The following is a 57966-nucleotide window of genomic DNA, read 5'->3' as shown; positions in this document are numbered from 1 at the left end:
GATACTGTCGGGTACTAAATGTAGACACCTCTTTCAGTGGGAATTCAAACCTTAGTTCGTCACATTGTAATGGACTAGCCCGCTAAACCCAACCTCTGTTGGTTTAGTTTATGGACCTGTTTAAAAGAAAAATTAACACCCTCAGGTCAGCCTGGGCTATCTACTCGGCCCAATCCGGACATAAGGTTGGACCCAATCCTGTCTAGTTCCTTTTTGGGCTTTTTCCCTCTTTGGGTTAGACTGGGCTTTGTCAAGCCAGACCGGGTTCCCACATCCAGGATTATTAGGTTCACAGGGTCATTTATAGTGCAATAATTTGTATGTCATTGTGAAGAGATCCTAGCTTTATATCTATGATGAATAAATTAGCAAAATTTAACGTTATGGAACGAAATGGGTATTAATAAAAAGAAGTTTTCAAGATGTATTCGGATAAAATCTGATAGCAAAAAGAATTGTTCAGATAGCTCATTGGTGTGTTTAGCATAGAACTGAATTGAGGCCTATGACGAGCATTGTGATGAAAATGTTAAGAGTTCAGTGGAAATCCCAGAACCTGTGAATCCCATTCAGTACTTGATGGATGGCAGGTAACTTGTTTCAGACAACCAGACTGATACTAGTATTGGTTTTGGCTCTTCTGTATCATGAGTAAGTGTGACATTCAAATAGCCACCAGCCAAGATTAACACGAAATATCTTCTGTTTAGATGGGAGCATCCATATTCAGTGTATATGTTTCGGAATATCTATTTTCTATGATTAGAAAACAATGTTAGATCTATTCTGTTCTTAGATGTAACATTTTATTTGTTTATCCATGGAAAGTTCTGCTTCTTTATCTGCACATCCTGAAAGTTCCATGCCACTTATAAGTGTAAATCTCTGAAGAGACTAAGAAGCGGGTCGCTTATAAGGGTAATTCCAGAAACCATATGTAAGAGGATGATTCAAGCAAAACTTCAGTGTTCAGCTTGTTGCTCATAGTTTTCAACATTCACCATAGTTGCTAACCAGTCAACTGCATAACATCTTAGGCATGTGGGTCCTCTTATTTCTCCAGTGGACGCGGCACATTCGGCTGACATTAGTTGGATAACTTTATGGTGACTTCGATACTAATAAAAGTTGCAGTCCCGGGGGGGGGGGACTTTTGGAGTCTGTCATTAGATGTTTTAAATAAAACTAAATAAATCGGAACGTGTATTGCGAGGATTTCATAAAATAAGATTAATAGTGCCACTTGGTATGTGGATTTTATATCACACATTGAATAGATTATAATATGTGTAGTACAAAATTTGCTTCAGAAAGTTATTATGTGATACTGAAAGATTATTGGGGGGCTGTATTACCGGTTTTCACCAAGCAAACAGGGCATTAACACCAAAATTTCGGGAAGTTATTAGATTCGACCTCAACTCGAAGCCTATAATTCCTATAACAAAATAAAAAAAAAGAACTTGATTCTTCTTTTCAAGATTACCGACCTAATATGGTAAAATAAAAATTATACCTCTCTGGAGCGCAAAAAATGATTCTTCAATCAAAGAAATATCCTGCGAGTCAACACTGTAAAAGGGGTTGCTTAGGAGAGTAACAGATATGAAGAAGCATAGCAAACAAGAATTTGGCTTCATCTTATGCAAAATTTACAAAGCAGAGTCATACTAAATGACAAAAGTAAAAGAATTTTCAATTTTACACAATGTGAACATACATCTATGCAGATTTTTCTATATGGAATATCTTGTTGGCTGGTTTAGAATTAGATTGTTTCAGAAGATTCTGTCACCCATGAAGTAGAAGCATCTAAGCCTTCATTGGTTCCCTGCTGCGAAGTCAGTGGTGGCAAACAAGACACCAAATTCTGAAAGGGAAATGGTGGTGGACGGACTTCTATGTCACCCTCTAACATCTTTACCACGTTACTCATAAGAGGTCTATCAGTAGGCAAATATTGAACACACCAAAGGGCCACCATTAACATTCTCTTTGCTTTTTCCCGGTCTCTCTCTTCAATTCCACACAGTGAAAGCATCACTGGTAATTCATTGTTCTCAAACATATCCCATGTCCATTTCGGAAGCCATTGCTGTGATTCACTGCAGCCACTATCAAAATGCCTTCTCCTCCCCACAATCTCAAAGAGAATAATACCAAAACTATAAACATCACACTTGTAATTCACAGGAGAACACTTCCACAATTCTGGTGCAGCATATCCTCTTGTTCCTCTGAAGTGTGTCATATTGACATGGCTGCTTTCTCTGCTGCAAAGTTTTGCAAGACCAAAATCGGCTACTTTTGGTTCCAAGTTCAAGCCAAGAAGTATGTTCTCTGGTTTAATATCATAATGAATGATCCTATGTTGACACTCTTCATGTAAGTAAGCAATTCCTTTTGCGGTTCCAATGGCAATCTCATGAAGCTTCCCAAACTCAACTTCTCTGTTCAGACTGCCAAATAATAAATTGTTGAGAGACCCATTTTGCACATACTCATATACAAGAGCTCTCTTTTCACGGTGGAAGCAAAAGCCATAGAGCGTAACTAAATTGATATGGTAAGTTCTTCCTATGGTGCTAACTTCTGCCCTGAATTGCTCTTCTGTACCAAGATCCAAACTGTTGAGAACTTTCACCGCAACTTGCTGTCCATTTGACAATTCACCTTCATAAACCACCCCAAAAGCACCTGACCCCAAAACAGTGGTGTAGTTCTTTGTGATTTCTTCAAGTTCCTCAGGTGAGAATCTGATGGGTTTCTCTTGGTTGATGTTGTCGAGGAATCTTTCCATAGTTGCAAACTCCACTTGTGAATCTGGTGGCATTGCTAATGCAATTTCTTTGTTGTTTGAAGGAGGTGAATTTGAAGCTTTATGGTCATTATCTGTATTTGGAATCTGGGTGTAAGCTGGAATCACTGATCCTGCTTTCTTCAAGCACTGAACAATGGCGTATACTACTGCTATAATGGCCATTATCACCACCAACAGATAAACTGAAAATCAAAATGGAACAGTATACCTGTAAATTTTCTCATGTAAAACAGAAGATCAAAGCAACTAAAAGAATCATTATTTCAACTAAGATCATTTTTTGTTATAATTTCCATCAGGTTTGAGCTTTGAAGCAATAACTGTCTGCCTCAGATAGTAAGAAATGAAATTAACAATAAACATAACAGAGACGTTCGGCACAGTGCATTAAAAAGTCAAATAGCAGGCATGAATGAAGATCAATAGTTTCATACCAATAGACCCAGCCACTGCCCATTTCATCGTAGAATTAAAGTTGTCATCGAATTTATCGAACGAAGTTTGGGCTTGTGTCTGAAAACCATCGTATGAACTATGAAAAGACGGTGGAGAAAACACAAAACTCATCTCTGTTGTCAAAACTCGAATAGATTTCAGAGTGAAGAGAAATAATGATCGAAAAGAGCAAGCCCATAGAAAAAGAGTTGTATGACCTATGAAATATGAAAGCGCGAGGAAGGGGGGAGATTAGAATCGTCAACAAGCAAATAGTTGACTTTGCCCATAATGTGTCCCATAACGCGTTTGAACGAAATTTCCTCATGATCTTCGTTTCTGAAAAACTCAATATGAGAATGACATGTAAGCAAAGTTAGATGCAGCTACGAGGGTGTTATTTTCTGCCAAGCGTTCCCACTTCTGAATGAGCTTTGCTTATGTTTACTTGACAGTGACGTATTCTGATTTCTGAATGTCTCCACCATTGAAGTGAAATCTTTGACCAAGTCCTCGATTCCATCGGACGAAACTTGTGTTTAAAATTTTTTCTTCCCCAAGGATTCAACGAAACTGGTTTTTGAAACTAACTCAACTGTTTCAATATATATATATATATATAATGATGTCATTTGATACACTTTTATAATGGTTATCTTGAAGAAGATTATATGATTTTTTATACTTTTATTATCTGGTTCAGTTGTATATAGAATTTATTTGAAATATTGTTTATGATGACTTTCCAGTTCTATTTTTCAAGTGAGACCGCGTCTTGGTTGAACCAACACAAAATGTCATAACTTTTTATGCTCAAAACTGGGACAACAAAACCAAATATAAAACTACTACAAAACCTGAAAAAGTTCCATACATGGCTAAATAAATAAAGTGTCAGAGAATGTTTAAATTTATCCAAATATTCCTATATCTAAATTACTATTGACTTTGTTAAAACAATTGTAGCAAATTAGGCATGATTTGTCATGTTTTTGAAACTACGGCTGTAAAATTAGATTAAAAAAAAAACTACAATCATAAAATTCACAAATTCCTATATTTAAATAAGTATTAACTTTATTAAAATAATTTCCAAACAAGACAAATCACCCATGATTTTTCATGTTCTGAACTATGGCTGCAAAATCATGTACAAAACTAAAATCATAAAATCCACAAATTATTATATCTGAATCACTACTGATTTTGCCAAAGCAATTGCCAAACAAAACAAATCACCCATGACTTTTCATGTTTAAAATTACGAATGCAAAGCCAGATATGAAACTACAACCATAAAATCCATAGATTCTTACATCTAAACTACTATTGATTTATTTAAAATAACTGTCTAACACAGCAAACCACCCATGGTTTCTCATATTTAAAACTATGGTTGTAAAACTAGTCCAACCATAAAATTCACAAATTCTTATATCTAAACCACTACTAACTTATTTAAAATAAATATCTAACCCAACAAACCACCGATTGTTTCTCATATTTAATTTAAGACAATGGCTGTGAAACCAATAAAACTATAAAATTCACAACTTTTTATATCTAAACCACTACTGACTTATTTAAAACAACTGTCCTGGTTTCTCTTATTTAAAGTTATGACTGCAAAACCAAGTACAAAACCAGAAATAGAGTGTTGTCCAGTAATATATATAAAGAGGTATTTCAACCATTTGACATACCTATAGTGGAGGGTTATCGATATCCTTCTCCTTCTCTGAATCCTTGTCCCAGTGCATATATGGCTGCCTCAAGACCCACATGCAAAAAGGAAGCTGAATTCTTTTCAACCTCTTGTTCTTATGGTGTCAATTTAAAGAATCAAGTTCATCTATAAGAGAAAACTAGAAACTTCTCCCCATGCGATGCATGGATTGGTTTATCCAGTTAGATGTTATATTCTAATTCTAATTATATTAATAATTTTAATAGTTTTGCTTGTTAATGAGGACCAAATATCATGCACAAATTAAAAATATATATATTAATTTGGCATAAGAATAAATGTATGTTAAGGTAAATGACTTTTAATTCAATGTATGAAAAAATGCAATCAATGCATAATATTATAATGTACAAAGTAATATTGTATTAATAAAGGTTTTATAAGAAAAAATATCATGACAGGAAAAATATTTGTTAGCATGATTGAATAGGTAATTGGACGGAATAATAACATTCGGGGCTGCATTTGTATGTAACTTAGCCTTGATTTTTTCTTCTTTATGTTACTGTGTAACTGATAACATTATATTTAATTGAAAGGTAAAAACACCTCACTTTTATTAATTTTTGAAAATATTACGCACACGAAATCATCAAAAGGTAAAACAAACAGGTTACATACCACATATATATTCAGAGTTAGCACGTCGCAACTCTCACGTCTGCACTTCCCATCTTCAGTCATCAAATTGAAGAGAAATTCTCAAGTTATCTCAATAGCTATTGGTACTTCAACAAAACCCTGCAGCCACAAAACCCGATACTTGCACTACCTTTGAGTTCAGTGAATGATTTGGATTGACACATACTTGGGGAGGTCTCTTCCACAAAAACATCTCTATATATCTAGCTTTTAAAGGGAGAAGAACAACTTGTAGTTTGTAATCTGGGCTTTGCCTGTTCACCAACAACAAAAAAGGAGAAGAACTTGAAACACCACAAGATAAATAGAGATTGGATTAGATTTGCAAACAAAATTAGGAATGTTGAGGTACAAGGGATTAATTTTATATTTATATTTAAGAAAGATTAACAGCCAAAGATTAACAATCATTCTAGATTTAACGCAAAGAAAGGAATGATAAAATGAGCAAAGAGAAATGAAGTTAGAAAATGATTCTTTTTTTTTTTTTCCTGCCAGAAAAGAAAATGATTCAACAATATCAATCAATTATGCAGTCAGAAAATGTAATTATTTCTACCATAAATGATCCAATCACTTTTAAGCACAGTACCAATGAATATGATATATACCTTTTCTAGAGCCTAGTACTAGTGCCATGTGAAATGAAGAATCCCAATACCCCCTCCCAATTTAAGGTTGATACTTGGCGAGCTAACATTTGATAAGCCGTTTTAATTTCCTTGCTAGTGGCGAATTTAGAAACTCCTAGAGCAGCATAATAGTCGTTAGAAGAAGACAACTACTATTCGCAGGTGAATAATACAAGACAATAAAGTTGCTTCACCTCATAACAGGGACGGCTCGAATTGAGCGATGAAGCAAATGAAGACCGGCTGCATATTGGAGAGGCTCCATGATTATTCTAAGGCAGCCATTTAATCATATTGATTCAGAAACACAATTGTATTGAAAAGGATATTGTGACTATAGAGCATGAAATATTGGCTTATGGCTTCAAGTTTACAAGAAGTACCTATCTATATATATATATATATATATGGTATTGAACAGTACTCTTTTTGGTTTTATAGCCACCGTAGTGTTGTACCTGGTTTTTCAGCCATAGTTTTAAATATGAGAAACCATAAATAGTTTGTTGTATTGGATAGTTGTTTTAAATAAATCAGTAGTGGTTTACATATAAAAATCTATGAATTTTATGGTTGTAGTTTTGTACATGGTTTTGTAGCAGCAATTTTGTGGCCATAGTGTTGTACCTGGTTTTACAACCGTAGTTTTAAATATGAGAAACCATAAATGGCTTGTTGTGTTGGACAGTTGTTTTAAATAAATCAGTAATAGTTCAGATATAAAAATCTATGGATTTTATGATTGTAATTTTGTACTGGATTTTGCAGCTACAATTTCATGGCTGGAGTTTTGCATCAGGTTTTGCAACAGTAGTTTTAAATTTGGAAACCATGTGTGATTTGTTGTGTTGGACACATGTATTAAATAAGTCATAGTGGTTAAGACATAAAAATCTATGGCTTTTATGGTTATAGTTTTATACGTGGTTTTATAGTCACAATTTTATGGCTGTAATTTTGTATCTGGTTTTACAGCCGTAGTTTTAAACATGAGAAATCATAGGTGGTTTGTTATGTCGGATAGTTGTTTTAAATAAGTCAGTAGTGGTCTAGATATAAAAATCTATGAATTTTATGATTGCAGTTTTGTACCTGTTTTTGTGGCCACAATTTTGTGGCTATAGTTTTGTATGTGGTTTTGCACCCATAATTTTAAATATGAGAAATCATGAGTAGTTTGTTGTGTTGGATAGTTATTTTGAATAAGTCATGGTGGTTTATTGTGTTGGACAGTTGTTTTAAATAAATCATAATAATTTAAATATAAAAATATGTGAATTTTATGATCGTAGTTTTATACCTGGTTTTGCAGCGGCAAATTTATGACTGTAGTTTTGTGCCTGATTTTTCAGTTTTGCTGCTATAGTTCTAAATGAAAATTTATGAGTGATTTACTGTGTTCAACAGTTGTTTTAATAAAATCAATAGTAGTTTTTATATGAGAATTTGTGGATGTTGGTTTTATACAAATGAAACCAATTTGTCATGATGAACAGTTATTTTTATTGCTCAAAAAGCTAAACATTGAAACTAGCCAGCTTCTTTTATTCGATTTACGGGCGCTAACATTTAATATAGATACATGAATTTAGTCAAATACCCACGTCTCATAATTAGTAGTTATAATTATATCTTCTTCTTTTTTGTTTTGCATTATTCATGTATAATTTATCTGGTAGCTAGCCTTTAATTTAGACCATATCTCTTATAGTCCTATATCATATATATAGCCATAAATTCATTAATTTTTTATTATATTTTTTTTATATCAGTCATCAAATATTCAAATGCCTAATAGGGATAAATTACAACGTAACATATAAAAAATCTACAAAAGCTACGTCAGGATTTTAATCGTGTTAAAGAACATTGTATACTATCTTTTTTAGGAACAAGAACGTTATATTATCTCTATCATAAATATCAATATATTATAAAATAAAAATTATAAATTCTATCATAAATTTTTCAAAATAATCTATAAATAAATAAATAGGGGGAGTATTATTTTTGTTAAAAAAATTATTGTATAGGAATGTCATTTCAATAATCTACAAAACAAGGGATGAGGCTTTAGCAACATCTTCCAATACATATGAGTGGAGGCCCAATCCAAAAAAACAAAAGCCCTCCAAAGACCTTTTTTTTTTTTTCGTTGCCAACCCTCCAACGATATATGCGAACCCAAGGCTTAGCTGATTCATCTATTTATGTTTAAACTGGATGCTGAATAACATTTCCTAAAAAGTGACATTGTAAAGTATTTATAATTTGAACTATGGCTACAAAACCATGCACAAAACTAGAACCATAAAATTCATAAATTATTATATCTGAATCATTATCGATTTTGCTAAAATAATTGCCAAACAAAACAAACCACCCATGGTTTCTCATGTTTAAAATTACGACTGCAAAACCAAGTACGAAACTCGACCATAAAATCCATAAATTCTTATATCTAAGCCACTATTGATTTATTTAAAATAATTATCCAACATAACAACCCGCCTATGGTTTTTCATATTTAAAACTATGGCTGTAAAACCAATACAACCATAAAATTCACAAATTCTTATATTTAAACCACTACTATCTTATTTAAAATAACTAACACAGCAAACCACTCATGGTTTCTCATATTTAAAACTATGGCTATAAAACCGGTACAACCATAAAATTCACAAATTTCTATATCTAAATCACTACTAACTTATTTAAAACAACTGTCCAAACATGATTTCTTATGTTTAAAATTATGACTACAAAACAAAGTACAAAACTACACTGGCTGCAAAACCAAAAATAGAGTGTTGTCCAATACTATATATAAAGAGGTATTTCTTGTAAGCTTGGAGTCACAAACCATTCGACCTACCTAATGGTATTGATGTCCTTCTCCTCGTCAGAATCCATGTCCTAATGCATATATGGCTGCCTCAAGACCTACATGTGAAGAGGAAGCTGAATCCTTTTCATCTCAAACTAATCCAATTTATACATGTGCTCCAGTATCATCACTACAGCTACAACCATGGCAAGCTCAAAAGACGTAGAATTGAGCAAGCTTTGCCAAACTTGTGGAGCAAACACGGCTATCGTCATGCCCTCCACATCTTGCCTCTTTGTTGAAGAAGACATTCATGGGTTCGTGCTGCTATCCCAAATGTCTGAACTTTTGTGATTCTTCAAATAGAGGTTGCAGCCAATCTTCTCTTATAGATGAACTTGATTCTTCAAATTGACGCCATAAGAACAAGAGGTTGAAAAGAATTCAGCTTCCCTTCGCATGTGGGTCGAGGCGGCCATATATGCACTGGGACAAGCGATCTGAAAAGGAGAAGGATATGGATGACCTTCCATTAGGGATATCAAATGTGCTTGCTTCTATAGCATCTTCATTTTTTCTCTCACGTACAATAATGCTACAAATGGTTGGAAGGATATTGTGACTATGGAGTATGAAGTATTGGTTTATGGCTTCAAGTTTACAGGAAGTACCTCTTTATGTGTGTGTGTGTGTGTGTGTGAATATATAGTATCCCACAATACTTTGTTTTTGGTTTGTAGCCACCATAGTTTTGTACTTGGTTTTTCAGCCATAGTTTTAAATATGAGAAGCCATGGTTAGTTTGTTATGTTGGATAGTTGTTTTAAATTAATCAATAGTGGTTTATATATAAAAATTTGTGAATTTTATGGTTGTAGTTTTGTACATTATTTTGTAGTCGTAATTTTGTGGCCATAGTTTTGTACTTGGTTTTGCAGCCATAGTTTTAAATATGAGAAACCATGAGTGGTTTATTGTGTTGGACAGCTGTTTTAAATAAGACAATAGTAGTTCGGACATAAAAATTTGTGGATTTTATGGTTGTAGTTTTGCATCTGGCTTTGCAGTTGCAATTTCATGGATGTAGTTTTGCAACAGGTTTTCAGTGATAATTTTAAATATGAGAAATCATGCATGATTTTGTTGTGTTGGACACTTGTATTAAATAAGTCATGGTGGTTAGGATATAAAAATATATGACTTTTATGGTTGTAGTTTTGTACATGGTTTTACGGCTACAATTTTGTGGCTGTAATTTTGTACTTGGTTTTGTAGCCGTAGTTTAAAATATGAGAAATCATGAACGGTTTGTTGCGTTGAACAGTTGTTTAAAATAAATCAGTAGTGATTTAGATATAAAAATCTGTGGATTTTATGGTTGTAACTTTGTACCTGTTTTTGCAGCCGCAATTTTGTGGCTATAGTTTTGCACTGATTTTACAGCCGTATTTTTAAATATGAGAAATCATGAGTGGCTTGTTATGTCGGTTTTAAATAAGTTATAGTGATCTGTTGTGTTGAACAGTTATTTTAAATAAAACATAGTGGCTTAAATATATGTGACTTTTATGATTGAAGTTTTATACCTATTGGGTGTTTGGCAACCTCCAAACCATAGTTTTAGAAACACTTTTTCACAAAACGAAGCAAATTCCTTCACATATTTATTTCGTAAACCGTAAAAGCACTTCTGAAACCATAATTTGATTTCTATCCAAACACCCCCTAGTTTTGTTGCCACAATTTTATGACTGTAGTTTTGCGCCTGATTTTTCAGTTTTGCTGCTACAGTTCTAAATGAGAAACTATGAATGATTTACTGTGTTCAACAGTTGTTTTAATAAAATCAATATCAATAGTAGTTTGTATATAAGAATTTGTGGATGGTGGTTTTAAATAAATGAAGCCAATATACTATGTATGATGAACAATTATTTGTATTGCTCAAAAAGCTAAACATTGAAACTAGCGAGCTTTCTTTTATTCGATATACGCGCGCTAACATTTAATTATATCCTTTTTTTGTATTTTGAATTATTCATGTATAATTTATCTGGTAGCCTTTAATTTAGATTATATCTCCTATAGGCCTATGCCATATATATATATATATATATATATATATAGCCATAAATTCCTTTTTTTTTATCATACTTTTTTTGTATCAGTCATCAAATATTCAAATGCCCAATAGAGATAAGTTACACCCTAACCTATAAAAAGTCTAGAAAAGCTAGGTCAGGATTTTAATCGTGTTAAAGAACATTGTATGATGACTTTAATTAAAAACTATCTTTTTGTAGGAACATGAACGTTACATTATCTCTATCATAAATATGAATATATTCTGAAATAAAAATTATAAATTATATCATAAATTTTGCAAAATAATCTATAAATAAATAGGGGGAAATTGGGGATAAATTCCTCATTACAAATTTAATTAGAAATTTAATTAGCAAATAGTTCATAGGATCATTAATTGCACAAAGAAACATTAGTTGGTTTGCACAAAAATATTTGGATATAAGAGATTAAGTTTGTACATAGAAAAGATGACTTGCACATAAGAGAATCTTATTTGCACAAAGGGAAATTGAGTTACACATTGCACAAAGGAAGATTATTACACATAAGGAAAGATAAATTGCACGTCACATAAGTTAAGTTGCACACAATAAAAGTTAAGTTGCACAAAGTCTTTAGGTCCTATTTACCAACTAAATTTTTAATGATAAATTTATCCCTAGTTTTTCCCAGATAGGGGGAGTATTATTTTTGTTAAAAAAATTATTGTACAGGAATGTCGTTTCAATGATCTCCACAACCATGGATGAGGCTCTTACAACACCCTTAACATCCAATGAAATATGAGTGGAGGCCCAATCCAAAACATAAAACGAAAAAAAGCCCTCCAAGATTTTTTTTCTCCCCCCATTGCCAACCCTCCGAACATATATGCCAGCCAAAGACTTGGCTGATTCATTTGTTTATGTTTAAACTAGATGCTAAATAACATTTCCTTAAAACTGACATTGTAAAGTATTTATAATTTATAAATATTACTTTCAGTTTTAAATATAAGATCTAATTTTTAATGTAATTTATAAAGTATGATTCAATATTTATTAATGATTATGAGATATACCTCTATTCATTTCACCTAAAAAGTGGGAAAAGAAATAGAGTTTGCTCATTATCTATTTTTTGTCAATGAAATTAAATAAGAGTATATTTGAAAAACAAAAACAAGATTATTGACTATATTTAACTCCCTTCCTTAATTAAGGAGATTCGCTGAAAAATGCCAACTACAAGCTGAGAATATATAATAAAGAGGGAGAAATGTTACAGACATCACAAAAAGGGAACGACTAGCTGGCTGATATGCTCATTCTCGTACTAAATATAAAATCTAATTACGAAATTTACTTCACCTTTAAATATAAAACCTAAATTCATTTTATTTCTTAAATTTATAATTTTTTTCAACAATTTATATTGATTATATATGTTTAGGGGATTTTCATCATAAAGAAAGTTCAAATGCAAATAATTAAGGAATTTAAGAAAAACTAACACATATTTTTATTAAATATTAATTAATTTAACTAGTTTTTTTAATATCTATAAATTAATTATATGATTCTTATATATCAAAGAGAGGTGGTTTTACATCAAAATACAGACAACTAATGACATAAATGTTGTAGTTGGAAATGTTGGAATATAATATACAAACACAAATACACAAACATACATAAACTTCTTTGTGCCCAGGTTGGTCCCCTACCTCTATATGTCTGGTTTGTGTCGACAATGTCTTATGGTTCATGATGCTTCAATTCAATTTGCTGTCCCAAGGCATGACTTATTTAATTTGTGATTAATAGAAACCAATTTGTTCATATGACGTGTATTGTACGGCTTCGATCTTTTATATAGGAAAGCTTCATTATCTAGTATTTTTGGCCTAACTTCATCATCTAGTATTGAATGCAAAGGTATTGGCATGGCTTTAAAAAATACTAATAAAAAATAACTGCATATATATACCACTCTCATCTCATCTGTATTATTGCAAGTCCCTTATAACTTATTCTTACATAATAATAAACGGATTAACATAATAAAATTTTTCAAATTTATCCTTATTAAATTTTCTTTACCTTTATGTATTTACAAATCATTCTTATATCTCTTTCTCCTGTTTTTCTCTTTTCAACAAAAATTAAGTAAAAATAAAATTAAAAAATAATCATTAAATATCTTACAAACGACTTATATTGAGGACTAAAATTTTTTCCTGCAAGCGATTTATAATAAGAATTAGTTATATCTCAAAACCAAAACATGTCTCATATAAGCCATAGTTCAAAAAAAATAATTATATATAATTGCAAGTGTAAATTCCTTACCAATAAAAATTTATTTGAACAATATATTTCATTTTCATTTTTTACGTCCGGTGATCAAGTTCAAGTCTAATCTAAAGGTGTCCGTGCAATTACAAATATTTGTTCATAGTTTGGTTTTTAGTTAGTAATTAACATAGTCTTACATATATGAGTAATCATTTCATTATTTGTACAATAAATTTATTATGGTAAACGAATTTTAAAGTTGCTGGGTTAGTTAATTACGTAACTCACATTTGTCAGAATAAATTAAAGTTAATGCAAAAATGATCATATGATTGAGATTATAATTATTGCTTAACAAACGCTGGCTTATAGGTTACGTTAATAGTTGACTTAAGGTGTTAAATGAAGGCCCTTTGACGGCATAAAACAGCACATATTTGCTGGCTCTGATAATAACTATTAAAATCTTTAATTACTCTCCATAATCTAATTCTTTAATTTGTTTGGTAAAAGTTAGCACAGCATTGATTGTAAAATAAATTTAGATTATGTATATTAAATTTTAGCAGCGGATCTTATTATTGACCCTATTTTTAGTAAATTTGAATAACTAGTGATGGTAGAGAGAGAGAGAGAGAGATAACTAGTAAAACAACAAATTAAACTTAAGGGGAAAAAGTGGGAATATTCAACTTAATTATTATAGTTCCTGTAATTGTACTTTTAAAGCCTAGATTGAGAGCGACACTAGAAAAATAATGTCAGAAATAACATATTTATTATTGACCTTCATGTATTTTTGAATGATTAATAAATAATAAGTCATTTTAACAAAATGAAAATATTTAACCTTATTTGAGCATTGAAAGTCATAATGATAATTTGTCAAACGTATTACATGTACTCTTACTTCATCATCAAACAGCTTCTTTTGGTCTACTATCAGGCTTCGTGTTTTGAAAGAATTATCAGCCAAATCCTTTTTGAAATATTATTTTATTTTCTGGATCTGAAAAGTCCATCCATATCTCAACTGCCGCCCAGAAAATTATTTATTTGCATATATATCTTCAGTCTTTAATTTATTTTTTTTAGGTTGCCCACCCAATTCACCAGAGCTTTGTTCCGACTACATCTGGATTCGATCCGGGTCGGACACCTGGTTAGGGTGGGTGAGTCTCCTAACGGGGATTTCTGCATACGCTGAGGCTCGAACTCGAGACCTCGTTTAAGCGGTACTAAGCCGTTTACCATTTGGACCAACTCCCGTTGGTTTCAGTCTTTAATTTTTAAGACATTGGTCTTTTATATATATATAATTGACTGTTATATAATGTTGAATAAATCCATTAATCTTTGACTAATGCCACGATTGTTTACAAAAATTATAATTTCATATATCCATTTTGACCAAAATATTTTTTACATTTATTACTTAATAATATACTAAATTCCGGTCAAAAGAAATGTATTATATTACGTATTCAAAATATATTTGATTAATATTTTTAGTATGAACCTTATAATCTAATATTCAAGGTTTTAAAAAAAAATTTAACTTTTAATACTACTAATTAGTAACTATTTTCTCTGATCTTAAATATAGAATATTTTTCAAAGCTTTTCTTTTTAGATCCTAATGAGAAACCCAATTGGCCAATTAATTTCTCCCTAATGTATTAAATTCGAGCATTGTCAACTTGATAGTTCGGGAGGATTATCATCTTCATATGGTACAATATAATATAATTTAATTGTGAAGTTTAATATCACACTGCTAAATTAATATAATTGCGCTTTTGCATTACGTACACACTCTGCTGACACAGTATCCAATAAGCCCTTCTCTGCTCTGCAAGTTAGAATACAGAAAAAACGAAATAACATATATTATATTATATTGTATTGTATTGTATTGTATTGTATTAAAATTAAGCAAAAATTTCGTTTTTTTTGGGTTAATTATTTCAAGTTTGAAACTTACTATAGAAAAACAAAATTATGGGAGAACATGGATTTCCTTTAAAATGAATTTTATTAACTTGATCCAAAGTAATGGGATTCTACTACAATTTCTAAAGACCAACTAAAAGATTTAGTCCCAAAAAAAAAATCATTAGGATAATTTGTATATTCAGCTTGTAAGTATAGAGCTGGGTGTGGTCTTTGTTGTATAATTATCTGACTGGGTTAAATTCAAGTATTATCAAGTTCAATTGGGAGTAGCTTTCCCAAAAAAAATTTCCGTATTTACATAAACTCAAACGTAAGACTCTGTATTTAAACTATCAGAATGCTTCCATTAAAATGAAAACCCACTAAATGTAAATTTTAAAGTGTATGAAAATCTTGCCCGATTATAAGCTTATAATTACTGCTAATTTTGAGTGGCAGTGAATATTAATATGTTCATGAGAATGTGTGCATGTGGGGTCTAAATTAGTGTATTTAATTAATATGATAATTAATTTGATTTTGATATATTCATTCATTCAATTACACGTATGACGGCTCCCAATTCATCACTGGGCCTTCCAACAGCGACAATGCCATATGCCAACTTGCATGACAGCCGTGCCTGGTGTGTGTGTGAGAGAGAGACTTATTAACAACAACAACAATAATAATATCCATAAATAAATACATACGGTAGATATTATATATTGCTAATTAGTTTATTAACCTTTTCATATAGATTGAATCTATCTGTCTAGTTAATTAACTTTTTTTTTATAAAAAAAAAGGTACTAAGTGGAATTTTTTATTTTTTATTTGTAATATAAAACATTAACATTAGATTATTAAGTAATTTTTTTTAGTGGAACAATCCGAAAGTGACGAATTACAAAAATGAAAACGAAAAATTATTATGTCTAAGTCGGCGAAAGTTTAATCATCTTTCGAAAATTAATAAAGAGTGGCCCTACGAGAAATTAATATAACTATTAAATTATTAAATGCCTCGCTATCATTAGACCATAATATTGTCGTTGCCAAAAAAGAAAAAGACAATAATATTGTCACAGTATTGGTTATGAGATAGACAACACTAGTTTCTTGTTGCTATTTACTTGTGGTATCAATATCTTTTGTTAACATGTCAGCTACGTTTTTTTTTTTCCCGACCAACTATGTTAAAATTAAAAGAACAGAAAAACTTTCATAAAATTAAATATTATAATTAAAATTTTGCTTTTTTTATTCACAATTATATATATACTTTGATATCCATTTTAAGTTTGATATGATTGCTTAATGTTTGTTAACAATACTTTACGAGTTAATAAAAAATAATTTTCCTGAAAAGAACAATTCAAAATGTTGAAAAACCAAACTAGGACTTAGAAGTTTTAATTTAATTCAGTTTAAAATTTATTCAACTTATTCAATGCTGCGCTTGCCGTCAGTATCAAACATGTTTTCCAACATTCTGGTCAAAAAAAAAAAAACATGTTTTCCAACATTAATCAACTGTCCAATTTTAATTGTAATATTATTAATTAATGTGGTGATAATTTTACCGGAAGAAACATCAAATGCCTTAACATATATATAATATTAAAAATCCTCATTTTAAATGCGGCTCATAAAGAAGTCACATCATGTAGAAAATTTGACCCAGTCATCTCTAATCTCTTGATGCCTTGTATCACGTAACTAAAGCCAAATTTCAAAACCTTTTCTTACACGTAATTCTGTATATTAAATTCTTTAATTAACTTTATATAACGCGGGAAAAAAATAACACAATAATGACAATTATATACAACCTCCAGTCTCAAATATGACAAAAAAATCATATTTCAATTAACTTTAATCAATTTTATTAATATGTGTAGAGTAATGCATTGGTCTGAAGTACACATATCAAGGCAATTATGATTGATATAATAAAAGCCATGGGGATTTAATTAGGAACAAAATGGAGTTCATAGAAATAAATATTACAAAGGCACAAAATTGAATTAAAGGGGGGAAAAGCCATGGGGATTTAATTAGGAACAAAATGGAGTTAATGGAAATTGATTAGGTAGGAGCAGCAGAATTAAGCACAATATAGCCAGATGATATGTATGAATATATATAAAATATATTTTATTTACAGGTAGCTAGCTTGAAGCTTGAAAGTGATGCTCAACAAAACTATTAATTAAGAGCTTCCAGTGGAGTCTGGTAGCGACAGAGAGAATGAGCTTTCATATTCATATTCCAGATCCTCAAATCCCCAGAACTCTTCTTCTTGCTCTTCTTCCTCCTCTGGCATCTTCCACTTTTCCTTGTCCATTTCTCCCTCCTCCATTACCTCCAGTACCTGCAACATAGATTACAAATATCAAACACATTTCTTAAAGCTTTCTTAAATAAGAGATTTTGAGTGCGAATCCTCTATTAAGATTATATACAATCGGCAAAGTCAAGATTTAATAATGAGGCAGCCAGGATTGAAAAGTGTTGCAAAAATTTTGAGGTGGCGAAAACTATATGTAGCATCTATATGATGCTGAGAAAAATTTGAAGTCTTGAGGAGGTCATGACCAGTCAATTATATATATGACTTTAATTTCAATAAAAGTTCAGAGAAGTTATGTGAGAAAGAGAACATGATAATGGAGTTCAATAAGACCCACCTGTATATGATCAAATCTCACTTCTCTCTCTTTCTCTGTCTCTGATCATATGAGAGAGGAACTCATACTTAAAATAAAGGGTATGATTAATTATGTCAATAATGTCAAAAATGATTGCTTTAAGTGATTCCCAAAAGAAAAATGAGGCCCACAAGAGTTTTTTTGTCCTTCACTCCCTCTTTAAACTAAATTAATGAACACAGTTTTGACCCATTAATTGGCTCATTTGGTGTTTATTGCTTAGGGAATATAATAATGACGTTTCAATTCACTGGATTGAGGTTTCTGTAGCTAGACGCCCCATTTTAATACTCGGATCAGTTATGAGATTTTCTGCACTCTTACTAGTGAAAAGATTAAAAGTTTGGTGAGATGGAACATCAACAGATTAATCAAATTAAAATAATTAAGGAAAGCAACAGAATGACAACAGCAAAGAGAAAATAGGACTAAATCTATGATCTTATATTGCAATATCATTATTGCTGAAAACGACATGAATAATTATCTAATAAACACCATTGTGATTGAATAAAATGACAGATTACGTAAACCTATTATTTGTAGATTTTGAAATCTCATGGAAGTGATTTCAATATAATATAACAAATTGACAAAGGCTATGAAAGAAGTGAACTCAGCAAGAAGAAAACGGTGTGCTCGGGAAAGATTCCAAGAGGGGAACATAAAAAAAATACTCACGGTAAATCATTTTCAGGTATAAACTTTTTACCTACTAAGAAATACTAAAGCAGGTTGTGTTGAAGAGCTTTTTCTCCTTTATCTTTCTCTTAAGAAAGAACACTTTCAAAGTTCAAATTCCTTTCGCTAAGAAGAGGTTTTAGATTTTCAAAAATGAATAAAAAATTTTATTCCCCATGTGACAAAAGGGGGGAAAAACATCAAGTGGACAAGTCACAGATATATTTCTAAGAATATGTAAAACATAGTGGCCCTAATGCAATAACGTGGTGGTTTTGACTTCTGTCTGTCTCCATATTTCCTTAGTTTGATGACCAAAATGAAGTTGATAATTGATTTCCGAAGGAAGGAGAAGTTAAAAGGCAAAAAAAAAAAGGACTAAAAGGCCCCAGAAGTTGAGGCAGAATCGCTCCTAACTCCTGTAATAGAGACTAGATTATATAAACTACTTAAATATTTAATTGAAAATTAAACCAGATCCACTGGCAACGGCCCCAGAAGCTGAGGCAGAACCCGTGAACGACATTATTATTGCTAAGAACTGTTCAATGTGTAATTTCAAATACAGTTGCATGTTTTTAATTTAAGTATCTCTATGTACGTATATCAACATTTACATGAGTCATTTTTCAAGTCCTTATGCTTCATAATGTACAGTAGCAGAATTGCAGAGATGATAAGAAACCTACCCTTGAATAAAAGTTCTTTTTCATGGAATTTAAATGCATCGATTTTACCCGTAAAATTTCTTCTTGTCAATTTAGCCCTGATTAGGAAATTTTTTTAATACAAACTGAGTTAGGTTTAAGACTAAATATGATGTAGTTTTCAAATTTTACTGGTATAAATTTGACTAATTAATAGTGGAGTACTATATTATTTTTTTATTATTTTATTATTAAGAAATTATGAGGTAGCAAACGCATTTGAACTACCTGGCTCATGGTAGGTCGCCAAGTTGCAGAAGCTCGAATACAGAGAGAAGCTGCAAATGCAAGTCTCTGTAACTGAGCTAAATCGTAGGCTCCTTCTAGCTTTGGGTCTACCAGCTTTTCTAATTCCTCTTTGTTCAGTAATGGTTTAGCCTGTTTGATTCAATGAAACCCAAAAAACAAAAAGGGAAGTTATAATATTAATATCAGTGTAAGTCTAACTCTGGAAGAAAACAAAATGGGATTTCACTTCCCTACAGAGCACGGCAAGTTCAGAAGAAAAGAACAAAAGATTTTTATCGTTGTGCAAAGACTTTCACTTTACCCAGTTGTGTAAGCTTTGGTGAGAGCCGTCCACCGGTTTCCTCCCTGAGATGACTTCAAGCAAGAAAACCCCAAATGCAAACACGTCTGTTTTCTCATCCACTATTCCATGTAAATAATACTCTGGTGCCAAATGTCTGAGGAGAAAAGAAAGAAAGAAAATGAAAACCTTGTCATTTCCATTCTCAGAATCTGATTCAAAGTCTCTGTATTTCAAGAAGAAGAAGAAGAATGGCATTACCCAAATGTCCCTTCTATTGGGGCTATTGAATGATGAGTCCATTGATTCGGAAGCCATTTTGCTAGGCCGAAATCAGATATCTGATTAATATTGACCAAAACGGAAACCATGATGAAACTAGGTTCCATGAAAGTAATTGGAAGAAGAACAAGAGATTGAAAAAGAAGCTAACTCTACCTGCGGTTCAAAATCTGAAGTTAATAGAATGTTTGAGGCCTTGATGTCCCGATGGATTATCCTCCTTTTGCAGCCTTTGTGCAAGTAATGGAGGCCACGTGCAGTCCCAAGAACTATCTTATGCCTGGTTTTCCAGTCCATGGGAGGCAGGTTTTGATCTACAACAAGAAGATATGTGCAGAACCCAGATGACAAGGCATGCTTTTTTTTCCCCAGAAATTGAGGTAAGATTCGATTTTTACCATGAAGAAGAGAGGCAACAGAACCTTTGGATGAAAGCTGGAAGACGAGGTAAAGCCCCTTGTCCATACAGCAACCCAGAAGAGGCAATACATTTGGATGGTTAACATGGCCGATTGTGCCAATCTCTGTCAAGAACTCCTTCTCTTTCCTCTCATCGCTCGAGGTTCTTGTCAGCCTCTTCACCGCAATCTCGTACCCATCTTTCAATATCCCCTTGTAAACCTGCGCGTAGCCTCCTTTTCCGACCAAATTCTCTGATCCCACAGAAGAAATACGTCAACTTTCGCTAACAGACAAACAAAGAAGAAAACAAGGAATCACGTACCTGAGCTGAAGCCATTGGTGGCATCGAGGAGTTCTTCGTAGGAGAAGCATTTCCAGGTGGGTCCTTGAGAAGGCTGTTCTGGGGCTGCAAGAGGCTGCAAGTTGTCAACTTTTTCATCGCTGGTGAGAACTTCCTCATTGAAACCGCGTCGCTTCAAGGAGAAGAGCCTCTTGAGGCTGCTGGTTCGGATATACTTCATTCTAGTACTGAGAATGGAACAGGGGACTCTGTTTCATGGAGGAGGGAAGGAGAGAGTGTGGTTTTTGACGCTCTTCCCAGTGTGAGAGAGAGAGAGAGAGAGAGAGAGAGAGATTTTAAGAGGGAAGAAAGAGTCAAAGGGATGTTTGTAATTTTCTTGGGATTAAGGAACAGCGTGAAAGAGGAACGGGACGGCTGGCTGAGGCATAAAATTGGCCTATTGCCGAGGCTCCGTTGTACGTCTTCAATGCTCTGTCTTATCCTCCTCTGGAAGGCCCCCATTTTATTTTTATTTTTATTTTTTATTGACGTATTTCAATTTTCAAGATGCATTTAAGTCTCACTTTTATATTGGGTTGGATTTGGAGGGTAAGTTTCAAACTATAGTTTCAGAAGTGTTTTTTTTATAAAATGAGATAAATTTTTTCACATATTTATTTCGTAAATTGTAAAAACACTTCTGAAACCATAGTTTGATTTCTATCCAAATACCCCCTTAATTTTAAATATAAAAATTATTTAAAAATTAAATTTGATTTTAAATATAATATTTCAATTTATTTTGTCTTCTAAACTTATAATATCTTCTTCCAAATATTATTATTAATTGTGAAAAGTTTCTATTAAAAAATTTAGGAAAGTTAATATACAAACATTTATTATAAATAATTAAATTAATTAATTTTCTTATTCTTTCTAAATTAATTACATAACTATTATAGTAAGGGCCAGAAGTATATTAGAAAAAAAAATTTATTTATACTTCTAAAATTTTAATATTATTTTTTTATCTTCATCCATCTTAATGCTTTCAATGAATGCAAGGAAAAATTATTTTTTGAATTACAAAAATTTAAATAAGTCATATTTATTATATTTTAATAATAGTAATTAACTATACTTAAAAAGCAAATGACAACATATTTTTGTAGTAATTTTTTATTTGAAAATTTAAAATTTAAGAGATATTTTTTTTAGGATTTTTCTTCAATCTACTGGTGTTTATACTACTATTTTTCACTTACTCTTACTATAAATAAGGATTTTTTTTAAAGAATTAAAGAGAATTTTTTTAAAATAAGATATTTTATTTATGTTTATGGCCAAAGGGATATGTTTTTTTGCATAAATGTATATAGTTAAAAATATTTTCCATTTAAATATAAACAGTGATATTTGGTTGAGCCTTTGATGATTTTTTCAATATGTTATTGGCGCTTTATCTTGTAGAATTGCAAGAATTGAGATGTCTTCAATTCCTACTGATTTTGCTTTTAAATGCAGGAGCAAGAACCACGTGTTACCTCCAAAAAAATGTGAGAACCATTTTTTTCACCTTTATATTACATTCAAAGTGCAATTTGCATTATGAAATGGTTTTTATATTTAGCATTAAATGCAGTATTTATTGTCAATTTGCATAATATTAGCAATTTAATAATATGATGTGTACATATTACTTTCTTCAACTATTTGATAATAATTAGGTGACAATTATCCCTAAGATTATCTGCAGATTAAATAATGAGTTTGAATTGGACAGTGTTTTTAATGATAAAGCTTATGTTAATGTGATCAAGAAGATTATCAAGGCAAATATTTGAAACAAAATAAATTACTATTAACTTTTAGCACGAAATCAATTAGTGCAAAAAGTGTAATTAAGAATCTCTCTTTACTAATTAAAGTGGGAGACCCCATTTGTAACAATCCTAGAAGTTGCTAGTAATCAACTTTGTATTAATTCTTTTGTTCTTTTGCCATATTATTCCAAGCTTTGAAAGCTTATGTATACTTTTATAATAAGAAAGAAGAAAATGGAGGGAAACTTCAAACCCCGTTTGAAGAAAAAAAATGATTCTCTACACGAAAATCCGATGCTATGTATATTAATGGTATTTTTTTCAGTCTTAAGTATAAGATCCATTTTATAATTTAAATGTAAAATATAAGACCCACGTTATAACGTAAATTTTATATTTAAAACTGGAAGAATATTACAGAGACATGTGATTAAGCATAACTTATAGAAAGAATATATGGTTTGGCTGATTAAACTTCTTTGCTTTGTGCTGTAATTGAATGTATTGGCCATCGAAAAAGTTAGATTCCTTGTCAGTAATTTCCTTTCAAAATTGTCATTTCAAGTTTTCTCTACATTAAAAGTGAATTTTGAATGTAAGAATTAAAGCGACGAACTTTCCGGTAAAACAAGAACAATAATACTATTGTCTCATTATTAGGAGCAAATAAAAAAGAAAAATTGCTGAAAATCTCCCGTTGAAAAACTTATTACCCAGAAGTACCTACAGAGTTAAGTTCTCGAGTTAGTTTCAATTATTTTTTAATTATATACTCCTTCCAATCCTTAATATAATATCTTATTTGATTTTTATTTTAGTCTTAAATATAAAACCTCAATCCACTTTGTCTTCAATATTTGTGTTTTTTTTTTAAGATAACCCTTCTAACAATGATAGTGCTAGCTAATATACTTGATTAGTAAAGATATTTTAGAAAAAAATAATACATACTTATTACAAATAACTAACTTAACTTCTTTATTTAATCTCCTCAAATTAGTAAACTAACTCTTATAATTAGGACCGGAGGTAGTATAACATATTTTTAGCTAGATGCAATATTTTATATATATATAAAATTAGAGAAAAAATTACATTCGCTAAATATAAGTCACTTTTTTTTGGCTAGAGAATATAAGACATGTTTCGGTTTTTAAACAGATTTTACGTACCTTATACTATATATGTAATTTAAAGGCATATTTTCATTTTAATTTAATTATTTAAAACTTATAATAATTTTTAATTTTGGAGACCAAGCACCTCGAATGTATCAAGGGAAAGTTGTTCGGAGGGAGAATACTAAAGAGAGGAATGAAATTAATGGTAAGCATTAATTCTCATAACTGTACATGCACAGAGGAATAACAAAGACAACCCATTCATGAGGTCGTCAAATCACATGGATGAAATAAATTAAAACATTCAAAATGTATTTTATTTTCTTTTTTTTTTGACCAGGGAAAATGTATTTTATTTTCTGAATTCTCAATTATACTGCTCCCTATGCCCCTGTTCCAGTTTACTCGATAATATTTCTTCCGGTTTTTGTTATAAATTTTAAATAATTAATTTACAGATAATAAATAATTAGTTAAAATTAATTAAAAATAATAAATAATTTAGAAATATACTTTATTTCTAAATATACCTTTATAATAAATGAAAAAAAGAATGAAAGATAATATGTGGAAAGATGTGATAAGAGAAAAATAATCAAGGGCAATATTAAAAAATACATTAAATGTTAAGACAAACTCAAATTGAAATGTATAGAATGGACCACACCTTTTTTCAAATTTGAAGATTATAAATAAGACCAAAGAGACTATAAAAAGTCCTGAAGAAAAAAAATAGAAGTCCAAAATATAAAAAGTTTAGAGGTAATTAATCATCCCACTTTTATCCTATGTCACAAGAAGTAAAGAAAGTTTTAAATGCAAAAGAGATGATAAAATTTTACAATCAAGTTCTTTAATAAGAGTAAAATAGGTAAATTTTATCAATTTAAAATACATTTAATGATTTAACTGCTACCTTGTTAGGAAGCTTAACCAGAAAGTAGTAGAGAATAAGTAATCAGTGTTATTAATGACTCTATTTATGATCACAATACATACAATGCATTAATTTCTCTTAAATTTTTAATTCAATTACTCCCTCAATTTTAAAATATAAATCTTCTAAAGTTTTAGTACACAAATTAAGAAATCCAATTAATAATTAATAATTATATATTAAAGCCTGCAAGGGTCGGGTCCGACTGGTCGCAAACGGGAACGCAAGGCGCCTTCCCTACCATGTCATGGGCTCGATACCTGCGAGTGCACCTGGGATTAGTCTGGCCGGATGGGCTGGGATACCCTGAGTTAGCGATACCATCCTACTCAAAAAAATAATAATTATATATTAAAATACTGACCGTATTACAAAATTTGCATTTAATTTTATACATTAAAAAACATTCCTAGGTTACTCACATAAGAGTGTAATAAGAAAAATGTTAATAAGCGATGTTTTAAACTTTTAAACAGACATGCAAATTGTTAGGGTTGTAGTTTAATTGATGTCAAACATTTTTCTTAATTTTTTTAAGTGTGTGAAATTGTGAAATTGAACTTTTTTTTTTTTTATATAGAAGGTATAATAGGTGCGCAAGTTATTAAAAAAAACATACTTATAGATTCAAATAATTTTTTTGATAAACTTATACTATTAACAAAGCTTCTTCTTCTTTCTTTTTTTTTTGAAATCGGTATAAAAGGACCCGAGGGAGTATACTTGTAGACAATTTTTCTTATATTTTGCATGATTTAAGCGGTAAAATAACATATGTAATAACTAATTGATAGTAGCAGAATGTTTCTCACATAAATTAACTGGATGGGACTTCATGCTTTTTAATTTTTATGAAGAGTGAAAAGTTTGGAACAATTTACAATTGATATTAAATTTTAAAAGCAAAGTTATTTACTCATTGATGATATAAAATTTAAAGAATCACAGACATTTTGCAATCAAATGGAAACAAATAAAAAAAACTAGCCACTGTTAAAAAAATAATCAGAAATCAATTAGACGTCAAACACAACATATTCACCACTAGCTAACAAAAATATTGATGCGAAGATCCAATTTTATTGTATTTAGTGTACATGTTTTCCTTGTTACTTATTGAGTTCAACTTTATTCATTTTCAAATAAAAGCAACAAATTAGCACCATGTTCTCTTCCTCTCATAAAGAACAAGACAAAAAGAATTAATCGAAAAAAAGGAAAACAAACAAAAATTAATACTTTCTCTTAAGGTGGTAAACCCTGACGATGATGATGATATCCGTAGTAATATTTTAATAAAACTTTTTTTGCCAGCAATTTTTTAAATAAATTTATCTATAATGAATCAAAATTTCAAGGTTCAACGCGGCTGCTTCAAAAACTTGTGCAGTTATTATGTTTTATCCTAAACATGTATGGGTCTGGTTTCTAAATCTCCACTAAAAATTATTTACATCATATAAAGAAAAAATATAATAATGTATGATACAAAATAATATATTACATTAAAAAATACTTCGTTGTTCCTATTTATAAGACAGAGAGATAATGTTTTTTTTTTGTCTTAACTATTTATAAACCACTTCATTAAATTTTCAACGCGAATATACTATTTCAGATAGTTATCTTTTTTTAAAATGTGTATATATTAAATAAGGATAAAATTAAAAAGTTATCATACTTTAGTAAAAAATTAATGCATTTTGAGCATGATCCTAGTCTATGTAAAATATGTTAAAAGTGTCCATTCTTATAAATAAGCGGAGAGAAGTAATAAATTCACTTCTTCCCAGACTTTTTTTTTTTTTAAAAAAAATCTGATTGCTAATAATGCCGCTCTATCGGCAAGAACCATGCTTTTTGTTGGGATTATCAATGGACATATGTATAAATGCAACTTCTCCTCTAATTTATAAACTGGATTGTCACTTTCCCTAAGTTTTAATATTAAATACGATTTATTAATTACCAATATACGTGGCTCATCCCACGTCTTAAATTCAAACCTCAATTGAATCATATAACTAAATAATACTCCTCTAATCCTTAATATAAGACCTATTTAACAAATTTGATTAGATTAAGAAAGTTAGATAAATTAGTTAATTATAAGAAAAGTAACATATTTTTCCTAAAACACCATAATCATCTTTCTTAATACCTCATCTCGCTCTTCTACTTGATTGTAGTTGAGGGAGTATTCATAGGGGTAATTTAGAGAAAATTAATAAATATAAGAAATTGGTCTTATATTTAGGATCAAAACTAACTCAAGAATTGGATCCTATATTAAGGATCGGAGGAGTATTATTTTGTTGAGTCCAATCCCATACACACAGTGACACAGTGAGCATGCCGGGACATATAACAAATTTATACATATATATACTACCTCCGGTCTTAAATATAAAAGTTTAAAAGTTAGTTGACTAATTTAAATAGGTTAAGGAAATAAGTTAAGTTAGTTATTTGTAATAAATATGTATTGTCTTTATTAAAATATCCTTACTAAACAAACAAGTGTCCTGACTAAAACTATCATTATTAGAAGGACTATATTTAAAAAAATTGATAATCATAAGAAAAAAATGAATTGAGATCTTATATTTATTATCAAAATAAAAATCAAACAAGATCTTATATTAAATATAAAAATATATATTTTAATCGTGGCTGATTTAGCTTGCATGTTTTTTTCCCTGTCATCAATCGTCCGTACGTACCATTTAAAAGTAGCTTGATGCTACTGTAGATGACAAATCAACTTGATGATATGATTTGACCCTTCATTAAATTTTTAACAGTTTAGATGATTGATATATGGAGCGTTCTCCATGATTGCCAATATATTAATATACGGTGATTTGACCATTCTGTTTTTTTTGTCCGCCGCGATTTGACCATTTATTTTAAGAAGGTAAATGTAAAAACTGTGTAGGCGAAAATAAAATCATAATTTTAAAAATAACATTACTATATACAAGTAAATATGTCAAAAAAATTTTGTTTCAATTTATAAAAAACATTTTTTAAAAATAATTTTGGGGCATTCCAAATACTCTCATAATTTTACTTCAGATACACCCAACATTTCGATTGCTATAATAATAAAATTTTACTCAATTTTTTTTAGGGTGCAATTTTTTCCAGGTGCATCAATTAGTGGTATTTAATGCGTTTGTGTTGAGGACAGACTAGTTTTATTTCTTCAATCCAAATCGTAATTTTTTCTTGGCCTGAAATCCAAATCGCAATAAAACACGGAGTAACGATAAAATTTTTAAAAAAAGACTAAAGTTTAAGTAAATATTTTAATTAATGAGAGTTAAGTCTGCCAAAAGTTTCGTTCCGTACCGAACTGAGGAGCGGGAGGCAATAGAGCCAAATGCAGGCAAACTAGAAGCTGCAGGCTACCAGGTATGGTCCTCATATGTGGGTACGTACGTACACATGCATATATATATATATATATATATTATCCTTATTATTTGTCATTTGTAAGAGTTTTTCATATGTTAAAAACATTAAATAGATAAAATCTTTACTTTTGTTCTTATTGAGGAGAGCATTAAAATTAGTATATTTTCTCTCAATCATTTATTTTCTGCACTTGTACTATAATTAATAAAGATAGAATTGCAAATAAAAACATTTAAAAAAATATAAATGACAAATGAAAAAGACTAAAATCTCCCTATAAGTGATAAATACTAAGCACTAGAGCCACATATATAATGTCACTCGTCACGCTTAATGTTTGTCTTTCTACTCCAGTCAATTTTCGGTTTCCACATAATTTGGAATTATTTATTATATGTAAAAATTGTAAAATAAATAAACAGTTTAATTTCTTTCAGGATTAGATTGAACTATTTGATTTGATTTAACCGGTCATTATTAATTGGGCAAATCAGTTTTTGACTGCATGCCTTTGAAATATTCCAAAAACTTATTCAATTGGAAAATGATTAAATATATTTACAGAATTTTATGTTAACTGTCGAGAGTCTAAGACATGCTCATTTCCAAGGACAGACAGCCTAACATAAGATACTTTTTGGTCTTATTTATAAGTTACTTTCAATACGTTTTATACAGATTCAGAAAAACTTTAAATTTTATTAACTCTCATTTAAAATTTAATAATTTTTTAACTTTATCTCTATTTAATATACATCATACCGTATGTAAGCAAAATCAACCCAATAATAAATAAAGGGTAAAATTATATATCCATATAAAAAAAATTTTATCTTATAAATAGAACTAAAAAAATATCTGCTTCCTATTTTATAAATAGGATCAGAGTATGATGAAAATAAACATAAGAGGAGATAAGTAAATAAGGGAATTTGAATTAAATTGAAATGTTAAGGTAAATGTCTTTTCCACCATGGGTATTAATTGGCTGTGTGGGGGTCACTTTTTTTTTCCCATTAATCTTCCCCACGCCTTTCTTCTCATCTTTCACCCCTTCTCCACTTACCTCGACATGCACACTTTCATTTTTTGTTTCTGGGCAAGCAAGCAAACAAAAGTTTCAGTTACAGACCAGAAATATAGACAAGGACTTCTAAATGATAATATTAATTAAAGTAATTTTTTAAGCTTGATAATTGACATCAATTTTAACTGTGTAAATTGCCCAAATATGTAAAATTTAAAACTAATACTTTTTTAATATAAAAACTATTTACCTAATTTAAGTAGATTAAAAAAATTAGTTAAATTAATTATTTATCATAAATAATTATTTTTTCTCTAAAATTTTCTTATTACTTATGTGTATTAGTTAGAACTGTTATTTGATTAAACATTTAATGTATACATCTATTATAAGGACAACTTTGAAAAAATAAATAAATGTAAGAGAAAAAGTAAATTAAAATATTATATTTATGATTAAATTGAATATCAAACTAGATTCTATGTTAAGAATCAGACGAAGCATTTCTTTTTTTTAATGAATGAATATAGGAGTATTTTAGTAGAGGTAACCTTTGAGCTTTTAACTTTAATGGTCTTCGAGTTGAATTCTTCAAAAGAAACACCTTAAGCTTTAATCGCTCTGCCGCTGTCTGTACAGTGCGCATGCAAGACTAACCGCATGCACGCCTCCTGTTCTCAAATTAATTATTATTAATCTACCAAATCATATACCCGATGAAAAAAATTAAATAACTGACACTCATTCTTTTAGCGTGCTATAACTCAGTTCCCACACCTTAAAAACCAACACTCAGTTCCCAACTCATCCACCATATGCTGACAACTCAAACTAATGGGAGTTGATCTAACGGAGGGAATTAATCCTTCACTAACGAATTAATATTCAAATTTTTGTTAAAAACAGTCCTCATATCTAATATTTGATAGTGTTTTAAATAAGATTATTTTTAATAGAAGGATACATATGCGTAGAAAAAAAACAATTCAGAATATTGTTAAGATGAAGTTGCATTAGCATCAAGTGGGATTAAAATGAAAATGCTGATGGGCTATAGATGAAAGGCCCAGGCTCAGGCCCAATATAGCCTACTAGACCCTTTGTTTTTAAGCTCATATTTTTAAAATTATTTTTCCTGCAAATTAAATACATCCATCTCCCGAATTTAATAAAAAAAAATGAGTAGAGTTTAATTTTCAATTTTATTGTTCTCAATTTTTTTTTGGATACTTTGTCTCGCTAGGACACAAAAAATTACATCTAAAATATTAAATTACTGAGAAAACGGAAAGCCTACTTCACTTTTATGGGTAGACAAATTAAATAGATATAAAAGTAAGTCATGAATCCCAATGTATATTTATGCCATCTCTCCCCCCCCCCTCTCAAGCCTGATGTTATGCTTTGCTGTGTTACTCTTGAAGTTTGTGTGTGTGTGTGTGTGTGTGTGAGAGAGAGAGAGAGAGAGAGAGAGAGAGAGAGATGAGAATGATCTGTATCATTCAGAAAAGAAAAATGTGGTGAGATAGTAATGGAAGAGGACCACCGGATGAAGAAGGGTGGCTTTCAAGCAAAGAGAGGAGTGAACATGTTCACGTGTTGGGTAGTTAAAGTCACTTCCTTTGTGTTATTGTTTTTGAATAATAAGGCATGCTCATAGCTGGCTGATACAAAGAAAGAGATATGGGAACTTAAATAGACATTAAGATGATGTTTGGATTAGCTTTAAGTACTTTCGTGAAAGTACTTTTTTTTTTTTAAAATCGATTTCAGGAGTATTCAAACTCACCCTAATCGTCTAAGGTTATAAGAACGATCAGATCCGTGACCATCCGTTTACCAGGAAATTTTCACATCACTGGGTCTGCACGCAATTTTTGAACTAACCAATCTCATTAATATCATATTCCACTAGGAGGGCAGTGACGTTTGGAAGATCTGGTTCGTTGCTTTTGATGAATCAGTAGCAGTCTCGTTCAAGCAGATCTTGAGACATAAGCCTTTGAGCATTCACGCATTCTTCGATGTTCTTTTCTTCACCTTCTCTATTATATCGCGCCCCAAATGGAAAAAATATCAATTTAAAATAGCAACTTGTGACCAAAAAGAAAATCTATAATTGTTATCTCATCCTATGAATGACAATGATGAAATAAATTAAAATTGGTGAATGTCTAAATGAAGAATAATAGATATCTAAAGAATACTGCTTCACAAATCTTAGCAGCATGAATGGGCTTCAATAGCCTAAACTGGGCTAATGCCAAAGCTTCATGCAGAAGCCAGGTGGCACCGTAGATGTTCTCTTGCTTGATATGCAGTCTGAGAATGTGTCCACAAGCTGCTCTGCAAGAGATGTTGGATCTCCAATGAAGGTATCAATATATACTTTCACAACCCTAACTTCTTGGGTTGTTGCTCTAAAGCTGTACCAAGTCAGAAATTTCTGCCTAAAGGTCTTCTCTATATGTCCTTCACACTCTAATCTTCTAATCACCTTCACATAATACTCAAAATCTCCATCAGAAGAAAACCCCTCTGCATCACACTCCTCAACTTGTTGCCTTTCCCCATTTCTCTTCTTTGATTTGATTCCATCTTGAGGGCATTGTCTCTTCCCAGACCCATTTTCTTGATCCTTGGCCTTGCAACTCGATTTAGACCTCCCCTTTCTTCCTGGCCCATCCTTAAGCATTTCCAGCTTGCATGGAGTGATGGGAAGGCCTTCCTCTGGCCTACCTGCTGCGCAGTCCCTCCTAGCCTGAGCCAGCGGATTAAGCCCATTATCAGTGATCATGTCCTCAGTGACTTGCTCCTCTGGTGAGTGTTTTTTGCCAAGCTTCAACACATCAGAACTAGGTAAAGAAGGGCCAATCTTTCCTACAGCATGTTCCTTGTCTGATGAGGAATCAGCATTTGCCGGAAGTCTACCTTCACCAGTGTTGGAACAGTTAGTGAGGTCACTGGATAAAATTCCTGAAGCAAGCTTGTCAGTGTCCTTTTGATCGGTAAGATGATTCTCCACCCGGTTATCGGTCTGGTCACAATCTGGGTTACTGTTATTAGTTTCATCTTCTACTGATGAGGGATTGGAAAGGCTGCTACAGTTTGTTACTGGGCTTTGAATTCTTTCCGTTGTTGAGCAGTTGGGCGCTTCTTCATCGCCTTGCTCAGTCAAAACACGGACTTCACACATGCTCAACTCCCTCAAATGATTGAAGGCAACAACTTTGAAGACGTATTCTGTGGCTGGAATTAGATCCCTGATAGTGAACTTTCTGTCTGGTAGATACAACGTGCGAGTTGAGTCCAAGGGATAGTCCACATCATGAGCCGCACGATGCCACAAATTGTAACCAACAATATTTTCCCCAGATGGGTTTTCTGAACCCAAAACTACAGTGAGCGATGTTGCAGCGATATCTTCAAATCCCACCATATCTGAAGCGACCAATTTTGTATCTGCAATATCAAGCATGAATAATCACAAACCGCAGAATAACCAAATACATAAAAAAATTTATTCGTGGGCGGGTGGGTTTTAATGGAGCATAACGGCATAGTATAGTCCATGCAGTCAACTCTACCTAATGGGATAGCGCTGGTTGTAGTTGTTTGCAGTGGTGGTGGGTATGTTTTGGGGGGCGCTGAAAATTTACTACCACATTATGCTTTACTAGTCGCTGTTGCATTGAAACCAAATAATAATATAATATGAAGCTTAACTCACAAATCTTTGAAAACCATATCCAAAAATAGTTGCCTCCAACTAACATTTACTTAGCGGCTCACAAAGATCACAAGCATAATATAGTAATCAAAATAAAGAAATGATTACCTTGATATGCCGGACCGGGTGATGGAGGCAAGACTACTTCAGAAAGTGATGAATCCAGCAATTCCAAAGCAGAACCACAGAGTTTCTGGACCTCTGGTCCTGATGAAAGTCTGTTTACAATTCCCCTACCAATCTTCGCTGGTGAGCTAGTTAATGGGCCAACCTCAGTTTCAAGTTTCTTGACAGCCTCATCAATTATTTCATAAATTTGTTTATACTTTTCAGTCCCTTGTAAAAGTTTTTCGGTCAAGAAGACACGATAGCAAAGAATGTCCACACGTCTGGTACACTTTGCCATTGACAGTTGTTTTCTACAACATCTAGATACATATAAAGGAACAAATAATCAGCCGCCTAGCAGAAAAAAATTAATAGCATTTGATTTTGGATAAGCTAATTGATTACATGTTAAAACCACCCTTTCCCTTAAAAGGGAAAAAGCTACAAAATACCTACACAAGTCAAGCATCATAAAAGAATTATGGACTTCCACTGGCTAAATGCTATTATCATAGAAACATGATAATTGAAACCTAATGACCAGATGAAACTAACAGACCATAAACCAGATGCAGACAACGCTTGCTCACTAGGGAAACTTGAAATAGAGGACAGAATTGAAGCAACACCAAAAACATGCATAGTTGCAAGCATACACCAAAAATGCGTACACTATCGCTAATCCAATACAAGAATAGCAGTCTAAGCAAGTAAGCAACGACAACTTGCTCCTTTGTCCCAATACACTTCATCAAGAAAGCAGTCATTTTAATATAATTCAATGCAGCTCCAATTTTCTTGCTAGATCTCTGTATTCCTTAGTCGAGATTTCTATTTAACATAATAATTTCACTTTTTCAAGAAGTGCACACTTGACTACTAAAGTCCTTCTTTCCTCATAGTCCGTCAAGACTTTTCATTGGGTCTTCAAGTCTCCCTGTATGAATGATGAAAACACACATTCCCAAATACAATCATGATCTTGACATTAAAAAACTCAAATCATTTAGTTTCGGTTGCGTCAAATACTCCCAAATATCAAGAGAGAGAGAGTAGGGAAACGAGGAGCAGCCAGCTTTCAATACGATATAATAAATAATATTCGAATCCGTAAAACACATATATGCATAAATACAGACCATTACCCGAGCAAATCATTCACTTTCCCACATGAGACACAGCAGAAATCCCCATCAAGCTTGGGACGAACTCCATTTTTGGGAATGCCGGAACCATCATGTTTTAAAGCACATTCAAGATGGCATGACAAGCCACAAGAAACACCACGAAATGGAGCGTCAGAGTTACATATTAACCACAGGCTAGGATCTTTGTTGTCATCATATTGATGACAAATGCAGCACGAGCATCTTTTGCAAAATGCATCTGCTTGACTTAGGGTAGCTTTGCAAGCTGAATTCTTACAGTATGTGGTGCTACTACTGCCCAAATCTCCATCACCATTAGTGACTAGACCACTGTTTGCTGGAAGAGGCAGCCGAGACGGATTCTCTGTTTTCCTCCGCCTTTTAGCTGGTTTCTGCTCATTTGCATGAGGAGAAAGCGGTTCAAGATCTGTTGTAATTTCCTGGTTTCCTGATTTCTTTTCAGAGACAATTTTTAAAAGATTTTCTATGATTTTCAACTTTGTCAAGCCAGTGTACTTCCTTTCTTTTCCCATCTCTGCACACAGGATTTTCAAAATTTCTTGTCGGCTCCATGACTGCAACGTCTCTGAAGCACCCTGGGACTTAGAAATCTGATAGATAAGTTCTCTTTTTTCTTCCATACTCAACTTGCTGCACTTAGATGGATCGAGCGTGGCACCTAAAACACAGGACAATGCGAAAAGCATTTTAGTAATTATTACATTAATCATTAAATATGGAGGAATATGTTAAACTTTCCAAGCGGCGAAGGAAACTATAATTAGCTCCCGAAGATTCCATCTTCTATTTCTCTTTGCTTCCAGAAACAGATTATTTTGAGAGGCTAAGCAACTACTGATTATAATACACAGCAAATGCAGGTAAAAGCTCAGGAACCAACACAATAGTAGTATATAATTTTCAAAAAAACTGCAAATATTTCAAATTTCAACAGAAGGAAGCGCTTCTAATAGCTCTCTGTTAAAAGGGGAGGATAATAATAAGAAAAAGTTCCCCACGGTTTTTTCAGTGTTGGGAGATTCGACAAAGAAAGGGACTTTGGGATATTGTAATTGTCACCCGAGATTCAAAAGGAAGCAAACAAAGAGATCACAAAAACAATAACGATAAAATCCAGAAATCATAAAATGCTCCTGCAGTACGCTTAAAAACCATTAGCTGGACCATAATGTTGAATCCTGGCTACAACGCAAATAATAAATTCATACATACAAATCCAATCGCACAAGTTTCAGCCAAAAACCAAATGAATCAACGACTCACAGGCAATTTTACCTTCTAAAGTTGAATCCATAACGATAGCTATTCAACAATGAGAAAGAGCCCAACACATTCACACCTAACCCGATATCTTCTTCGCACCTGCAGACCTGGAAAATTTGGGATTAAAGAGATGACAAGAAAATAAAAACAAAAATACCCAGAAAGGGAAACAAAAAGGAAACGGAGAAGGTAAGACTGAAAGGGAATGGAATAAGGAGTACCAAGGAAAGGACGAATGAAATTGCAGGGAAAAAGAAGAACCCATGAATCGAGAACTCCTTCTCAATCACTCTCTGTATGCCTCAAGGGCCATTGTTTGCAGAAGTTAGAGACAAGGAGAGAGAGAGACCACAGAAACAATAAAGAAAGAGAGAGTGGGGGAGATGAAATGAATGAGTCCTGCGAATCAGGAAGCGGCTGCATGTTCACTCAAACCATTTCCCTTTTTTTTAAGGCGTTTCAGTTAGCCTCTTGGGATACTACAAAACCTCCTCAATTACCACTCTGACCTTTCCATTTTATTTATATATATATTCTTAGGTATCTCGTCATTTATTACTTTCCATCAGTCCCTTTCCTTAACATCTCTGACTATTACTCCCTCCGTTTCTTATTATAAGAGACATTTGGTGTTTATGGCATGTTCCTATATATAAGAGACACTTTAAAAGTTGTCTCTACTTTTTTGTGTTGATTTCCTATTTTACTCATATTTATTGTCTCAAATTCACACACTCTTTCCCTCTCACTTCTCTTTCTTTCAATAATTTAATTGTTCTCTCTCATACTCTCTCTCCTTATTAATGAGGGCATTTTTGGGAAAAAATTATATTTTTTACACATTGATTGTTCTTAACTAATTTTAACTGCTTTTTTGATCAACGTAATTCGGTTATTCGTCTCTTATAATAAGGAACGGAGGGAGTATTATACTTCTTCTCCTTCCATCCTTATTTATTTATTTATTCTTATAAATATGCAAAAAAAAAAGTTTAAAAATTTACGTATGTTAATTATATGAGAATTAACTTTTTAAATTTTATTCCCCACTTGGTATCACAGTTTATTTTAGATTTTAACTACTTTTATTTAATGTCCTCCATTTTAAAGGAATATTATTAAAACTAAATAATAATTATACTTTAAAATTTTTTAAAAAATGTAATTAAAGATAAGATGAAAATTCACATCAATGTCACATAAGTGTGTCATATTTTGTGTCCACAAGACTAACCATGAACTTAAAAATGGGAAAAATCGATTACTTGGGCTTTGTTTTGAAATGGTTAGGGAAAATAGAATACTGAAAAAAAGGGGGGAATTTTTACTATCTTTAAAAGTTTTTTCTCCTGATATTATCTCGTCTCTATTTTTTTTCCCTCTCCATTCATATAATTTTAACCTAATTATAATTTAGTTTTTGAAGAATATCTAGATGGCACCCATTTCTATATATTAAACAATAATGTAATAACAATGTCCCGCCTACTCTACCCTATTAACACATACCACATCATGATTTATAAATGCTCAATCGTTTATTCATATATGAGACGATAAGATTTTTGGTATCAAAATTTGCTGCGAAGATAATTTTCTTATTTATGTGTGTCTAATTTTGCAATTGATTGGAAAAAGTTATGTACTTTATGGATTGCATATTAAAAATATTCTATTTTTTCTATTTTTTTAATAAATGTTCAACTTATAGAAGAAAATTATAATAAATGTGATTTCTTTTATATTGAGAGAAGAATGATTAACAAAATATAAAATAAGCATTAGGTTTAGTAGAAAGTGATTTGGCCACTTAGGGAGTGTTTGGATAAAAAAAAACATGGTTTCATAAGTGCTTTTACGGATTACGAAGTAAATATGTGGAAGAAGTTACCTCGTTTTACGAAAAAGTGCTTCTGAAATCACGGTTTTGGAGCACCCAAACAGAGCCTTAAGCACAAGGTTTTGAATTCTAGTTCATTTGAGTACAGAAAATACCTTTAAAAGGACTCCCTCTAATTCAACTCAATAATGCTCAAATATAACATAATCACATAGACATATGAAAAAATAGTAAAAAAATAATATAATTAATCTATCGAATTCAATATATCACACAAAACGCACGTATAATTCGTCCTAATTTTTTATAGAAATAATTCAAGCATGTGAATAAACTGTGTAGACATGTGGCAAGTGCAATATGTACACTCTTATTATACTTGTAACATGAGTGTGGAAATAATAAATACTCATCTAGTCATATTTATAAATCACTTTTAATATGTTTTATATAGACTAAGAAAAATCTTAAATTTTATTAATTCTCATTTAAACTTTAATAACTTTTCAATTTTATCTTTATTTAATATACATTATACTTCATATAAACAAACTCAATACAATAATAAATAAAGGGTAAAATTATACATCCATATTAAAAATTTCTCAGTGTTCTATAAGTAAGACAGAAAAAAAATCTTCCTTTCTTGTTTTACAAATAAGGTCAGGAGAGTACATAATAAGATGTTGTTTATAATTGTTTAGTTTTTCTTTTGTTTTCTTCTTCTTTGAATGTGTCCTTGAGAAGTGGTTGTATTTTGAAGAAGGGTATAATTGTCCGTGCAGAAGCAGCCCACAGATCCTGCTATAATTGCGTCAGGCGTCTTCTGGCCGTACTATTTTCTGCCGCCGGGGCACATGTGCGAGATCAGAAACAACAAAGGGACTAGATGGTAATTTCATGTTGGGCGTCCTCCAGTTTACAGATCTGGATAAGGCAAAAAGCTAAAAGTTGACGGTTTTACGCATGCAATTTTGTGTTTTCTTTTGCTTATCTTATTTCTTCAAATACCAAAAAGAAAAAAAAAAAGGAAACAAATTTTATATTAAAAAATAATGTTGTGTTATTATTGACACTATCAAACATAAAACCAGGCTACTGAAATCCGCCTTGCATTCAGTTAAAAATCAATCAGTCAATTATATACCTCATAAAGAATAATGAGATTTCCTATAAAACTACATATAGAGTGCAATATGATTACAAATAATTACTCCATTCCTCATAACAACTAATGAATTAATTTGGATAGATTAACAAATTTAGTTTTGTTAACTATTTATAATGAATATGAGTTAATTTCACTAAATTATCTTCATAGTTGATAAAAATTTTATATTTAGAACTAAATTTAACTATTAACTAACTTTTATGTAGTTGCAATATAATACAGTATATTCCTTTAATTGAATGAAACAAAACAACTTTACAAAAAATGAGATTAATCTGCTGCTATATAAATTAGGAAAAAAAAATTGAAAAATGCTGCTATATAAATTAGGAAAAAAAATTGAAAAATGTTATTCTATACTATAGAACTCAGCAAAGTTACTCCGAACTTTTCAAAATTTTTGCCCACTTCTAGTATCTTTTTTTATAAGACTTAATTCAATTTTTAGTCTTTCAAATTTATTTTTATTTTAGTTTTAGTCTTTCAAGTTTTAAGTCATAAGTTTTAGTCTCTCAATTTTTTTTTATTTAAAAAATTAGTCCCTATATCTTAATAAAAATCTGGATTATTTTGCCTCTTTCAGTAACAAAACCTATGGTTTGAAAATTGAGGGACTAAAATCAAAATGAGAGTAAATTTGAGGGGTCAAAAATTATAGTAATTCTTTTTATAATTGAAATCAAGTATGGATATATTAAAAATAAAAAAAGAGTTAAATTAAAATACAGTACTTGTTTTTTTAATTACAAAATGATCCTCAGACAACATGGTGCAAACTTTGACAAGTCAATCCTTGATATGGAGATATTTTTGGTTCGTTGAACCACACTTTATGGTCAAACATGTTGGTGAGTACCCGTTGAATCAGTATCAGTATGAATATATATATACTCCTCCGGTCCTTAATATAGGACCCAATCTTTGAGTTAGTTTTGGTCCTAAATATAAGACTCATTCCTCATAGTTATCAATTTTCTCTAAATTACCCCTATAAATACTCCTTCAGCCATAATTAAGTACTACCTCCGGTCCTAATTATAAGACCCAATTGACTTATTTGGAGAGATTAAGGAAGTAAGTTAAGCTAGTTATTTGTAATAAATAAGTGTTGTCATTCCCAAAATATCCTTACTAATTAAGTGTAATGGCTAGAACTATCATTATTAGAAGGACTATCTTGGAAAAAAATGTATAAATATAAGAGACAAAATGGATTGGGGTCTTATAATTAGGACCAAACAAAAAGTCAAACGGGATCTTATATTAAGGACCGGAGGTAGTATAAGAGAGAGGAAAGGTATTAAGAAAGATGGTTATGGTATTTTAGGAAAAATGTGTCACTTTTCTTATAATTAACTAACTTACCTAACTTTCTTAATCTAATCAAATTAGTTAAATGGGTCTTATATTAAGGATCGGAGGAGTATATGTAATTGAAAATGACAACTTTTATATTATTAAAAAATAAATAAAACAGTAAAATATTTAGTGACCTTTAAACGTGGAAGATTATAAATGGTGCGCCGAAAAATACAAAAAGAAAACGTGGAGTATGGTTGAAAGTTGAAACGAAAATGAGAGTTGCCAAAGTAATCATTTGAAAAGAGATACAAACATAATTACGACTGTACACCTAATGGCGCCGACAGATGAATATGAATCTTTCGCCTCCATGGGCTGTGGGATCTTTTTCTTTTTAAAGTATTTTTATTTCAAATGTACGGTAAAATGGTAAACAAAGACCCTCAAAATTGAGTCAAAAAAAAAAAAAAACAAAGACCCTCAAAATATAAAATTACAATTTGTGTACTTCAATTCAGATACTGTTTACAAGCAGAAAGAAAATTTTTAATTCAAAATGCATTCCGGTCTTCCCCGAAGATCGCCTGGGTTTCCAGGGTTAAGTTTCAGCCAACCGTTCAAAAAAAAGGCAAAAAACTTTTCATTTATTATTGTATATACCACTATTATTTTATTAAAATGTTATATATTAAATAAAAATGAAGTTATAATACTGTTAAATTTTAAAACAGAAGTAATAAAATTTATGACGATGTTCTTTTCTTAGACTTGTTGTATTAGAAATGATATTGGTTAGTTTCTCGTTTGTAACTCTTGATTGTAAACTAGTTTCTGATATTTTTATGGGACTTTAGGCTGTATGCTTAGGTATTCGCTTTTTCTTGTGAGCTTTGGTGGATATGTTAGGTTGCATTTAATTTTTATTTGAGTGTTTGTTTTTGGTTATTGGTGGTTGTACTTGTCTTTTTTAATTAATAAAACTGACTTTGTTTTGGTAAAGATAAGGATTTTATATGTCTATTTCAGCTAATATATATTTAAAAAATTACGTCTAAATTTTAATAAATAAACAAGATTAAAAATTATGTATTCTCAATTAAATTATATAGTCATGTCTTAATTTAGTAAATTTAGTAAAAATATTAAATAGATCATTAATAAATATTAATATCAAAAGACAAATTAGAGATTTAATATACTGAGGGGTAAATAATACACAAGATTTATTCTAATATATGTTTTTTATTAAAAAATATACTTCAAGAATTTTTTTAGAATATCTTTTTAACAGTGTCAATGACTTAGACTAAATATATAGGGATAATTAATCTTCAGGTCCTTATAGTTTTATCTGATTTTTAATTAGGTCTTTATAAAAATTTTTCTTTTTATCAGATCCTTTTACTTTCGTGTGTTTTTAATTAGGTCATTCTATTTTTTTTTCTTTTTATCAAGTCCTTATAGTTTCACTTATTTTTTAATTAGGTGCTTTGTAGTTTTTGAAAAATTATTTATTAACTTTATTCTTTAAAATTAATTTCATTTTTAAATTAATAATTATATAATTGGACAAAATAATTAATATAATCATTTAGTAATTAATAAACAATCAGAATAATAATTATAATTAAATATAAATTATTTATAATCATATTTTAATTTTAGATAAATTTATTTTTATAATTTGAATTTTATAATTATAAAAATTCAAATTGACAATAAATAATATATTTGTTTAACTAAAAATTTAAAAAAATATTAACATAAGATTGTTACAATAATTTATTATTTTCAAAATGTTATTATTTGTAAAATAAAGAATAAAAACTACAAGGACCTAATTAAAAACAAAGTAAAACAATAAGGACCTGATAAAAAGAAAAAAAATTATAAGGACTTGATTAAAAATATATGAAAGTATAAGGATCTGATAAAAAGAAAAAAAATTATAGGGATCTGATTAAAAATCAGTTGAAACTATAAGGACTTATACATTAATTATCCCAAATATATATTATTAAAATATATCAAAGGTTTGTGTAATTAACATAAGACAGAATAGTGGTCAGAATATTTTATTCTTATAAAAAAAGACAAGGAACGTACTTTCTTTTTTTCCATGGCTTATCCAATAAAAACAACTGTCACCCCTATTATTTATAGAGTCAAATCAGATCACATGCAAATGTTTTATAACAAATAAATCCCGTTACATATAAATGATAACATTGATATCTATGCAGTTTTTTGGCAAAAAAAAAAGATATCTATATAGTTTTGTTTATTTTATAAAATGTACAGTACATTTACCAAGAACAAAATACAGAGCACATCATTAAAAAAAATCATTTAAGTAATAGTCATATTCTAAATAAATTATCAAAATAAATACCACCTCTGGTCCTTAATATAGGAGTTAGTTAACTAATTTAAATAAATTAAAAAATTCATTAAGTTATTTATTTATAATAAATAAGTGCTATTTTCTTAAAAATACCTTTGTTAATTATGTGTATTAGCTATAGCTACTATTTGATAAAATCTTTAACTTATACAACTACTAGAAAGACTATTTTAAATAAATAAATATAAAAGACAAATTAGTTTGTAGTCTTATATTTAGAATTTTAATTAATTTTTATATTAAGAATCGGACACAATATAAGCAATATCATGAACTTCCATACTATATTTGATGAATGAATGTGTTAAGTCATCAATGGCTTTCAAAGTCTACTGCTATTACTACAATGTTGAAAAGTTCAAAACTAATAATATACTCCTCTGCTCCTATTTATAAAGCACTTCTAATATGTTTCACACAGACCAAGAAAAACCTTAAACTTCATTAACTCTCATTTAAAACTTAATGACTTTTCAACTTTATCCTTATTTAATATACATTAAACCTCATATAAACAAAGTCAACACAATAATAAATGAAAGGTAAAATTGTATATCCATACAAAAAATTTCTCTTAATATCTTATAAATAGGATCAAAAAATACCTTCTCTTTCTGTCTTATAAATAGAACTAGAGGAGTATTAGAAACTTGGAAGGGGTCGTTGCTGGTAGTAATTCTGAACAGAAAAGTCCTATGAATGGACAAATTTGACTGATTTTCTCTTAGATGGATTCCTAAATAAATAGACGCAAGTGATTATAACAGATACCTAATTCCGTGATTCATGAATATTTTGAATGCTGTATTCATAATAATGACGATTATATTACTTGGCACCACGTCCTACGGTATATTAAATTAAGCGCATTAATCCTCCGCGTTACATGGCTACCACTTTTATTACCCCCCCCCCCCTCCGCTCGTATGTGAGCACATTCCGTGTTTATGATTAGCACGGGGTGCTCAGTTCATATAGGCGTCTAGTTTCAGTATTTATCACAGTCATGTAGCGATAAGATTTTTCTGCACCATCCTATAGTTCATGTGTGGTTGTAATAGCTTAGATTTAACATGATCAACTAATAAATTTTAAATAATAAAATATTTTTTAAAATAATTATAAAAATATGATTAAAAATCAGGTAAAAACTTTAAAAAGTTTACAAATTAATTTTTCATTTCAAATCCAAAAGACAGGTTCTTTGGATACTTTGTATTCTTGTTTCGGTATCAATAAAATGTTCCATTCTTCCCAAAGAAAAAAAAAAGGCAGGTGCTGGGAAAATTCCGGATTTCAGTATATGAAGTACTACCTCCGGTCCTTAATATAAGACCCTGTTTGACTTTTATTTTGGTCCTAAATATAAGACCCCAATCCACTTTGTTTCTCATATTTACTTAATTTTTTCCAAGAGAGTCCTTCTAATAATTATAGTTATAGTCAATACATTTGATTAGCAAAGATATTTTACGAAAGACAACACATATTGAAGACAAATAACTAATTCAACTTACATCCTTAATCTCCTCAAATTAGTCAATTGGCTCTTATAATTAGGACCGGAGGTAGTATATTATACAGATTTTTAGGGTCAATTAATGTCTTTTCTCTTCTTCCTAAAATGCCCATAATAGTATATTGAAATTACCCCCTCATCTAATTAATATGATCCATGCCTCATGGAAGTGTGGGTCATTATGAACTAAACTTTAGATAAGAACTAGTTAGAGATTTGATGTGATTCTAAATGTAAGCCTCAATTTTTTTAATAAATAAGGATGATGGGCCCAATTTCTTGGTCCACTAAGTATGGGCCACGACGACACTTATTGGGCTCCACTATTTCTTTCTTTGAAGCCCAACATGACAACACCAAAATACGATATCCATGACAATTGGTTCAGAACGGACCCCAAAAATTGTACGGATCGTGATGAAATTTTACTTGTAAAAAACAATTTCCTCATTATATATATGACGAACCAATATTTAACCTTGTTAAGAGAAATACTCATATTTAATACTTGATAATATATCGAACTAAATTGTTTCTAATAAAAAGATATTTGCATCTAGAAAAGAAATGCAAAGAAGCCAACATTTTTGACTCATAAACAATTGGGTTCTAAATACCATCTCCGGTGCTAATTATAAGAGCTAGTTAACTAATTTGAGAAGATTAAGAAAATAAATGAAGTTAGTTATTAATAAATATATATTGTCTTTCCTAAAATATCCTTGTTAATCAAGTGTATTGGTTATAACTACTATTGTTAGAAGGATTAGGGAAAAAATGTATGAACATGAAAGAAAAAATAGATTGGAATCTTATATTTATGATCAAAATAAATATCAAATAAAGTCTTATATTAAAGATCAGTGATAATAGTATAAAAAATGCACAGCAAGGTAAAAAATTATTACTTTATCTGTCTTGTTTTATTTATTGAAGTTTTTTTTTTTTCCCCTTTCTCGCTCTCCTTTTTAAAAGTAGATGGGAATTTGCTTTCTAATGCAAGGGCCGTGATAGTGAGTCCATTAGGACCGTGGATTTAAAGGCAGACTTTTTAGAGGGCGGGGCTATCATTTTTTTTGGTACAATGGGGTGATTAGTTATTGCAGATTACAAACACAAAAGAGACTTGTTTGATATATTAGGCCCAACAGCCCAACTATCTGGCCTTTCAACTAAATAAAGCCTTTATTTCAGTTAGACGTATCATTTATAAATGATAAGTAGTGTGAATTATTTCAGTTTTTCAGCAATTAAATAAAAAATGTTTAGTTATGAATAGCTACGTTACGAAAGAGATAATGGTCAAAATTACGTATTATGCCCTTTTAGTATCAACTCATGTGAAAACCATAGCTAAAGTTTCATGAAGTAATTCAGTCTCATTTCTCTTATTAAAAAACTATTGATAAAATTTAAGTTTTTTAATTTTAAAATGTTAATATTTTAATAATATGTTATATTGGAATAATTATGAGAAACATGCACGCACAGCTACTGTCAAAACTAACAATAATAAAAATATTGCAGTACTAAATTTTCTTGCCGCCAAAAATTGTAATAAAGTAAAACTAGGTGCAAACGAAGGGTTTCAAAACAGTAAGAAACAAGCATGATCTATTGGGGAATTTGAAATTGAAATTAAATGAGACAAAAGAAGAGAAAGAGACAAAATGAGGAGAATCTAATAGTTTGAACCGCACGCTTTGCAAATTCCACAGTAGTCAGAAAGCACGTGTGGCCTCATCTATCAAAGCATCATTATCGCAATGTTGAAAGAAAAATAATGATTATAATTTAATTAATTAAGTTCTAAATTATTCTAAAAGAAAGTGGAGAAGATAAATAATTAAGCAAGTTGATGAGTTATTTGTGGGCTGTGTCGTCCTTGAGATAACAATGAACTATTTTAGCTTGTTCACATCCCAAAAAGCAAAATAGTCTCTAATCACTTTCATCATTAAATTAACAAAGAAACAAACACTACGTTTTGGTTGCTAGCTAAGACATAATCCCTACTTTTAAGTAAATAATATTTTAATTAATTAATAAACAAATAAGTCAGTCAAAGGTACAAAAGGAATAAGAAATGAATAAAGCTAAGGTGGGTTGTATCCTATTATGGCCGACATGGTTTGTTTGGGAGTAAAACAAAAGGGGAACATATAGATTGTGACTTAACTCATTAGTCATTTCTCCAGAGGGATATTACAAAGTAATAGCACATTCTGTCCTTAATATAAGAGTAGTTGACTAATTTGAACAGATTAAAAAAATTAGTTAAGTTAGTTATTCATAATAAATAGATAATATCTTTCTTAAAATACCCTTGCTAATCAAGTGTATTGACTAAAATTAACATTATTATAAGCACTATATTAAGAAAAATAAATAAATATAAGAAATAAAGTGGATTGAGATCTTATATTTAAGACTAAAATAAAAATCAAATAAATTTTTATATTAAAAACAGGAGGCAGTGTGTGTATGTATATTACGAACAAAAGGCAACTCAAAAAAGAGGTCCCCATACTCTCAACATTATTAACTAAAGCAACCCAAAAAAAAAAGTTAAAGGTATGTATATAAGCTTTTTGCAGTGTTGAATTTGACTACCATTTGTCCCCAAGCATGAAAAATGTTTACTTACTTTTTTCATTCTTCTTTTGTTTTTAAAATGTTTGTTTTCTAATTTCGAATAATTTGTTTTTAAAAGTATATATAGTAATATTATGAGAGAAACAGAAAAAGAAAAAAAATGCGCATTAGTAATATAGTCATATTTTCGTGTTATCATTTAAATGTATTTTTTTCACTCTTCATCGAAGAAAAATAACCCGCACACTGTCATATTTATAGACAATCGAATATACAATTTCATGTTTATGAAAAAACTTAAAGAAGTATTTGGTGTTGTGGGTTAGAATGCCTCGACAAATTAATATATTTAGGTTTGATTGATGGGGTGCCTTTTTGTTGAGATAAAAATAGAGATACTGAATGAAAATGCTAGGAAATTAAGTAATTAATAAAAACAAGTGTAAATATATGACATAAAATTTTTAATGCATTTGTGTTTTTAACAAATCTCTTTATTATCAATATAACTTTGTTTTTATATTTTTGTGTGTATGTGGATTAAAATGAATCTCTATCTCTAGTTGTTCAAAGTGCAGGATTTTCCAAGATATATAGCATGCGCATGTCGACTAGCTGTGGTTTGAATTTTGAAGACGAACTTTGTTGGTCTTTAATTAAATTTAGTTGGATATAAAGTACAGCATAATACAATTAATGCCAATCATAGAAAATGCATGGCTGGTGCAAAATTGATAGCCACTAACATATGCTGTGCTCACTGTGTAGGATCAGTATTTTATATATAAAGTAACTCTCCATTATTTGTGAAATGCTTAAATAATTAATAGGACCCCCATGTGAGCACACTATCACTTATAAAGATATGCCATTTATGTTACTTTAAAATATCTATATCCAACGGCATTTTCAGAAAATTTTGAATGCAGAGCCTCTTTCTTTGAAATGAAGTAGCCTTATATTCACACCATATTATGGTATACTGCATTTAGTTTGTTATAACTATAACACTACTCCTATGATTTCATTTTAATTTGTCACTCCTAAACTTGGCCATTTTGAACATTGAGATTTCATTGAGAATAGAAAATATTTTACGACTTCAAGAGCATTGTTTCACTACCTCTGCTAATTAATATAAGATCTAATTGATTAATTTGAAAAGACTAAAAAAGATACTAAATTACTTAATTATAGTATATGTTAAATTAAAACGATAAATATTAACAAATTAGTTTGGTTAAAAATTATAAATATAATTAAGTAAGTCAGTAACTTTTTTATTCTTTTCAAATTAATTGACTGGTTCTTATATTAAGAACCAAGGTAGCATAAAAGTATTTATATATTATTAACAAAGTTCAAATATTAACAACATGATTTAATTTAAACATGTCTTTACAGAGTGAGTTAAGTTATTACTAATATCTACTGTTGTCAAACTCACGAGTTGACTCTTTGAGTTTAACGTTTTTACGTTTTCAACTAACAAAATCGTGTCGATTCACTCTTAAACTCGTGATAATTGTAAACTTGATTAAACTTACGAGTTCATTTATCGAGTTTATCGTTTTTACGTTTTAAGCTTACAAAATTTTGTTAACTCGCTTTTAAACTTGTATTAAATTTTTGGATTTGATTATGTTTAGTGACTTGATATATGAATTTTATAGAAATTTCTTAGTTGAATATGATAAATTATGAATATTGATGGATATAATTTCAATTATTTAAATTTAAAATAGATTTAAATAAAATTGTTCTCATTTTTTATATATTGATTATTTAATTATATACTTTTAATACCAGTTTATTAATAAAAATAAACTCTTACTAGTTCACGATCTAAGCTTACGATCCGAGTTTATATCATTCTCATGAGTTTATTTAAACTCGCGAGTTTGACAACCTTGCTAATAACCATTCTAACTTCAATGCCAATGTATATATTTATATATATAGGCCTAAAATAATTAACACGGAACATGTTTAATTAGTATTTGTGAAACATATATGCTATACTTAAATAGAAGCACAAACTTATTAATAAAAAGTCATGTCTCAAATGGAACGAAATTGGGAAAAGGAAAATTTTTTGGGGGAAAAAAACGGAAAGATGATTGAAAATTTGTGTGAAAGTATTATAAAGCGCCTATAAAAGATTTCCAAATTTGTCATTATCCTTGCTTTCAGGCTGCAATTAATTTTTCCCCTTTCACATGGAAATTTATCTCTCTTTTTTGCTTTTTCTTTTTTTAAGGAAAGGAATTAGATTTAAACCAAGGAAAAAGACATAGATACTTAAAATTTACCTACTTAAAAGTACTTAGCTTGTTTCGAATAAAACCAAAACATGTGAATTATTTAGACACTATTTACTTAAAGTACATAGGAAAGGAATTTGATTTAAACCAAGGGGGAAAAAAAACTCGTCTCTTGATGAGCTTATCAATTACATAAGATTCTTAATATTCTTTTCATTATATCGCATTTGCTTTTCCTTTTTTTTTTTGATACAGTGAAAGAGAAAAGAAAGAACAACCTCATGCGCCTAATTTGTTGTTTCCAAAGATTCTTTAACAACTTTAAATTTACACAGTTTCCACATCTGCCAACACTATATATATATATATATATATATATATATATATATAGTTTTCTTCACGAGCACTCAAGCCACCGCATAATAAATATAACACAAATGTTTTTTTTTTGTTGTCTTTAATTTATTATAACTAGATATATTTCCCCAGATATTACGCACTGCTTGTTTGCATTAAATCAGAAAAAAAATCAGAGTGCAAAGAAAAATTGGAGAAAAGTCTCTCATTAAGAATTTTATTTGTGAGAATGACTTAATAAATCATAGTACATATACTATATGGAATCAATTTCAGTGCTTATCGTCCATGTTTGGCATCAAAAAAATGCCATGATGCTTATCAAATCATCCCAAAAATTCAAAATTAGTTTTAATGGTCTATATTTAAAATTTTCAACTAGTAATTTCTAAATAAAAAATTATTTTCTTAAAAAATTACAATGAAGATATTTTATTTATTTTGGAATATGTACATACTAAAAGAAATATATTTTTTGAAAAACAAAAACATTAAATATTAAATTTGCTATCGATATTAAATTTGAATAGTTGGGATTTGATGAACATCACGGTACTCGTCACTATGATAATTATTGAAATCAATGCCTATACTATTTGTATACAAAATTTGTAAAGTGCTAGTATTTTTTAATAAAAATTTATCAAGTCTGATACTTCTCACCAATAATATTTTTAATAGGAAACTTTTCTGCAATTTTTCCCTAAAAATAATTATTTGTGAATTTATTTTAAAGCAATCCATGCTGTGCAGAGCAAAGGGGGAAAAAAAAAACTTTTGTATGGCAATGCGCAGGATGAAAAACCAGCAGGATTAGTTATCAATCAGACTTGATAACAAAGCTAATTATTCCCAGCATCGTCCAACAAAGATGCAGAGCAGAAGATTAATTATGTAAAACTAATAATTATAGAAGCCCTCCACACGTTGTCTCAGTCACCTCAATTTTCATCATCATTTGATTAGAGTTAAAACTTAGAAGTGAAAATATGGCATTATGGCTTAACTATAGCAAGCAAATATATATACGAGAAACCTAATTATTCCAGTTTCCACGAAAGCTTCTTTGCAATACAATCACAATGGAATATTCTCATAGCAATGGGGTTGGATCCAGTGATGATCCATCACACAGCCTTATAAATCAAAACAGCTTTCATATTTACTCCATGGCTTCCGTTTTTAGTACTTTATTGGTACTTCAAAACTGAAACACAGTAATTTAATTTTCAAAAGAGAAAAAAGAAAGGCAAAAACACTGACCAAACGGTCAAAACAGTGGTCAAAGATGAAGGCATGGTGGTGGGGAAGAATCTAATGAGCGCCGAAAGGTACAAAGGACAGGGTCATCGTCGTCATCATCTTCTTTTCTTCAATCCTAAGAAGAGGGTTTATTAACATGAGACAAAAAAAGATGAAAACTTTCTTATTCTTTTCCCATTTTTTCTTCATTCTATTCCCTCGATCCTTTTCCATGTTCATGTTTTCTTCCTCTTTAATTTTTGAACTCGACATGAGTTGTTGCAAGTTCAAAAGTGAATAAGGGGGACCCCATTTCAAAAAGCTCACAAACAATGTGTATATATATATATATATATATATATATGCACAGAGAGAGAGGGTTTAAAGGTTTCTTAGTTTCTGTCCCTTATTGCATATATATGATCATGATGCTCTAGTTTTCCTTTAACTTTTGAATTTGGATTATCTCACACACACACACATACTTTTGGTCAAAATGGTGCTCGTCCTTCATAATTAGTGGCCCCTAATAAGTTTAACTTTCTAATGTGAAAAGTAAGGACGACCAATTATTGCAGCCTCAGTTCAAGTCGTGTATGGTGCTGATGAGAAGATTCACTTATAAAATTAAACTCATGCACTATGACTTACACAGTAAGAGAACAAAAAGTTGGTAGTAAAATAGTACCTTACTGGTTCGTGCCATTACTAACGCTTTCTCTTCGTAATATTCTCTCGATTTTTTTGTTAGCTCTGTTAACTTGGCACAGGTGTTTTTTTTATCAGAGATAATCATATTTAAAACACTGTCAGACATTAGATTTGAACACCTCTCTTCACCAGAATTCAAATATTGATTCACTAGGTTATAAAAAATTAGTTCTTTCTATTAAATTCAATTCCTATTAGTATCTTTTCAATAGTAAATAGTACTATTCTTTTGAGTCATTGAACCACTGATGTGAGCAGAGATTGTGTACGAAGCAAGGTATCAGGGTAAGCATCGAACACTTTATATTTCATGTCCTGGATTCCTCATTAGCGATCTGTGCCTTTTCTCTGTTATTCTACGACGTTGATGAACATTATCCATGCATCAAATCTGGTCTGTTTCAGGTGAAATGTAATTGGAGTTCGCGCCTTCACAATTAGTATATATGTTGAATTATAGTGGAATCACATAAATGAAACTTAATTTCAAAGCAGCGAGTAAAAGTAATCATTTTCTTTGGACGTACCGTCAAAGAGCAACATGCTGGCCACCACAAAGTACAGCCTATTGGACAAGCATGTGAGAAGAAAAAATAATAATAAATCTAAAGTGTAAACTAAACGAACGTATGTTGATTTTTTTAAAAAGAATTTTTAAAACATAATTCCAACTATTTTTTACCACAAGATTGTATGCTTTATATTTTGCATGGGGTCATTTGAGTTACATGATTCGCATATTCACATATTCACATGTCGATTGATTGTTGTTGTCGATTATCATAATATTTAAACATGATAAATAAAGACGAGCCGACGTGGAGGGTTAATATTAATCACCAGAGACTTCAATATATCTTGTTATACATTCAATCTGAATTCTGAAAATTATTTTAATATCGTAAAATAATCATGAATCACAATTATAATTTTACTGGGAAAAAAAATTAAAACGATCAGATTAAAGTTGAGCTTAAATTGGTGTTAATTGAATTGAATTCCCTGAAAAGGCTGAACATATAAGGATCTCGATATACATATCCGCTGAGAGGAAAATATGGACGATAGATATTTTTCATTTTTTTTTCCCCCACAATGAAGGAAAAAGTTGGTAGGGGCACCAACAAAACGAAAGGATTACAAAGGGATACCTTTCCTATTATACCCAAATAAAACATATCAGTACAGTAGTAAAGGAATGATAAGAACCAAAAAGCAAAAGGCAAGAGAGAATGAGAAAAAAGCAAAAGCTAAATCCAACACTTTGACAAGACCACCTTTGTTAGTACTGTGTCAGCCCTCGTGAAATTATCAGTCACCCCTTCCCCACCTCATACTCATCCTCATCCTCATCTCCTTCCTCCCGCGCCTCTGCATGTTTAAACCTTAAAACCCAGATTCATAAACTAATCATATCCACGTTCCCGCGCAGATCAGTTCATAAAACCTTATCCCTTTCACACAGTCTATATATATAGATATACACACCAGTAGTGTAATAATCGTTATTTGTGTCCCATAATGATTCGTTTCATGTTTGGCAGAGAGGCATAGGGGTGGGTGTGTGGGAATGTCCTCCCCTTTCATGATTATGCACAGATTCTCATTTCTGCATGCAAAAGAGGGAGCTACATATAAAGAAAGCTTATTCCATGCCAAAAATTGGGGTTTGAAAGAGACTGGTTTTTGCATGGGTTTGGAAGGTGTGCAGGGTAGGTCCAATGATGCTCCAGTTTCCATAGCCAGAGGAGCTTTCATAACTAGGGTTACTATTTAAAGCAATGGGCGTGGCCAATGGGATCATCAATGAACTCGAACCGGACGAAGAATCACCGCCATTATTATTATTATTCCCACTTTGTTGTTGCTGCTGCTGAACAAACATGCTCGTACTGGAGGGAGTAGTGGTAGAGAGGTCCACGTTGAAGGGTAGGACAGATGTTACGGAGCCATTGGTGGAAGAAGATGGTTGGATCAAGGAAGGGTTCTTGTTGTAACCAGCGAGAACGGAGGACCAGTAATGATGATCTGAAGTGTCCTGTTTGATGGGTATGGCGAATGTGAGAGAATTGTTAGAGCTTGATGGCGGTGGTGGAGGTGGTTGGGATGCGAAAGTGACGGAGGAGTTGGCGGAGGAGAGGTCTCGGTCGTCGACGGACCGAGCTCCGTCGGGGCTCTTGGTGTGGTCGGACGGAGAAGAATCCGTCGAGTTCTTGGTCTTGCCGGAGAGTCCACCGATGGGAAGGCTACTATTCGCAATGCTCTTCACGTCGTAACGGCTCATGTCGAAGTTGGTCACCGCATTTATTCCTCTGAACTTTATGGCCGCTATATCGTACGCCTCCGCTGCTTCCTCTTGGGTGCCTATTTTGTTGAGATACCATTTAAAAAAAAAAAGGGGCAAATGTGTCATTTTCCATAGGAAGATTTGTATCTCACATGTATAAATTAATTAAATTATTAAATGAAATCTATGTGCGCGTGATATGTACACAAACTGTCACCAAGACATATGATTAGTTTGGTTTAGGTGTATCCGATACATGATATCAGATCTAATTTAGACGGTAAAAAAAAAATCTAATTTAAAATTATATATATTAATAAAAAAAGGACTCACTGAAAGTGCCAAGGTAGAGGTCTTTGTTTCCGGCGACTCTGCCTATTCTTGCCTGCCATCGGCCATGCTGGTGATGTCTGAGACAACAAAGTTGAAATTTTAATCCCACAAATACACACACACACATATTTATATGTATATGATTTTTTTTTTTGGTGACACATTGTAGTTTTCATTTGGAATCAAAAGATATGGTGCCAAAAATGGTAGATGCCAAAAAGATTTGGACTATACCTCGTCACTCCTCTATATATTGAGGCGCCTCTCGAGAATCCACTACTCCTCCTAAAATATAAATTAAAAAAATTAATATATATTTATAGAAATACATTTTTTTACCGGAATATTTATAGAAATACATTATATGCATGGAAAAAGAGGGATCCAAAGAATGAAAGAATTTACCTTCGAAGAGAAGCAACAAACTCCTGCCTTGTCATGTTCTTCATCTCTTCCAGTTCCTTCTGGTAGTTTGAAATCTAACAAAAATAGACAAAAAAAAAAATGAATAAAACAAAAAAATTGTAAATAAGCAAAAGAAAAAAAAAAAAAGAAGGGCATTGCGTGTTGGGCTTACCGGAAAGTTGGTGGTGGTGGTCGGACCCCAGTACTTGAGAGCAGCGAGATCATAAGCTCTGGCTGCCTTCTCTTCCTTATCGTAGCCACCTGCGAATATATATCACAATAATAACACAAGAAGAAACAAAAACCTCTTTTAGCAAAATCATTAGCCTTGTGTAGAATCTGAATCTAACAAATTTACTAAATAAAGCTTTTTCACAGTAGCAACATAATGACGCTTGCTTTTTTTTTTTCCCAAAAAAAAAATTGCTCACCCAAATACACTGAATCATGATCAGAATCAGGCATCGTTCGTCAGTCAGGTCCAAACCAAAAGCACCATCACAAGAAGCACCCGTCAGAATCTTCAGACTCAGAAATTTAAAATAATAATAATAAATTTTCTCTTTTCAGACGAAAGATCCTTAATCTTAATCTGATGACATAAAGCGAGTAATCAGATCCATTGAAATGGCTATTCGTTATTGGGATTTGAGAGGGAGACACATTCTTTTACTCCCATTTATTCTGGTCCCGTTTATATAGCGAACTGTGTTTGTCAAACCCAGTGTTTCCAGTCCCAGATCTAGTAGACCCGGTTCGACTCAGTTTTAAGAAACCCTAGAGGACGCGATCGTCAATTCCAACATTACCTTGTCTTCCTTTCCGACTTTGCCCTTCCCTTCTGCAACTGTTGTCCCATAGATGAGCCTCGTATCTTCCCGTCCATCTATGCCTGCACTTAAACACTTCAAGTTCATTTTCACACTAAAAACAAATTTAGTTAAACAAATAATATCGGTATGTATTTTTTCTTTTTTAGTTTTATTAGGGGGTTCTTATTATTCTTATTGGAGTTATGATAAATCGAATCCCCACCGTGTGACGCCGCGGTAGATGGAGGTGCGTTGGCCAAAGGTGTCGACGCTCTTCTTCGGGGACGGCTCAGCCGGAATCAGCTGCGTCTGTTTCTGTTGCGGCTCGGCTTGCCCTCCTGCGGGAGCGAAGCCACGAAGGAAGCTGGCGGCTATCGTCTTCAGCTCGGAATCATATATCTCGTTCTCCACCACCGTGCCCAGCGTGTTGTCGGCAGGGAACTGCGTAGGCGCAGGAGCAGTTGTGGCGGCGGCTGAGGCGGCAGCAGTTCCGCCAAGGAAGTCCTCGAACTTAGGGCCCCCAGTGAACATGGAGAGGCTGGTCGGTGCTGCTGCGACCGCACCATCCTTGGCTTCGGCAGGGGCGTCGACGGTGTGGTTACCTGAAACGTTTTTTGCAGAAATTTCAGCAAATAATAATTCACAGGAATTAATTATGGGGTGAAATAAGGAAAACAAGAGAGAGATAGAGATACCTGTGAGAGAGAGAGTGGGGGTAGGGGAAGAAGAGGTGAAGGAAGGGAAAAGAGGGAAGTGTGAGGAGGAAGATAAGGGGTTGGAGAGAGAGAAAGCGAGCCAGTTAGAGGAGGAGGAAGAGTCCATGGTGGTGGTATTGGATGATGTGTATAACTGTGAGAGACTGACTTTGGGAAGTGGGATGAACCGGAGGTATCTTCGCTTTTAGGGAGAGAACGAGCCTGAGAGAGAGAGAGCGTGTGTGGGAGAAGTTGAAGAAGGGGGACGCAGAATATGACACAGATATAGAGGCGGTCTTAAGAGAGAGGGGGAGGGAGTTCTGCTAAGTTGGTACCTGCTGAGCCTTGCACGAAGAACGAGGGTCTTCACCATGGTAACTCTAATATCATCAGCCGGACCTTAAGTGATGTTTAAACTAAATGACACACTCTTTCTATCCGTGCCATCTTCATCTAGAAGAGTTCCATCATTATAATTATAATTATAAATCACTTAATAAGACATCCCCCTCATTATGAGAAATGGAGGTAGTATTAATTAATTTTTTTATAATATAAAAAATATTATATTCAAATATCAATATAAATAAAATTGAAAATTTCTTTTATTTTCAAATAAAGTCTGTAACTTATTACCTCTCATTAGTTTTGACAAGGTGATTAGATATGATTTGCAGCAGGGATGCTATATTCCAAAATTAACAATTCAGAACAATCTCATTCTTGTTGCTATAGATATATGTTAGTGTATATCATCGATATAATATGTCACATAAAGTTACATGACATCCACATTAACAAAAGTTTACACGAGTTAGGAATAAGTCATATTGTTTCCCACTTTAATTTGTGAATGATAATATATATATTTGTGCATATATTAGTCATGGAAACAAATATTTTTATTTTATCATAACGAGACAATTCACATGTGAAATGTACTATATTACCTACTGGTCTTAATATAAAATTTAATTTGTATTTACACTACAAATTAAAACTTACATTAAAGATTAGAAGTAATAAACGAATAAATTGATATATTAATTAACTGTATTTGTCCACCTCGACGCGATGGGAGATACTGACAATGAGACGATGTTAGCGGCCTTTCCTAACGTTATGTTAAATTGCATGCCGAAAAGTAAATGCTACTTGCAGTTTATAAAAACTTTTTTTTATTTTAGTTTTAAATATAAAATTTTAATCTATTTTGTCTCTCATGTTTATTATTTTTTTAAGGTAGTTATTGTAATAATGATAGTTTTAATCAATACACTTGATTAACAAGAATATTTTTTATATCTTAGAAACGTTTATGATGTGCTAATCTCTAGATGGCATGGAAGGATAACAGGTTATTAATTACTACCTAACTTGACTTTTAATTATAATATTTCAATTCATTTTATTTATTTATTTTTTCTCAAGATAATCTACATAGTAAATGGCAATTCTGCTAATACATTTAACTAGTAAATATTTTAGGAAAGACAATATCTGTTTATTACCAATAACTAATTTAACTAATTTTTTAATTTACTCAAATCAGTCAATTAGCTCTTATATTAAAAACTGAAAGTAATAATATTTAGTATAATTAAATACTACCTCCAGTCCTTAATATAAGACTCTATTTGACTTTTATTTTGGTCCTAAATATAAGAACCCAATCCATTTTGTCTCTCATATTTATGTTTTTTTCAAGATAGTCCTTCTAGTATTGTAGTCTTAACCAATATAGTTGATTAGTAAGGATATTTTAGGAAAAGCAATACCTTTTTATTCAAATAACTAACTTAACTTCTTTCCTTAATCTCTTCAAATTAGTCAACTAGGTTTTATAATTAGGACCGGAGGTAGTAACTGGCAAGAAGTTTCTAATAAAAAAAAATTAGTTTGAAGGAAAAAAAAACGGTGAGGGTTTTGCTTTGCATGAAAGATTAGTGGGCATTTGCTTCAGAATAATGGTGTGAGTACTTGCATGCAAATCGCAAAATATACGAACTGATCAAATATACATGTGTGAATGATCAGGAGCACGGTTCAGCAAGAAGACATGTTTTTTGATTAATTTCAGCTTCATATTTCAACTTTAAACACACTAGAATAGCATCTAAACGAATAATTTACACTAAAATATTATACAGTGATGGCATGAATGAATTTTGTAAAGCGTAAAATCCGAGGAAAAAATATTGATAAACGAGGTTAAGGGATTTATAATTTTAATAAAGTTAGTAAGGGTAAATATTCAAAATTTATAATGCTCACTTGTACGAATTTTCCCAAAATCAGTGGAGACATTGGCGCGCCCACCCTGTGCAGCATGTACCCTGCGAAGTATGTAGGTATGCCTTTGTTGCATGCTAGTCCCATTCTTAATTTAAAATCTAATTAATTAATTTAAATAAATTAAGAATGTTAATT

General features: G+C 31.2%; 4 protein-coding genes across 5 annotated transcripts; all 4 read right to left on the bottom strand.

Annotated features, from left to right (window-relative positions):
• Window positions 1-1768: 1768 nt before the first annotated feature.
• On the bottom strand, window positions 1769-4936 carry LOC114743008 (LEAF RUST 10 DISEASE-RESISTANCE LOCUS RECEPTOR-LIKE PROTEIN KINASE-like 2.2). Its single transcript, XM_028931229.1, has 2 exons — window positions 3256-4936; window positions 1769-3003 (listed from the first exon to the last, which is right to left on the bottom strand). The coding sequence occupies exons 1-2, from the start codon at window positions 3386-3388 to the stop codon at window positions 1769-1771; spliced, it is 1368 nt and encodes a 455-aa protein (XP_028787062.1). The 5' UTR covers window positions 3389-4936.
• Window positions 4937-17502: 12566 nt separating this feature from the next.
• On the bottom strand, window positions 17503-21401 carry LOC114743004 (probable receptor-like serine/threonine-protein kinase At5g57670). Its single transcript, XM_028931225.1, has 7 exons — window positions 21044-21401; window positions 20718-20972; window positions 20476-20633; window positions 20299-20378; window positions 20059-20194; window positions 19737-19886; window positions 17503-17783 (listed from the first exon to the last, which is right to left on the bottom strand). The coding sequence occupies exons 1-7, from the start codon at window positions 21240-21242 to the stop codon at window positions 17622-17624; spliced, it is 1140 nt and encodes a 379-aa protein (XP_028787058.1). The 5' UTR covers window positions 21243-21401; the 3' UTR covers window positions 17503-17621.
• A 10030-nt stretch (window positions 21402-31431) lies between these two features.
• LOC114743006 (VIN3-like protein 2) lies at window positions 31432-36021 on the bottom strand. 2 transcript variants are annotated; one of them, XM_028931227.1, is made up of 5 exons: window positions 35821-36021; window positions 35612-35706; window positions 34313-34994; window positions 33168-33487; window positions 31432-32791 (listed from the first exon to the last, which is right to left on the bottom strand). In XM_028931227.1, the coding sequence occupies exons 2-5, from the start codon at window positions 35628-35630 to the stop codon at window positions 31587-31589; spliced, it is 2226 nt and encodes a 741-aa protein (XP_028787060.1). In that variant the 5' UTR covers window positions 35631-35706; window positions 35821-36021; the 3' UTR covers window positions 31432-31586. The 2 variants fall into 2 exon arrangements, with proteins under 2 accessions (XP_028787060.1, XP_028787061.1); XM_028931228.1 differs by having other exon boundaries at window positions 35612-35698.
• Window positions 36022-52094: 16073 nt separating this feature from the next.
• Window positions 52095-55787, bottom strand: LOC114743005 (AP2-like ethylene-responsive transcription factor AIL5). The gene is made up of 9 exons (XM_028931226.1): window positions 55537-55787; window positions 55065-55443; window positions 54839-54921; window positions 54461-54469; window positions 54202-54290; window positions 54030-54103; window positions 53859-53909; window positions 53625-53701; window positions 52095-53368 (listed from the first exon to the last, which is right to left on the bottom strand). Exons 1-9 carry the CDS (start codon window positions 55661-55663, stop codon window positions 52650-52652), a joined length of 1608 nt encoding a protein of 535 aa, XP_028787059.1. The 5' UTR covers window positions 55664-55787; the 3' UTR covers window positions 52095-52649.
• Window positions 55788-57966: the final 2179 nt, after the last annotated feature.

This window comes from Neltuma alba, unplaced genomic scaffold, assembly GCF_004799145.2.
Source record: "Neltuma alba isolate B1F8T4 unplaced genomic scaffold, ASM479914v2 tig00003911_pilon, whole genome shotgun sequence".
Classification (NCBI taxonomy): Eukaryota; Viridiplantae; Streptophyta; class Magnoliopsida; order Fabales; family Fabaceae; genus Neltuma; species Neltuma alba.
Note: the sequence above shows the minus strand (reverse complement) of the source record. Positions and strands in the feature narration are given on the sequence as shown.

What these genes read in the sequence shown, in the direction of transcription:
- LOC114743004 (XM_028931225.1), bottom strand. Translation starts at nt 21,242, where the DNA reads ATGAAGTATATCCGAACCAGCAGCCTCAAGAGGCTCTTCTCCTTGAAG. An exon ending in CACCAATGGCTTCAGCTCAG is followed by an intron (nt 20,973 to 21,043) that starts GTACGTGATTCC and finishes CTGTGGGATCAG; the next exon opens with AGAATTTGGTCGGAAAAGGA. An exon ending in TGTTGCCTCTCTTCTTCATG is followed by an intron (nt 20,634 to 20,717) that starts GTAAAAATCGAA and finishes TTCTTGTTGTAG; the next exon opens with ATCAAAACCTGCCTCCCATG.
- LOC114743006 (XM_028931227.1), bottom strand. An exon ending in AAAGTGAATGATTTGCTCGG is followed by an intron (nt 33,488 to 34,312) that starts GTAATGGTCTGT and finishes ATATGTATCTAG; the next exon opens with ATGTTGTAGAAAACAACTGT. An exon ending in ACCCGGTCCGGCATATCAAG is followed by an intron (nt 32,792 to 33,167) that starts GTAATCATTTCT and finishes TTGATATTGCAG; the next exon opens with ATACAAAATTGGTCGCTTCA.
- LOC114743008 (XM_028931229.1), bottom strand. Translation starts at nt 3,388, where the DNA reads ATGAGTTTTGTGTTTTCTCCACCGTCTTTTCATAGTTCATACGATGGT. An exon ending in GGCAGTGGCTGGGTCTATTG is followed by an intron (nt 3,004 to 3,255) that starts GTATGAAACTAT and finishes TTTGATTTTCAG; the next exon opens with TTTATCTGTTGGTGGTGATA.
- LOC114743005 (XM_028931226.1), bottom strand. Translation starts at nt 55,663, where the DNA reads ATGGACTCTTCCTCCTCCTCTAACTGGCTCGCTTTCTCTCTCTCCAAC. An exon ending in CCCCACTCTCTCTCTCACAG is followed by an intron (nt 55,444 to 55,536) that starts GTATCTCTATCT and finishes AAAACGTTTCAG; the next exon opens with GTAACCACACCGTCGACGCC. An exon ending in CCACCACCACCAACTTTCCG is followed by an intron (nt 54,104 to 54,201) that starts GTAAGCCCAACA and finishes TATTTTTGTTAG; the next exon opens with ATTTCAAACTACCAGAAGGA.